A 70,366-nucleotide genomic window follows, 5' to 3' on the forward strand; every position below is an offset into this window, starting at 1 on the left:
GGGTGAACGAGTGGGTTGGTTGTGTGAACGTGTGGGTGGGTGATTGAACGAGTGTGTGGGTGGGTGAGAGAACGAGCGGGTGGGTGAACGAGTAGGTGGGTGGGTGAGTGAACACGTGAATGGGCAGATGGCTTAGTGAAAGAGTAGGTGGGTGGATGAGTGAACACGTGACTGGGCAAGTGGATGAGTGAACGAGTGGTTGGGTGCGTGAGTGAACGAGTGAGTGAATGATTTACCGAGTGGGTGGGTGAGAGAACGAGTGGGTGGGTGGGTGAGTGAGTGCACGAGTGGGTGGGTGGATGAGTGAACGATTAGGTGGGTGAGTGAACAGGTGATTGGGCAGGTGGGTGAGTGAACGAGTGGGTGAGTGAACAAGTGGGTGAGTGGGTGGTTGGGTGAGTGAACGAGTAAGTGGGTGGCATATTGAACGAGTGACTGGGTGGATGGGTGAGTGAACGAGTAGGTGGGTGGATGAGTGAACGAGTGGGTGGGTGGGTGGGTGAGTGAACGAGTGGGTGCGTGGGTTATTGAACGATTGGGTGAGTGAGTGAATGCTTGAGTGGGTGGGTGAGTGAACGAGTTGGTGGGTGGGTGAGTGAAAACGTGAGTGGTCAGGTGGATGAGTGAACGAGTAGGTGGGTGCGTGAGTGAACGAGTGAGTGAGTGATTGAACGAGTGGGTGGGTGAGAGAACGAGTGGGTGGGTGAACGAGTAGGTGGGTGGGTTTGTGAACACTTGAGTGGGCAGGTGGATGAGTGAACAAGTGAGAAAGTGATTGAATGAGTGGGTGGGTGGGTGAGTGAACGAGTTGGTGGGTGGGATATTGAACGAGTGGCTGGGTGGGTCGGTGAGTGTACGAGTGGGTGGGTGGGAGAGTGAACGAGTAGGTGGGTGGGTGAGTGAACACGTGAGTGGGCAGGTGGGTGAGTGAACGAGTGGGTGTGTGAACAAGTGGGATGGTTGAGTGAATGTATGGGTGGATGGGTGAGTGAACGAGTGGGTGGGTGGATGAGTGAACGAGTGGGTGGTTGGGTGAGTGAACGAGTAGGTGGGTGGGTGAGTGAACGAGCAATGGGGTGGATGAGTAAACAAGTGGGTGGGTGGGTGAGTGATCGAGTTGGTGGGTTAGTGAACGGGTGAGTGAGTGAGGGAACGAGTGGGTGGGTGGGTGGGTGAGAGAACGAGTGGGAGGGTGATTGAATAAGTGGGTGGGTGGGTGAACGAGTGGGTGGGTGTGTGAGTGAACACGTGAGTGGGCAGGTGTATGAGTGAACGAGTGAGTGAGTGATTGAATGAGTGGGTGGGTGGGTGAACGAGTGGGTGGGTAGATGAGTGAATACGTGAGTGGACAAGTGGATTAGTGAACGAGTGGGTAGGTGCGTGAGTGAACGAGTGAGTGAGTGATTGAACGAGTGGGTGGGTGGGTGAGAGAACGAGTGGGTGGGTGAACGAGTATGTGGGTGGGTGTGTGAACACGTGAGTGGGCAGGTGGACGAGTGAACGAGTAGGTGGGTGGATGAGAGAACACATGATTGGGCAAGTGGATGAGTGAACGAGTGGGTGGGTGTGTGAGTGAACGAGTGAGTCACTGATTTAACGAGTGGGTGCGTGAGTGAACGAGTGGGTGGGTGCTTGAGTGAACGAGTGAGTGAGTGATTTAACGAGTGGGTGGGTGGGTGAGAGAACGAGTGGGTGGGTGAACGAGTAGGTGGGTGGGTGCGTGAACACGTTGAGTGGGCAGGTGGACGAGTGAACGAGTAGGTGGGTGGATGAGTGAACACATGAGTGGGCAAGTGGATGAGTGAACGAGTGGGTGGGTGTGTGAATGAACGAGTGAGTGACTGATTTAACGAGTGGGTGGGTGAGAGAACGAGTGGGTGGGTGAACGAGTAGGTGGGTGGGTGCGTGAACACGTGAGTGGGCAGGTGGACGAGTGAACGAGTAGGTGGGTGGATGAGTGAACACATGAGTGGGCAAGTGGATGAGTGAACGAATGGGTGGGTGTGTGAGTGAACAAGTGAGTGAGTGACTGATTTAACGAGTGGGTGGGTGGGTGGGTGAGAGAACGAGTGGGTGGGTGCGTGAGTGAACGAGTGAGTGAGTGAGTGATTGAACGAGTGGGTGGGTGGGTGAGTGAACACGTGAGTGGGCAGGTGGATGAGTGAACGAGTGGGTGGCTGAGAGAACGAGTGGTTGGATGGGTGATAGAACGAGTGGGTGGGTGTGTGAGTGAACGAATGAGTGAGTGATTGAACGAGTGGGTGGGTGGGTGAACGAGTGGGTGCGTGGGTGCGTGAACGAGTTGGTGGGTGGATGAGTAGGTGGGTGGGTGCGTGAACACGTGAGTGGGCAGGTGGACGAGTAAACGTGTAGGTGGGTGGATGAGTGAACACATGAGTGGGCAAGTGGATGAGTGAACGAGTGGGTGGGTGTGTGAGTGAACGAGTGAGTGAGTGATTGAACGAGTGGCTGGGTGGGTGAGTGAACGAGTTGGTGGGTGGGTCAGTGAACACGTGAGTGGGCAGGTGGATGAGTGAACGAGTGGGTGGGTGGGTGAGTGAACACGTGAGTGGGCAGGTGGATGGGTGAACTAGTGGGTGGGTGAACGAGTGGGTTGGTTGTGTGAACGTGTGGGTGGGTAATTGAACGAGTGGGTGGGTGGGTGAGATAACGAGTGGGTTGGTGAACGAGTAGGTGGGTGGATGAGTGAAAACGTGAGTGGGCAAGTGGATGAGTGAACGAGTGGGTGGGTGCGTGAGTGAACGAGTGAGTGAATGATTTAACGAGTGGGTGGGTGAGAGAACGAGTGGGTGGGTGGGTGAGTGAGTGTACGAGTGGGTGTAGGGTGAGTGAGTGCACGAGTGGGTGGGTGGATGAGTGAACTATTAGGTGGGTGGGTGAGTGCACGAGTGGGTGAGTGAACAAGTGGGTAGTGTTAGTTTTGGGTAGTGTTAGTTTTGTTAAATACATTATCAGCTGATTGTTGTGTAATTCATCGATCTGGGGTCTATGAGAAAGATCGAGAATAGGGGCTGTGGTCAAGTGATAGAAGGGAGAAGGTGCGGATCAAGGACCGAGAGCCATCGAGAAGGTTATAGAGAAGGGGCGTGGCCAAGGGTCAAGGGATGGCCACACTGAAGATAAAAGGGGTCGAGAGGAGAGATCCAGGGCTGCTGTTGGAGTTGGGGTCTTCGCCTGTCAAGTGTACGTGTCTTTAATAAAGATCATCACAAGAACAGTGTCTCCTGGAGTCATTACAAATGTAATAATTTACGGGCATTTAATGTACTATTGTTGGTCGAGTTTGTCTAAAGGTGCATTAATTATCATGAAATACAATCACTAATTCTCACAAGGACCATTCAGTGATGTAGCACGAGCACGAGGTTGTGGTGGGGGCAGCGTCGATCTGGAGGCCGTCAGGGCAGAGTACCTGCTGCCGGAAGGCTTTCTGCATGATGCCCTGGCAGTGGCCCACACCATGACGTACTTGCGGATCATGTACCCATCTTTCGTCTGGCTACTGCTGACAATACTTTTTACCACGTCTACAGTCGTATGCTGGGGCATGGAGTCAAAGGCCCCTTTAATGTCCACCTTGGTAGGGCGGGAGGGACGGCAGCACACAGATTAAAGGTCAGGGTGGTACGGACGGCCGGACGAGTTGCAGATGGGGGGGGGGGGCAGCAGCTCAGCTGGCGCGAAGGAGCAGTGCAAAGGGAGCGACCACCTATCGTTGAGCAGAGGCCCCATGGACGCTGCAGCTGAAGGCCTCACTCAAGGGAGCGGAGGGTGCGATGCTGCCACCTTGACAAAGTAGAGCGGCCGCGCGGGGGAATGGCGTGGGCGGGCGAAGTCGCACCACTTCCGGTAGATATCGTCGCTCCCCAGCACGGAGGAACCCAGCCAGGCCGGGTCCACTGTGACCTCGTGGTTCAGCACCGCAAACACCGACTTGATGGCCCTTTGCACATTCTCGCCCTGGATGCCGACAGAGCCTCGGTGAAGCCACAGCACGCACACGTGTCTGCTTTGGACGTGTAGGGTTCTTACTTTAAACAGCATTGCATTACCTGTCAGAAGTGGCCAGGTAACACCCCACGAGCATAATTTGCATGTCAAGAGCACCGAGTTGGCACCACTGAGACTCTGGGCTTAAATGTGGGCACCTACCCAGGCATAAACTGGGTTCTCAACTTATGAAGTGTAAAACATTACTATCAGTCTATGGACTGATATAGTCTATGGACTGATAATAATGATTTTGATTTAAAGCTTTCGTGACTGCAGGGATTCATATTCTTGGTTCTTTCGGTAAAGTCACGTAGAAGGGAAACAATAAAATAATAAAAATATAAAACAATACAATTCTCACGACGTTTCGACTGCAACACAAGCAATCATCATCAGGTGTAAAAACCACAACAAGAAAATTTGAAAAAAGTGGCGGTTATTTTTAACGTTAGCACCACGGAGAGAGATTTGATAGTTTGTTCAGATGGACGAGTCCATCTATGTTTGGAAAAGAGGAGGGGGGAGATGAAAAATAATGGATGCGGTCTAAAAGCCACCTTAAGCGAGATCAATCAATTAAGACCCGAAATGGTTTATCAAATCCTTCCAATGATTGCTAAGCCAGAATCCATCTTCTCGGTTGATATTGTCTCTGTGTTTGTATATGTGGATAGCCTCATGAACGAATCTCTCATGGTGGCCAGATGGCTTGCAAAGAACTTCTGTCTTGGAGAAGTCAATGTCATGTGAACCTACAGAATTATAACAGTGATCTGCCACGGCCGAGGTGTTGGTTCTACCGTGTTTCAGGTCTGCTTTGTGTTCACGAATGCGGTCAAGGACATGTTGTTTGGTTTCTCCAATGTAACTACTACCAAAGAGGCAACTTAGTTTGAAGACGCCAGGGTACTGTATGTCCGGAATCACATCTTTTAAAGATGGAACTAGGTCACGGATTTTATGTAATGTAAAGATCTCCAAAATCTTGAATAAACAAGATTTTGAAGATCTTTTTGTGATCCCTGCAATGTAGGGTAAAGTGATGGTTTTGAAAGGCTCCTCAAGAGGGTCCTTCTTCATGGTTGGAGTGATAGCTTTGCGGATTGTGCAGCCGGAATAACCATTAGCCTTAAGAGCTTGGTGTACGTGCTTGAGTTCACTGGCTATATGTTCCTGGTCGGATATGCATTGGGCTCTATGGTGCAGAGTCTTGATGAGGGAATTCTTCTGGGATGGATGGTGGTGGGAATCCGGTTTCAGGTAAGCATCCATATGGGTAGCTTTCCTGTAGACAGAGTGGCTCATTGAACCATCAGGTCTCTTTTTTATTAGGACATCCAAAAAAGGTAGCTTGCCATCTTTTTCGACTTCCATGGTAAATTTGATAGATGGGTGTATGGAATTGATGTGGTCGAATAATTGGTCTAGAGCAGGCCGGCCATGTGGCCAGATGACAACAGTGTCATCCACGTACCTCTTCCATAAGGTTGGGTGCAGAGTGGCAGTCTGGATGGCGTCAGTCTCAAATTTATCCATGAAAATGTTGGCTACAACCGGAGATGGGGGGAGCCCATTTGGGTGCCCTCAGTTTGTTTGTAGAAAGTTCCATTCCAAGTGAAGTATGTATTGGTTAAGCAGTGTCTTACCAGGGGGGGGGGGTACCTCAGTGTTTAGTCCTTGATGAACAAAGTCTTCAATAAACACAAGATCCAGGTCAGATTCAACACATTACATAAAATCCGTGATCTGGTTCCGTCTGTAAAAGATGTGATTCCGGACATACAGTACCGAGGCGTCTACAAACTAAGTTGCCTCTGTTGTAGTAATAACATTGGAGAAACCAAACGACATGTCCTTGACCGCATTCGTGAACACAAAGCAGACCTGAAACACGGTAGGACAAATACCTCGGCCGTGGCAGATCACTGTTATAATTCAGTAGGCTCACATGACATTGACTTCTCCAAGACAGAGGTTCTCTGCAAGCCATCTGGCTACCATGAGAGATTCGTTCATGAGGCTATCCACATATACAAACACACAGACAATTTCAACCGAGAAGATGGATTCTGGCTTAGCAATCATTGGAAGGATTTGATAAACCATTTCGGGTCTTAATTGATTGATCACGCTTAAGGTGGCTTTCAGACCGCAGCCATTATTTTTCGTCTCCCCCCTCCCCTTTTTCGAACATAGATGGACTCGTCCATCTGAACAAACTGTCAAATCTCTCTCCGTGGTGCTAACGTTAAAAATAACCGCCACTTTTTTCAAATTTTCTTGTTGTGGTTTTCACACCTGATGATGATTGCTTGTGTTGCAGTCGAAACGTCGTGATAATTTTATTGTTTTATATTTTTATTATTTTATTGTTCCCCTTCTACGTGACTTTACCGAAAGAACCAAGAATATAATAATAATGATAATAATAATAATAAAAAATACCTACGATTTATAATTGCTTTTGAGTCAGATCTTGGATCAAATTGCATTAAGTAAAATATATATATATTTATTCGTGTTCTGCTGAAGCAGGAATAAACTGGCACGTTTATTCACATGATAACTTTATTAACTAGCTGTTTCTGATGGAAGAGGGTCACAAAAGCCTACGTTAAAGAAAAAAAACACCTACATGTAGCTTCAGACTGATCTCCTTCCAGTTCTGACGACTATAATGTTGCTTTCCCAGACAACGAGCCGACTTTGCAGGCCACACTGCAAGATGTGCGACCTAAAGAGAGCCTGACTGCAGTGGCTTCAGGAGTAGTTCCGTGGCATCATCTTCTGGTTTTGCTAAGCAAGACATTGTCTGTAATGCTCACAACACATGCATAGATGTGTACACGACACAACTGATTATCGTGCAAATTATATACAAATGTTACATTTAGCCTAGTGAAAAGAACAATACAGTACAAATGAGACAGAAAATGAGAACATGTGTGAAAACAAATTCTGTTCTTGAACGAGTCCCACACCTTTAAAGACATTTGACCAGCATGAAGACATAAGCCAAATACCCTCCAGAGCACCTCTTCAGAGCTACCTCAAGTCTAGCCTCTTTTGCAGCAGTGGCATGAGCAAGCAATTGCGGGGCTGCACCTTCGCTTTTAGCTCGTATCATTATTATTAATGTAGGTTAGGTGGTGTACGTATGGCAACAATAACGACTCATGGTTATGGTGTGATGGTGCGGAGGCCCACACCTTCTTCCTGGGCTGCCGACCCAGCCTCCTGGGCCGCATGCAGATGATGGGACGCAGCTCCGAGCCGGACTTGGGGCAGGAAGCGCAAAAATGACACGGGGATGACCGCGTCCCCCCGCAGGACGTTCTGTCTCTCCATGTCAGTCAGCTCCTGCAGCTTCCCCTGGACCACGAATTTCCTGTGCAGTGGCACAGACACGGCAGTCAGCACTCAATCCCACGCAGCTGCCCATGCAGTTGAGCGACATTTCTCAAAGGGTGAGTCACGAGCCCTGGATGGTGCCTGCCATCAGACGTAGGAAACTTATAAATAACAGTGATGACCTCTGCTGAAATAACATAACATCATGTGTTTATAATAGTTTTAACAATATTATAAGTTTCTTTTGTTTAACCACGCGAAGACCCATAAGACCAGGATAGTCTCATTTTCAAAAGTGACCTGGGTCACCAAAATGACAAAAGCAAAAACATAAAAACGAAATACAACAATGAAGGAAATATAAATCGTAGAAAAACAACCACATAACAGAAAGAAATGTAAAGTATATCACAAAAAATATATTTCCTGCAGCAAAAGTTGGTTCAGGCTAATTTTAAATATTGTTCGTAGTAAATTTCAGTTACAGAAACATAACAATGGATTGAGGGTGATCATTGCTCCGGTATGTAAACTGACAGGGACACATGTCAACGGTGTGTTTCAACCAATTCCAGACTGCCCTGAGAAAACCAATGCATGTGTAGTGACTGGGAATATCACTGTGTGGTGCCGGGCCTGTGAGGCCACGGCGGGATGCATACTGTTGTGTGTACACCCCGGACACGGGGTGTAGTACCAACCCTAGTGGGGGCTTGGGTGAGTGCTGGTTAAGCGCGGTGGCACCATGCATAGCATGCGGTGCGGGCTCCCGTTGAGAGAGCGAGAGAGTGTCAGCAAGATAGGGTTACATTGGCGGCATGATACTCTGGCTGACCCGGGGACATGTGACCGGATGATACTGGAGGGGAGCCACCGGTGGAGGGGGCCAATGGGTGGTTACATGGTCCAGGAAGAACTCTCGAGAGCCTTCGGGCAAGGGCGAGAGAGATCGAGAAGGTGGGCAGGACGAGAGGCGGAGCCAGCCCCAGCCCGGCCCGATATAAGGGGGGCGCTGTGAGGGGCTTGGGGTTCTTACTGTTGGAGAGGCAGGAGATCCACGTCAAGCTTGAAGAAGCCTCCAGCCACGCGATCCGAGACCCAGGTTGTGGTCCGGACCGGGATAGCGGAACCGTGTCTAGTTCCGCCGTAGCGTGGTAGTTGGGTGGTTACCACCCAAGAGTGTGTTGTGTCAATAGCCTGAAGTATGTTGTGAAAATAGTTTAATAAAACGTGTTGCTCCCTAAGACATTTGCGACTCAGTTGGACTCACTACACATGCGACGCTCCCCTCTTCCTTCCCGGTTCCCCTCGGGGTTGTTAGCGTCTCACCTGGAATCAGTGTGCAACAAGCGTGCCCATGCCTTCTTGCGAAAATAGAGCAGGTGGTTCTTCGTGCAGTTCGTTATAGTGACGTAGAAGAAGGACCTGATGGCCTCCATGATGAAGTCAGTCATCAGCCAGCTCACGAACTGCGCCAGCAGCTCCTCGCATTTCCTGTGCTCCGAGGGGGAGGGCCGCCCCCCTCCTAGGAACAAGCGCACCTCCGATTAGTGTGGTCGGCTACGTATGGTGCGAAAGAAGTTCAACATACATACACGGGTTGCGTCTCACGCATTGTGAAGCATCGTCATCATGCAGGAGGGCAGTGACGTGGCCTAGTGGCAGCGCTTTCGTAGTAATTCGGATCCGGCAGGCCACCAAGGTCAATACTGCAGGTGTGTGTTAACCATACAATAATACTGTCTACTTCACTGTGGACGTCAAAGATGCCATTCGAAAAGAGGAAGCCATTGTGTTCTGATGTCAAGGTCCACATTTCAAAATGTACTCATGAAACACTTAATTTGGATTATACACAGCAATGTCACCCGCTACACTGAAACCATTACAGACTGCGTCTGTGAAACACGGCGTCTTTGTGACAGAGTTCCGCTGAAGGAATGGCGCAAATGTGCTTGTGACTTATCAGAATTTCAAGGGTCCACGTGTTTTCACATCTCTCCTACCCTAACCATTAGAAAGCGTATATTAAAATGCCGATTCACTGGAAAAAAGTTTTACAAACATTTTTGATCTTTTAGTTTTAGGGTCTTTATCAACATTTGATAAAAGTGGACATGGAGTGTTACCCCTTACTCTGCTACCAGAGCTCGCGATGAGTTTGAATATATAACTGCACGGCCACCAAAAAAAACCTGATCAAACTCTTTGGTTTTATTCCGTAAAGTCACGTAAATAAAATAAAACAATATAAAATAATTAAATCACGACGTTTCGGAGGCAACACAAGCTTCCGTCTTCAGGTGGAAAAGTCAACGTAGAATATCTGTGTCAGGAGCATAGTTCAGAGACAACCGGGATTATATACAGGTTAAGGGAGGGGGGAGGAGTCAATAAGGGGGCGTGGGTGGGTGGGAGGGCTGGGTTAAGCAGCCTTTTGATAGGCTGCTGCGGGTAACAACCACTGCGCACTGCACGGGTTATCTACGTGACTTTACCGAATAAAACCAAAGAGTATGAATCCTTGCAGTCACGAAAGCTTCAAATCTAGAACCTGACCAAAGTCTGAGTGTCGAGCTGAAGGGAGTGGTGATCATCTGTGTTGGCGCCTTCAACCAGCTATGGAAATTCTGCGTTTACGCAGTCACGAGAAATAACCCACCACATAATATTCAAATAGAACTCTGATGCTCCACGATGCTTGACAAGCTGGCATCAGCCAAGAGATTGGCCACCAATCCGACAGTGGATACAGAATAGCCAACAACGAGTATGTGAACACAGTTTTTCTACAAAACAGCAAAGACAAGAAGCCTTATCAGCCAGCAAGCCCATTAGGTGCTTAATCGAAGAGCAAGGATAAGAGTGTAAACAACATCTGTCTCAATGCCCTGTACTCCTCAATCCTGCATGTTCCTACCAATCACAACCCCCTTTTCTTGAGTCTCTCCATTTTCTCCATTATATTATATTAAATCATTCACCCAATGCAGCTATGAGAGGTATAGCATCCTCTGCATGGAGCTATACTTAAACACCAGGAGTGTATTTTCTAGATTGTTTGTTGAGGTCCGGCTCTCTGAACTGCACAGTAACACGGACGTTACTCCGGCATGTTTTCAGACGAAAGTCGATCTCACCGCTCTTCCAAATTAGATTACGTAGTCCATCACAACCCCAGCTACTAACACCATTCTCATAAGCCCCTGTTTTATACAATATAGCATCTAAACATACGCAGTCCTCTACCACCTCCACATTTTCTCTTCCAGCTGATGCCTGCAATAAGATATGGGCACTCAGCTCTGAACGACTGCTACCAAGTGACAATGCAATAAATATTCTTGGTTCTTTCAGTAAAGTCACGTACATAAAAAATAAAAATAATAAAATTCATTTTAATTTACAAATAAAAATAAATTGAAAATAATAAAAGCAAAAAACCCATGACGTTTCAATTGCAGCACAAGCGGTCTTCGTTAAGGGGGAGACAAGAGGGGGCAAGCCTCCAAATGCAACTGCTTATAAGGGTTTCCAAAGTGAGTTGGTGGGGGACGAGAGCTAGGAGGAGGGCTGCGCGGCGCAAACAGCATGGGCGGGGCAACCAGTCAGCCAGTACTAATGTCGGAGTGAACAATGGGGGGAGGAACGGGGGGTAGACATAGGGGGAGAGAGAGGAGGGCAGAGATAGGGGCAGAGAGGGGGGGGAAGAGATGGGGGGGGGAAGAGATGGGGGGGGAAGAGATGGGGGGGGGGCATTGCACCTCGCTACACACATCCACACTGCTGGCGGTAGAGGTTGACAAGAAAACACAAATCAAGTCATGACCCAAAGTGGTTTATGACATCTTTCCAATGATTACCGAGTTCAAAACCGTCGTCTCGGTTGAAATTGTGTCTGTATATATGGATGACTTCGTGAACGAATCTTTGTTGATAGCCAGTCAGCTTGCAAAGTACCATCGTCTTAGAGAAATCAATTTCATGCCAGCCAGCTGCATTAAAGTAATGATCTGCCACGGCAGAAGTATTGGTCCTGCCGTGTTTCAGATCTGCCTTATGTTCACGAACACGGTCTGAGACATGTCGTTTAGTTTCCCTAATGTAACTGCTGCCGCAGATACAGCTTAATTTGTAGACACCGGGATATTGCATGTCAGGAATCTTGTCCTTCACAGATAGGATCATATCACAAATTTTATGCACTGTGTTAAATCGGACCAGGGTCGTGTGTTCAAGATTTTTGAAATATTTTTGGTTATCCCTACTATCTAAGGCAAGGTGATGGTTTTGATTGGATCTTCAGATGGCTCCTTCCTCACGGTTCGGGTGATGGCTTTGCGGATTGTGTAGTCAGAATATCTTTTCGCCTTGAGATCCTAGTGTACGTGTTGGAGTTCACTGGTCAAGTGTTCATCCGCCTAGCTAGGGTCTGGGGTACCCTAGGACCGGTGGACATTACTACGGTCCAGTACACACACACACACGAGAACTAAAAATTGTTTGGTCTGTACACAAACACATACACTATACACACGAGCGTATGCGTTACATATGCCGTACAAGTATACTGTACAGTAGATGTGTACGGTGCGGCTAGCCAATGGTTTGCTGGTGCTCGGGAGGGGGCTGTGCGAGGAGGCGCCGTGCCCTTACCGAGGTGCAGCCAGGCGCAGTCTTTGACGCGCACACCGGAGAGCATCTCGCGCAGGCCGACCGCGTCGTGGTGGCCCATGCCGAGGCTCCGCTTCACCGACCGCATCACCTTGCGCCGGTTGTGAGCCGAGCCCCACGCGTCGTGTGGCAGCACCCGCAGCAGCAGCTCGTGCAGCAGCCCAAACACCTGCATCTGGCTGCAGTGGTACTGGGGGCGCCTGGGGTGGCGCCGCGACGGCATCGCTGTGATGCGTGGGGGGAGACGCAAAGTGCACGGTCGAGCCAGCCCGCGTCCGAGGCGTCGCCATCGGCACTGTCGCCGTGCGCGGTCTCCGCTTGCGGAGGAGGCGTCTCACCGGGCGCCGTCACCGTGCATCCGGGGTAAACGCCAGGCGCTAGCCCCGCGTCTTGCAAAGTAGATGGGGTCGCGGAATCCTCGTGTGAACAAACGACTTCAACCGCAAGCGTGTGTTCCATCGTCGCCGCAGCAATCGGCCGCGTTAAATCACCGAGCTCGGTGGATGCCGTCCCCTAAACAATGGCAGCAGGAGGTGGAGTGTCAGCGGCCACTGCAGGAGCAGAGGTCGTTTCGGATGAGGGGACCAATTGCGTTGCGTTGTTGGGGGCGCCTCTCCGCTTCCAGGTCAAGTGACTCCTGCTGGGTAGACCCACAGGGCAGTGACGCTGCACGATGTCGATCACTCGGCACTTCTTGTAGCACTTGAGCAGCTCGAGGAAGAAGCCCCCGCGGAGCTCACGCCCGCCGCCCTGCCACCTCTCGACGTGCTTCGTCCGCGAGCTTTAGCCTTGCCAGCTACCGTACACTTGTTGAGCTCGAAGATCTCTCTCATGAGATTGCGGGCCGTGCTGCGGCTCACCTTGAGTCGGCTCAAAATGTGGCTCCTAGGAAAACCCTCGCGGCGTCTGCGAGAGTACATCACTTTATGCCAGTAGGACACGACCCCTGGGTTCGTGCGAGCCCGGCGGCTGCTCCCACGTGTGTCGTCCTGCGCTGCATTTATGCCACCCCCTCGTCGCCCGTGTGCTCATGGCAGGGCCGTCGGGCTGGGCTTTGCCGGGCCTCCTGTCATCTCCGGGACCATGGCCCGGGGAGATACCGGATCTATTACGTGTCGACCCGTTCCAGCTTCAGCGCTGGGGCCCGGCTCAGTGTTAGGAAAAACGTCACCCTCGCCATCCCATCGAGGTGTTTTTGCTTCGGATAACGTCTGGAAATGAGAATACGTAAGCAAAACAAAGAACACATGTATTATTACCGTGAGGTAAAAGTGTGCTGCCACACTCAAATGAGCACTGCGCAATCCTCATCCATTTATAGGCCTGCAACCCAGTGGGTTATGAATAACAGTTGACTTGACTGAAGTGAATGTAGAGTGCATGACTGCACAGCAGTATCCCATTTTCCTTCCATGACATGCCAGTGTTAACAAGAACTTACATTTTGAAGGCACTAAATCACGTAACCAAATATGAATGCAGAAGCGCACAATGCATAGCTAGATGGTGGTGGAGCACAGCTGCAATGCAGCACCAGAGGCAGCTGGGGTTTGTGGATCACACAAATGTTGTGGTTCAGATTCACTCCGAGATAGGCCAGAGTGGGGTCATCTTGCACAGTGCTGTCGCAAAAGGACACTTTCAGAGTATACTTTGCGTATGATCCAGTTTAAGTTCGAATTTATGTGTGATGGATTCTATGTAAGATTGATTTATCTACCCATGTAAGTTCCTCTGTAATCTGCCATCGTTGACCCCAGCTGCACACCTGTGATAAAGGACTCATCAAGTCCTTCCACCTTCATCGGGTTCTTCCAGCGTAAATTAAATGTCTTCTGCTTATTAAATTATCATACCTAGAATTCGGCCAAATTAAGTGAAAAATGAAAAACAATGTGATTCTTGTGCAACCATTGATGCAATTATGCAATTTTAACTCATATACTTTATATATATTTAGTGACTGTGAATAAATTTAGTGACTATGAATAAACTAGATTCTCAAGTTTTCCTATATTATCAGTTTGTGTATTGTTTGTTATTGTACCTTTCTGACCTGCCCCTACTGGACATCTGTGAAAAAGATCTCCATAGCCCATTGGATTCTTCCAGTATAAATAAAGATTCTGATTCTGACTGATGTGAGACCATCAACTCGCAATGCTTGAAAACCTAGTTTATTCTTAGGTGACCACCTGCAATGAGCTCCAGGATCTCTGTAGTGAAAATTAGGGCTGAACGATTAATCTATTTCAAATCGAAATCGCAAAGGCTGTGATTTTTTGCGATTTTAAAAGTCCTATTACTTCCTTATTGGCATTGTATTTATTATTATAACTTTATTTTAACTTAATTATTCCATGTTTGATTGTTCTAATTAAAATTTTTTTTATAAATACATGGAAGCAATTAATATCTTTTAAGTTCTCATCCTTGCATTAGAATATATAGAGTAGTTCATATTTTGATGGTATCATCCATCACGTTTTAAATCTATTACACAGTCAATATTGAACTGAAGCTTGACTTAAGAAAACTTTAATCGGAAATCAAATCGCAATCTGTCAGAAAAATCGCAATTATATATTTTCCCCAAATCGTTCAGCCCTAGTGAAAACCCCCGTGCACCTGACCACCACACGCACTATTCAATGAAAATGTAGAGACATAAATAGAGACTCTATGGCGTGTATGCCATCTATGTTCACGAGCAGGTAAATGTGTATGTTACGTACCTCTCTCCGGCACCGGCGGAGACATGGCAGGGAATCAGGCCCTAGTGGGCAGGGTCTCATCACAGAGAGAGGGGACGTTACCGACACGGGGTAGCGAAGGGGGCCCAAAAAGGGGGGTTTGAGGGACACGTGACGCTGGCCCCGGATCCGTCGGGAGAGACCGAGCAGGGGGAGTGGCCGGAGGCAGAGCGAGGCCACGCTCGAAAGGAGAAGGATGGGGCGGAGCGATCGTGGTGGTCTGGGTGCAGGAACTCGCTGTGTGCCGGCGCTTCGGTCTTCGGTCGTCGGATAAGTCATGCAGGGTGTTTTAAAAATATGGACTCAATATAAAATCGCTATATCTCTGCAACCACGAACCGCCTATGAATGAAACTCTTACCACTAGAAAGGGCGGGGCATAGCGTTTCAAATGATGACCGCTAGATGCCTCTCCTAGCGCACCAACAGCCCCCAGCCTCAGTCATTCGCAAGATGGTGACCCCGCAACACAAGGCGTTTTGCGTTTCTGCAGTTCAGCAATAATTAATCCGCAATTGCGGTGCAGCGTGCATTTCAATGGCGTTTTGGCATTGATCCGCCAATGTCAAAGAGCATCCGTCGTTGGTACCGACAATTTGAGAAAACAGGCTGTTTATGTAAGGGGAAAAGCACAAGGCAACCACGCACCTCAGAGGAAAACGTGAGAAGAGAGGCGTTTGGGATGAACTATCGTCTCGATGGTGTCCATACAGCAGGTGGAGGACACATAGAGCGTTTATAAAATGGTTAGTAAAACTTGATAATGCATTAAACTGTAACTTTGTGTAATTGTAACATGTTACCATCGTGAAATATACTGCTTTGAAATTGGGTTCATCTTTTTAAAACACCCTGTATTTAGGTTCCGTGGGTCTGTGGAGTTACAGTTACTGACCCAGTTATGTAGTGACTCCGGTTTGGGGTCTTATTAACCGATAGTGTTGTTAAACAGTAGCCCTGTTGGGCTGTGTAATAAACATAGTGTCTCCAGTTGCAGTGTGCGTCTCCGTGAACCCACTACACAAATATGAATCACATGCAAAAGGGCGCATGGCCACTGAAAGTGTAATACAATTTTCAGTATACATATATTGTAGCAAGAAAGTAGGTTGGAGCCAATGATGGTAATTCTACATTCTCACGGTAGGTCCAGACTTCAGAATATGACAGACTGTTCATTATTTTACCCACCCTGGACAGGTAATGGGCTGAGTCAATCTCTGTTGGAATTTAAACTGAGAAGCATCCGAGTTTGAGTCAAGCACTCGGACCACAATGCCACATCGGGTAAAGCATGACGAACACCTCCTTGCTTCTCATCCATCACATTCAGCCCTTCACTCACCTCTTTATCCATCTGAAATTTGCGTATAAACTGGAGTTGATGTTCACAGTTTCTTTGTGGTCGACGTTTGCGTTTTCTTCTGGCTGCTGTCCCTACGTCCGGCCGCTCTGGGTTCATTTGAGCACCTCTCCCTCTGCCGCGACCACCACCACGACAACCACCACCACCACCACCTCGCTGCTTCACGTCTGAGTGAGCCATCACCAGCCTCTGGCTGCACAGACTGGAAGAGGAAGGAGCAGCTTTATCATCAATATGAGGATGTTTTAATATTGGTAGTTGTTTTCAGACTGTAAACTTGCTGCATGCATTTTCACAGTTGTGCTGTACAGCTCTCCGATATTTTTCGGGTTGTGCCACAAGGTCTGGCATGATGCCTGACGTTTCGCTCTACGGGCTGTGAGTTTTTTCAGAAAACTATGAATTCTGAATTCAGGTCTTGAAAACAGAGGAAAACGTTAGAAATCCTAGGTACAACCCGAAAACACGTCAGAGCTCCATGGGATGTTGTAGCTTAAGGGCACTATACAGCCTTGATTGTATTATAATTACTAGCGGGAAGTACCCAGCATTGCCCGGGCGAAAAATATATTAAACACTCCTCTTAAAAACATAACATACACACACATACAGAAAAGTGTAATGTATGTGTAATGAGCTACTTCCACGACACGTCGTGTAGAGCAGGGGTCCCCAACCCCCGGGCCACGGACCGGTACCGGTCAGTGGCCTGTTAGGAACCGGGCCGCACAGCAGGAGGTGAGCGGCGAGTCCGCGCGTGGCCCGTCCATTATTTTACTTACCACTTCTGTCCGCGCCTCTTTCCCGCACTGCGCACTTGTCTAACCCTAACCAAAATGAGTACAAAACAAATGTCGCTGGAAATTTATAGCAGCAGTCAAATACTCTATAGCAGGGACTGGAGGAATGCACAATTATTGCATACCGTGATCATAACAATATTAACTTGACCGGGCATGGTCGAGTTATAACTATAAAACTACTGTAAAAACTTTAGATTTAAAGCTTTCGTCACTGCAGGGATTCATATTCTTGGTTCTTTCGGTAAAGTCACGTAGGTAGACAAAAATATATCACGACGTTTCGATCGCAACACAAGTAACCGTCTTCAGGTGAATAAGTAATATTAAAAAAAAATGAACACGCTTTTAAGAAACGTACAAGTAATGAAAGAACTCCACGACTCCAGGAAGTGGCCCGAAGCTTGCCACGACGTAAGGGACCGTGGTCCATTACAGCCAACGTCAGTTGAGCGTGGACAATTAGACCCAAGCTGAAACATCACATATAATTTTTTTTAAAAAAAATATATATTTCTTTTTTATGATAGAACATAGTAATTGTCATCAGTATGCCATAAGTATACCAAGTTTGCAGTCGATACCATATTGGGAAGTGGGTTAAAATTTAGTTACAAGATTTGAGGATACGATAACGACAACAGACAGTGAGCTAAATAAAAGTTTGTAGTAAAAAGAGGGATAATCTTTTATTTTTGGGGTTTTTCTGTAAAGTCACGTAGAAATAATAAAATAACAATAGTGTACGTCGTTTCGATTGCAACACAAGCAATCATCATCAGGTACAGAAGAGCTAAATTTACGAGAGGAGACACATAACCGCAGATATATATACAGACACAGATACAACAGGGGATACAGAGAGAGAGAAACGTGGGAGCACACTAAATCAAACAGGTTTTAGCAAGATTTGGAAACCATATAACGCAACACAGACGGTCAAAACTCAATTAACGCCAGGTCAGGTTGATTACATTATACTGGTAGGAACGAAGTTGTAAACTGAGTGTACCAGCCTGCAATAGATTAATGTGTCCGTCCGTCCGTACGTCCCCTTTCAATACTTTAGAAGTGAAATCTCGTGCTGTTGGGTGTAAAAAAAAATCCAATGTTCCTACCAGCCCACCCTGCAAGGACCTGTTTGGGGAATAAATGGCATTTTGTACATAACAGTTTAAAAGTAGCACTTAGTAGTCAGGGTGAAAATGAGTGTTACTTAGGGTAACTATCATCAAACATTGTTTGAGGCCGGTAATTAAATATCTCATAACGGGAATAGTAAGAGTAAAGAATCATGGTAAGAAAGGTTTGAAGGGAGCTGTTAATGTGTTTGTTACCTTGCACAGTATCCACACGAATGGGAATGCCCTATCCCCCCCACCAAACGCATGTGACTTGGTAGGGGCGAGACTGTACAGACGCGTGCTTTGGCGCGCTCGGAGGTGCGACGTAATAAATAACCAAAAACAGCACTTAATCGCTAATTAAAGTACTTTAAAGGTGACGGACGTGAAATCAGAATAGCGCTGGCTCACCACGGGGCTTATGGCGTGCTACCTGGGTACTTTTTTCAAGGGTTTTACTTAACTTGATTCCTGTGTCATGGTCAAATCTTGTAATCAAAATTTAGTCTACTTCCTGTTGTCCAATCAGATCCAAATTTTTCACACGTACTCAGATTCGGTGACGATGCATGCCTGTATCAATTAATCAATTAATTCGCTACTTTAAAGCAATTAACATTTTGTATGGACGCCTTATTATTTATTTATTTGCGTAGGTAAAAAACGCCGCGGTCACTAAACTCTCGAATCGCCCTGCTCAAGAAGCAGGCGCCACGTGTCTCACACACGCCTGCTCCGTGTGAACGAGTTACCGAAGTAATAAATTAATTCTAGTAAGCGTTGATGTGGGAGCAGGCGCCTCTTCATTGACGTACTTCTCGACCGTGAGTTAAACGAAGTTGTTAATAAAACCGTTGTTTAAAAATTTTTTTAAGGATTATAGATTTGAAGCTTTCGTGACTGCAAGGATCTATACTCTTTGGTTCTATTCGGTAAAGGAGTTTATTTAAACGTAAACCCCATGGTTCGCGAGCGAAATCCCTCGCCAGTGTCGGCCACACACAGACAGACAGACAAAAAATGCCCTTTATAGCTAAGATTATTATTACTCAGCGTTTAGCCGACAGAGGCGGTAAACATGCACACCCGCAACTCCACGCTCACCTGTTGGATGCAGAGAAGTGGCGGCCTGACACCACCAGGTCATAGATGGGAACGCCGCAGAACTGGTAGTAGCAGGAAGGCGGCACACACATGAAAAGAGAGCACACCTCCGCCAGGTACTCGAAGACCTGGTCCCCCATGCGCTTCATCAGGGTCCCCTAGAAGCTGTCGTTCATCATGGAGGCAGTGATGTCGTTGGACCAGTGCGTACGCAGCTTGGGCACGGACGGCAGTGTCGGCTCGCACGGCCTCGCCAGCCCAAACGCCACTACATTGCACTTGCCCCGGCTGTGGATTTGTTGCAGCAGGCGGCTCATGAGCTCCTTCTGGCTGGACAGCTGTGGGGGTCGAGACGATGGGGCTTGGCATGAGGCGTGTGAAGGCAGCTGCCGTGCAGATGCTTGTGGTCAGTCACAAAAGAAAACTCTAACGTGTACAAGCACAGCCCTGTTGTCAATCCACTGCTGGGTAAGTTACCCCACGCCATGTGGGTCATGGGAGTTTCACCACGCTGGTCAGTGTGGGTTGGTGACGTGAAGGAGCATCGTCTGAGGGTCTAAGTAAAACACAGATATGCATTTTCTTTTACTGCAATCTGCCTATGTGGGCTCATAGTAGCCTATCACACCTGTTTTATGGATGCTGGTTGTCCATCCAAGCACAATCCACGCTCAACCCTCCTTAGTTTCCGAGAAATCTGATGAGATTGGGCACATTTCTGATGAAGTTATAGGCTCCCTAAGCTTAAATATCCTTCCGGGTTTTTGTGCAACAAGTCATTCACGGAGTTCTCAGAAGAGATTGAGTTGCACAGTTCATCACCTCCACGGCAACATCTCCTCACACCGGACCCAACTATAACAGGGTAACAACCTTGCCTTGGCACACAAGGGGGTGGTGGGTGGCCAGCACACGCCCGGCCGTCTTTGTTTCCCAAGTGGCGATATTCATACTTGTCAACCTATACAGTTTACCCGTATTCTTGTACAGAGAAATTTAGTTTGTAAGTACATACGGGATACAGCCGTTTCAGTTCTAGCTAACTTTTTTTAATCTATTTGTGTTTCTCCTTTGTGATGGGAATTTGTAGGATGAACGTTGAGATTTATAAGTGCACGAGGTGACCACTAAGGTCCTGAATTGTTCTACAATAAGGTAGGCACTGATAAGGGGTTGACAGTTGTGGATATTTACACATCGCACCAGGTACTCATTTGAGGCTGAGTCGACCTAGGCGAGTCCCAGGACGGGTTCATATATTCGTCACTGGCGTTGACCGTGAGCCGATGATTTCGGGGCGCGGCGCCTCTCGGCACAGACACAAAGATCTCCCGTGTAGCCTTCACAGGCTGTTGGGACAATTGTTGTTAGCGAGCAGCAAATATGAAGGCCGGCACGGCACACGAAGAGGGAGGTCGCCAGAACGGCGCCCGACCGCCTTTAGTCTCCCCATTGTCGATGTTTGCGCACCGCGAACTCCTCTGAGTCGACTCAGAGGAGGCCCAGGACCGGTGGCCAACAATCGTCGCTGGGTGGTTGGCGGGAATTAAACTCGGCGCGTTCAGCACAACTCGCCACACAGGCAAGACGCCACACACCGACTTGTCTGAGTGAGACACCACACACCGACTTGTCTGAGCGAGACACCACACACCGACTTGTCTGAGCGAGACACCACACACCGACTTGTCTGAGCGAGACACCACACACCGACCTGTCTGAACGAGACACCACACACCGACTTGTCTGAACGAGACACCACACACCGACCTGTCTGAACGAGACACCACACACCGACTTGTCTGAACGAGACACCACACACCGACTTGTCTGAACGAGACGGGCGGCGTGAGGTCCCTGGCCCCGCGAGGCTCGCCAGCCCCGCGTCGTCCCCGGCGCGCAGCAGAGGCCCCGAGCAGCTGCCTCGGGGCCTCCGTCCCCCTCGCCACCTCCTCGCCCTCCTCCTCCTCCTCGTAGTGACACGAGCGCGACGAGGTGGAGGCCATGCTTCCCTCGCCGGGCGCGCTCGACTCCTCAGGGGCGAGAGACGCCGACCAGACAGGGCCGGATTCAGGCTACGAGGGCCCTGAGTAAATTGCATACAGTATTGCAATGTTTATTAAGTCATACAAAAGTGTTTTTACCGATGTAAAATGAACACATTTATTCGACTCGTGGTAAAATCATCAAACGTGAATGACTCGCTATACTCGTTTCTGTAAACACACGTCGTCGTCGTCGTCGCAATTGAAAGATAAAAGGTCGCCCCGAGGTTCTCGCTACCGTCGCTGAGCTGTGTAGATTCAATGTGGGGACGCAGTGCCTCGACCAGGGGGGCTGAGTCCCGATTGGCCTGGGGGGGGGGGTGGCCCAGCCCCGCGCCAACTGTGGGGCGAGGGGAGGGGGCTCGTGAGAGCTGAACGCTGGACGCCTCTAAACTATTTGTTTATTTTAGCAGGTGGGGCCCACTGAGCCATTGTCGCCTTTTTTTTCAGAAGAGAGCTGGCCACACATTATAGTCCAACGAAGTGGCTTATCATCGTGTGGAAATGTATAGCAGCCAAATACTCTTAAACGCGTGATCCTGATTGATACTAAATGTTAAGGAAGAAACCCAGAGGACCTTGAGAAAAAAACACGCGACCAAGGGGAGAGACGCAAACAAATTCCAAATATTACAGCAGGCGAGGTAGTGAACATCTCGCCAACGCGGCGCCCAAGCGCTGAGTCTGGGTCAACACTCATTTTTTACTTTTGGTGAATTGCGTCTTCGCGTTAACCGGGTCAGAGGGCCATTCGCCAGGCAACACGGCAGGGACATCCTAGCAGGCATTTGTGGTTGAAACTCGTTGCCCGCAGTTATAACGCCGTGAGTTGGGGGCTGAGTTATGCAATTAAAATGGTTATTTATAACATGTGCGATGTTGAAATGTCTCTTCAGCACCACGGTCTTTGCATAGAAGCACTCTTACAAAATGGAGCTGTATACCATTCACAAAAGCACCATGCCATCACCTTACAACAGTTCCATCTCCCAGCAGCTCACTTGTATACCCGTTTCCTTGCCAGAGGCTATGTTTGATCCTTAAATCTACACATTCATTGGGAACCTACCCCGATTTAGTAAAAAAAAATCACATTTTAGAATTTCCCACTGCATGTCACTGCCAACCGCACACTCACCTCTTACCCACTGATAGCTTCTGATTTGACAAGCCCATTGTTAGACCTACACCATACCTCTTTCTCAGGAAGTCCATGTAACAGTGGAATGTGTTTCAAATTCCGTAAGTTGGAAGCGCTTCCAATGCACGTGCGTTACAGTTTTAGGGACGAGGCTGTCTGCCTGTGCGTGACAGTTTTAGGGACGAGGCTGTCTGCCTGTGTGTGACAGCTGTAGGGACGAGGCTGTCCGCCTGTGTGTGACAGCTGTAGGGACGAGGATGTCTGCCTGTGCGTGACAGCTGTAGAGACGAGGCTGTCCGCCTGTGCGTGACAGCTTTGGGGATGAGGCTGTCCGCCTGTGCGTGACAGCTGTAGGGACGAGGCTGTCCACCTGTGCGTTACAGCTGTAGGGACGAGGCTTTCTGCCTGTGCGTGACAGCTGTAGGGACGAGGCTTTCTGCCTCTGCGTGACAGCTGTAGGGACGAGGCTTTCTGCCTGTGCGTGACAGCTGTAGCGATGAGCGTGCAGAGGCGCTGTGCGGGGCCGTACGTCGTTGCTGATCGCGAATCCCAGGCGCGCTACGACCACCTGGAGCACGTCAGCAGCTGTGGCCCCTCTGCCTGGAAATGTTCTCCAAGCCCGTGATCATCGTGCCCTGCCAGCACAACCTGGGCCACAAGTGCGGCAACGACGCGTTGCAGTTGCTCGCCCGAACGCTCGCCTGTGACACTCGCCTGTATGCTCACCTGTGACACTCACCTGCACGTTCACCTGTACACTGGCATGAACGCTCACTCACCTGTACATTCTCTTGCACACTCACCTGTATACTCATTCGCCTGTGCACTCGCCTGTACGCTCACTTGCCTGTACAGTACTCACCTGTGCAGTGACTGGCCTGCACGCTCACCTGTTCACTGTCACCCCCCTCCCACCCTCCTTGGGGGTACGGGGGGGCCCGTGGTGCCGCCAGGAGGTGGTGCTGCACCGCCACGGCGTGTACACCTCCAACACAGCCTCCTCCTCTACAACATCATCCACATCTACACGCAGCAGCAGCAGCGCGAGGGCAGGGGGCACGGGGCAGGGCAGTGACAAAGGGCAGGACACGACTGGGCCAGGGGGACAGAGCGCAGGTGTAGGGGGCAGTGAAGGAGAGGAGGGAAGGGCAGGGTTTAGAGTAGGGAAGGAGGCAGGGAGGGCAAGGCTGTGTAGGGTAGAGTATTGGGGTAGAGGCGTATGGCTGGGTGGGGTAGTGTAGAGGAGGGCAAAGCTGGAGATGGGCAGGGGTAGGGCAGTCTCAGGGCATGGTGGGCAAGGCAGCACAGCAGGAGAGGGCAAGGCTGGTCAGTCACCTTGTTGCTCTGTCTGGTAGTTGCGTTGTTGGTGATGGTGGTGGTTGTTGTTGTGGGGTGTGGTTGTAGTACTATGGCAACCCGTGTTGCTGGTGGTGGTGCTAATGGCCACGTTGTTATTGTAGTGGTTGTGATCAGTGTTGTTGTGTTCATTGTTGTCTCTGTCATCGCTGTCACCGTCATCATCACTGTTGTGATTCTCCACGCAGCGTCGTCGTCGTTGTTGGAATCGCTGTTGTCCCAGTTTTGTTGTTTATTGTTATCTCTGTGTTGTCATCCTCCAAGTGTTGTTGTTGTGCCAGTGTTATTGTTGTTGTCCTAGTTTCGTCGTCGTCGTCGTTGTTGTGGTGGTGGCGGTGCCCCCAGGGGTCCCGGCGGCCGCAAGGACGCGGAGCCGCGCTGCTTGGAGCACGGTGAGGAGGAGGAGCAGGAGGAGGAGACACGTGAACTGATCCTCCTCCTGGTGCCGCACGCCCAGCTGCTCGCTCTGCAACCAGCGGCACAGCCAGACGGCAACGCTCGACGTCATCAACGAGCAGCGCGACGTGGACTACTCCTCATACCTCCTCAACCTCCTCACACCACCACACACCACCACGCACCACGCACCACCACGCGCCACCACCACTACACACCACCACACACCTCACACCACCACGCACCACCACGCACCACCACGCACCACCACGCACCACCACGCACCACCACCACTACACACCACCACACACCTCACACCACCACGCGCCACCACGCGCCACCACACACCACCACGCACCACCACGCACCAACACGCACCACCACGCACCACCACACACCACGCACCACTACGCACCACCACGCACCACCACACGCCACCACACACCACCACGCACCACCACCACGCACCACCACACACCACCACGCACCACCACAAACCACCACACGCCACCACACACCACCACACACCACCACGCACCACCACACACCACCACCACGCACCACCACACACCACTACGCACCACCACAAACCACCACGCACCAAGACACACCACCACACACCACCACGCACCATCACACACCACCACACACCACCACCACTACGCACCACCACGCACCACCACGCACCACCACCACTACACACCACCACACACCTCACACCACCACGCACCACCAAGCACCACCACGTGCCACCACGCACCACCACGCACCACCACACACCACCACGCACCACCACGCACCAACACGCACCACCACGCACCACCACACACCACGCACCACCACACACCACCATCACGCACCACCACGCGCCACCATACACCACCACGCACCACCACCACGCACCACCACGCACCACCACACACCACCACGCACCACGACAAACCACCACACACCGCCGCCACCACGACACACCACACCGCTCTTCACACTTTCACGCCCCTCATCTCCAGACCTTCACGCCCCTCCATATACCCTGATTCCATCTTCTCTCACCCCCTCGCTCATCCACACACCTCACACATCCACACGCCTTGTCACACCTCATCACACCACCTCGCACCACCTCACACCTCCACATGATGTTGGAACCGGTACATCCTCCCCTGTATAGTGAGCTGAGTGATGGTGCTGGTGATGATGGTGATGCTATGTCTGTTACTGATGGTGTTAAATACGTTGGTGATGTTAATGACGGTAATGGCAGTGATGATAGTTAATTATGTTGGTGATGGTGATGTTGATGATGGTAGTGATGTTGATGGTGATAATGGGCCGTCGCCTCCAACAGGGTGGGCCAAGTCTTGGTAGTATTGGTTATATTTGTAGTGGTCGACTTGACGCGAACAACTTTCTTTTCTCCGACACATCTTGTATTACAACTCTTCACAGTACGTCTGTGACTCCGTCATTCCACTTAGCCGCAGCTCGCTCGCCGCGCTCTGCCCGTCTCGCTCACTCCGCTTCCTTCCCCTATCCCTCACTGTCCCTTTGTGTCGTCCCTGTCTCTCTTCATCGCTCGCTGTCTCCGTCTCTCTCCATCGCTCGCTGTCTCCGTCTCTCTCCGTCGCTCACTGTCTCCGTCTCTCTCCGTCGCTCGCTGTCTCCGTCTCTGTCCGTCGCTCGCTGTCTCCGTCTCTCTCCATCGCTCGCTGTCTCCGTCTCTGTCCGTCGCTTGCTGTCTCCGTCTCTGTCCGTCGCTCGCTGTCTCCGTCTCTCTCCATCGCTCGATGTCTCCGTCTCTCTCCGTCGCTCGCTGTCTCAGTCTCTCTCCCTCGCTCGCTGTCTCCGTCTCTCTCCGTCGCTCGCTGTCTTCGTCTCTCTCCGTCGCTCGAGGTCTCCGTCTCTCGATGTCTCCGTCGCTCGATGTCTCCGTCTCTCGATGTCTCCGTCTCTCGATGTCTCCGTCGCTCGCTGTCTCCGTCTCGTCTCCGTCGCTCAATGTCTCTGTCTCTCGATGTCTCCGTCGCTCGATGTCTCCGTCGCTCGATGTCTCCGTCTCTGTCCGTCGCTCAATGTCTCCGTCTCTCTCCGTCGCTCAATGTCTCTGTCTCTCGATGTCTCCATCGCTCGATGTCTCCGTCTCTATCCGTCGCTCAATGTCTCTGTCTCTCTGCGTCGCTCGATGTCTCCGTCTCTCTCCGTCGCTCGCTGTCTCAGTCTCTCTCCATCGCTCGCTGTCTCCGTCTCTCGATGTCTCCGTCGCTCGCTGTCTCCGTCTCTCTCCGTCGCTCGCTGTCTTCGTCTCCGTCGCTCGCTGTCTCCGTCTCTCTCTGTCGCTCGATGTCTCCGTCTCTCTCCATCACTCGATGTCTCCGTCTCTCTCCGTCGCTCGCTGTCTCCGTCTCTCTCCGTCGCTCGCTGTCTCAGTCTCTCTCCGTCGCTCGCTGTCTCCGTCTCTCTCCGTCGCTCGCTGTCTTCGTCTCTCTCCGTCGCTCGATGTCTCCGTCTCTCGATGTCTCCATCTTTCGATGTCTCCGTCGCTCGCTGTCTCCGTCGCTCGCTGTCTCCGTCTCGTCTCCGTCGCTCAATGTCTCTGTCTCTCAATGTCTCCGTCGCTGGATGTCTCCGTCTCTGTCCGTCGCTCAATGTCTCCGTCTCACTCCGTCGCTCAATGTCTCTGTCTCTCGATGTCTCCGTCGCTCGATGTCTCCGTCTCTGTCCGTCGCTCAATGTCTCCGTCTCTCTCCGTCGCTCAATGTCTCTGTCTCTCTCCGTCGCTCGATGTCTCCGTCTCTCTCCGTCGCTCGCTGTCTCAGTCTCTCTCCGTCGCTCGCTGTCTCTCGATGTCTCCGTCTCTCGATGTCTCCGTCGCTCGCTGTCTCCGTCTCGTCTCCGTCGCTCGATGTCTCCGTCTCTATCCGTCGCTCAATGTCTCCGTCCCTCTCCGTCGCTCAATGTCTCTGTCTCTCTCCGTCGCTCGATGTCTCCGTCTCTCTCTGATGCTCGATGTCTCTGTCTCTCTCCGTCGCTCGATGTCTCCGTCACATTGCTGGATTCAAACTCGGGTCTCTAAATTAATATTTCAGTGTGTAAACCACTGCTCCCATATTTAATTAACTACTGGTTAATTGGCCCATTAACTGTTGAATTAAATGTAATTTCTATCGACTCACCTATCCATATCAGTGATGATGATACATATTTAGCGCGCAACGCGACAGACCCGGTGACCTGAGTTTGATTCCTGCTCAAGGTCAACACCAGGATTATCTGAAACGGTCCTGGGCCTCCCCTAGGTCGACTCAGCCTCAAATGAGTACCTAGTGCGGTGTGTAAACAACGCCATTTGGGAGACAAAGGCAGTTGGGCATGGTGCTGGCCATCTACCCCATCGCGTACCATGCCAGCCTTAATAGGTGCTCGCTAACACCACCTGCCCCAACAGTCTGTTAAGGCTATAGGGGGGATGTTTGTCATCGTGTGAATGATGGGGCAATAGTACAGAAAGTAGACAAGTTTCCGTACCTGGGCAGTGTGCTTCTAACCAACTCCAGTTTGGCAGCAGTTGTCTCACTCTGAATCCGCTGAGCAGCACTGCATTTGTTTTTCACCGTGTGAACGAAAATTAAGTTGAATATTTTGAGGTTCTTTAAAAATTATTACTAAACACTGCTTATAAACATAAACGCATAAATGCTGAGAATATAATGTCAGATGCATATCGTCTGTACTTTATACAGTGGCTTGTGCTAAGAAACTGCCAGTCAGACACAAACTTGTCATGCTGGGGTGTTATTGCCAGAAACGCCTGTTTCCCCAGCGCTGATTTTTACCAACCACACCTGGTATTCATTTAAGGTTGAGTCGACTTAGGGGAGGAGTAGGGCCGGTTCAAATATAATTTACTACTGCTATTGGCCACGACCGGGAATTATGTGAAATAGTATCGGAGCCAGATGACATCCCCGTCGCACCCCACGGTAAACAGGAGGAAATGGCTCTGACACTCGGGTCCGTAGGTTTACACGGGCCTTCCCACCATAATGGTCCTTAATGATTGTGAACAGAGTCAGGGACCCCAAAAGCACAAAGAATAACCCAAGACCGTGGCCTCTTATTGGTATTGGAGGTCTTCACCAGGTCAAGAGAGCTTCCTGGTGTGTGCACGTGTTCCACTGTTGCGGTGCCCTGCAGTGGCATTTTGGTGACAGTTTTTTTTTCAATTTGTGGAGGAAATTTCTCCTGCCATGGCCAAGTTGGATCTGATGTATGGAGTCCCACTGCTTGCGGTGGTGGGGGGCCAGTGAGCTTCCTGATGGTTTGATCCACAATGAGGCGCTTCTTTGGGATGTTTGCGTTCTTCCAATTGTTTATCCACTTGAGCATATCGGTTGTGTGGACATAAGCCGGATGGATTTAAGAAACGTTTCCATTGATTACCACGATAACAGATCAAACTAGCGACTTCTGGATTGTGTACCAACCATTGCGTCATGCCAGCGTCCTGTGATGTCATGGTTATAGGTGGGGGGAAATAACAACCAGGGTACAAGGTGTTAGTGTGTCGTGAGTTTGAGGACACAGTTTCAAATATAGTTATTTTTTTATTTTTTTCCTCTCCCCCAAAATGGGGTAAAAACAAATAAATTACAATGTAAAAGGGTTGGTAGGAGAACGTGTGCCGAGATCGCCAGCAATCTGCGGCGGACGCCTGCTCACTGTACGAACGCCTCCCGTGGAATCCGTCCGGTAGTCGTACGAAAAGGAACGATGTAGGTAGGCGACCGTGGTTTTCGGAGATCCGAGCCGGACGGCGGCAGTGATGAGGGAAGGGGGGAGAGAGAGGGGTGGAATAGAAGGGGAGATGGGCGGTATCGTTAGTGATGCCCGTCAAACGCGAATGCGCCCGACCGTTTGCTATCAGTCGTGTCCATAAACGGTGCGGATGGGACGGCACTCACGTTCAGTTCCATGAGGGTGTTCGCACACTGCTGGAACTGCCAGCTGTTCTCCTGCAGCCACCCGAGAGTGGGCGCGCACGCACACAGGAGAGACGTCAACATGACTACCCAGTTTGCCAACCAGATAACTAGGCCTGGCCTGGATCCCATGGCAGCCTGAATGGGCGACGCCACACCAAGTGGGTCATGTAAACCCCTTACATTGTGCCGCTTTGCTCGCTTTCCTATGGGAGCTGCACGCTTTGATGTTGGCTGACTTCGGAAACAGTCATAATGTCACAAAGTCAGTGCACAAGAGGTGCAACTGTTAAGTTGCTGCTGATTAAGTTTAAGTTTTTGCCAATGTTTTGTAAAATAAAATGGTGGATATGTAAACAAATGATTGATTAGAGCTTGGTATATGCTTAAGCCATTTCAAGCATACGTTAAACCTCTAATAATAATAATTTTTAAATAAATATTGTCCCTTTCATCTGGCTGTGGACAAAATGGAGGATGGGAAGTGGTAGGAGTAATGCCAGGGTTGTGGCCAAAGAGCCGCATGGCCCTCGAAAAGTTGGGAGAATAAATATTGCTCATTGTTGCAGCGAAGCGTACCGCAATGCTGTGCACCACCGCAGGCGTGGAGGGCACCGCAGGCGTAGAACTTCGCAGCTGCGAAAGCATCTGCCCATCCTGATGGTGACAATGGTGAAGGTAGTGGTTGTAAAAAGTGGTATAGATCATGGCGATAATGATTGTGATTGATTATAGTGGTGAGCATGATTATGGTAACAGTAGTCGTGGTGATGAAGATAATGGTAAAGATGGTAATGATTGTTGTGGTAGTAGTAGTTATGGTGAAAGGGATCATGGTGATGATGGAATTACATTATGATGTTGGCGGTCAGGATGAAGATGACGGCAATAGTGGTGGTGTTTGTGGCAATGATGATGATAGTGATGATTGTGGTAATGATGGTAGATGTGTGACGAAGATAGTCAAAGATGGTGTTAGAGATAGATGATTGAAGCAATAAGTGATGATGTTGATAACCGCCAGCAGGACAAAAAAAACAGATGACATTCAACAGCTGCTCATGTTCCTCTGTGTCATCTGTAAACTGCACGTAACCTTTTCTTAAGTGAACTCTTATACAAACAGTTAAGAATCTTAAGTGGGCTCGGGCAGGACACGTCATTATAAGGGTTAATGGCTGATGATCAAGAATGCAGCAATGAGATGGAACCCATCTAACAGTTGTTCATGGGCAGGTGCTAGGTGGGTTATTACAATTTCGCAATCATGAGAAATTTCAATGGCTTAGGGGAGGTATTCATCCAGCAGTAGTTTGACCAAGGCAGGTAATGATGACCTTCTTCAGAAGTGTTTTACTTGGTGCATTTGGCAAAATCCTCTGATCACAAGCACTTTTGCACGTGTGGGGAAACTGGAATGCACGGAGACAAAAATATCACAGAGAGTGGGGATAGCTTGAGGGCCGGCATCTGTGGAGGATCACTCACCAGGATCACGAGCTGTGGAAAGTGGTTTCGCACGAAGCTGTTGACACACACACATGCAGTTAGAGATGGGACACAAAAGGCCAAGGGAGTGTGTGTGAGTGACCGGGTGGATGAACGCATGAGCGAGCGGGGTGTTGAGTGCATGGGTGAAGCTGGAGGGTGGGGGAGTAGGCGTGCGGGCGAGCCATCAGTTGAACAGGCAACCACAAAGATAAACCATGTAGATGAGTGGGTGGATAAGCATGAGGACGAGTGAGTGCCTGGGTGAGTGGGCAGCTACGTGGACGGACAGGCGAATGGGTAAGTGGGCAATGTCGCGTTCATGACAAAGGAGCGGTACCTGATGTAGGCATTTGGGTCGTGGAAGGAGTCGCACAGCGGATTCCCCTTCAGCCATAGCTCTTTCAAATTGAAGGCCTTCAGTGGGTAAAGTTCCCTCACATCTTTGAGCTGCATGGCAGGGGAGATATTTCCATACAATTAGGGGGATAAGGGCCATGCTTCTGGGCAACTTACCACAAGTTATGCATTACAATCCATGCCCAGGCATGGATTGTAACGCTTTGCAGAATGCATTTGCCTTAGCGTGCAAAAGCTGACGCGCAGCTGTCACGGCAAAATGTGTATGCATATTTGTAAACAGTCCCTTGTGCTATAGTTTGCATCTCTTTTGGTTAACCCTTTCATCAATGGTGTGCGGTATTCAGTTGGGTGTGTCCTTAATAGTAACACCACATTATACAAACATTTCCTTTATATTGGATCACATTTTATGAACGTTACATTGCCCTCCATTACGAATGGGCAGAGTCAATGCAGAAATTCCTTCAATATTCGTTGAAAAGGGTTAACAAAGGAGGCCAAATACTGCAATCACATATTCTAAGTGAATGTATCAGCTCTCAACTTAATTGATTAATTAGCCCATTTCAGCATAATGGTCAAATTCAAGAGTCCATGCTACGTTTCGTCTTTTGTTTGTATTAATTGTATTTTGTTTGTGTGGTCTGTCCTGTCCAGTATGTACTGTGTCCCATTTGTACTGACCGTCTCATCGTATGTCTCACTGTACTCTCTTGTCTGCACTGTCTTGTTGCCTATCTTGTTCATGCAGCCCAATGTTTTGTCCATATAATTAGTTGTCTGCCTTGTCTGTCTCTTATGTGTCATTAGCCTAATTTAACGTGCATATAATTTGCATGAATAATAAAGAACTGGTTCCTACACACCATTTGGTGCATGTGTTTTGAGTGCAATGACTGAAGTTAATTGACGTATTGATGCGGAGTTGCAGGCCTACTGTACAAAGTACATCAACAGGTACCACCCATAGGTGATACATGTTGATGTACTAAACTGCAATGGTACGTTTCACATTTGTGTATTTATTGCATTTTAATAATTAATTAAAGGCATATCTGATACCCAATACATGCTTAAAATAATATCAAGCGAATCGGAAATGAACAAGTACCAAAACAAAAGGAGACGATATAAGATATAATAGTAGATATATCGATACTTGGATTGAATCGCGTAACGAACGGTCGACTCGCTGTGGCGAGGAATCTGAACCAACGCGACGCTCGCACCAGAGGTGCACCAGGCATGCGAGCGTCGCGTCGCGATTTATTGAACGGCGCTCACACCCACATTGTTTTTGGAGAGGTTCAGCTTCTTGAGAGATGGAGTGTGCTGGGCAAGTTTTGCCAGGTCATCCAACCGGTGCAGGTCATTGCACGTTAGATTCAGGGATGTGATCTGTGGGAGTGGAAAGCAAGGGAGGCACAGAAAAGACAAAGGTCCCTCTTATAGCCTTAACAGTCTTTTGCAGAAAGTGCTGTGAGCGAGCACCTATGAAAGCCGGCACGGTACACAAGAGTGGTCAGCACCACGCCGACCGCCTCTGTCTCCCTAGTGGTGATGTTTACACACTGCACTAGGTACTCATTTGAGGCTAAGTCGACCTAGAGGAGGCCCAGGACCGGTTCAGATAATCGTCACTGGTGTTGGCCGTGAGCGGAAATCGAACTCTGGTCGCTCGATTCATAGCGCAGCGTGCGAACAACTGCACTACCGCTCCCCTCTAAGGGAGGCAAAAGACAAAGATCCCCAGTATAGCCTTAACAGACTGTAGGAGCAAGTGCTGTTAGCGAGCACCTATGAAGGCCAGGATGGCACACGAGGGGGTGGGTGGCCAGCACCACGCCGACCGCCTTTGTCTCCCCAGTGGCGATGTTTACTCACCGCACTAGGTACTCATTTGAGGCTGAGTCGACCTAGTGGAAGCCCAGGACCGGTTCAGAATAATTGTCACTGATTTTTGGCCGTGAGCGGGAATAGAAACTTGGGCCGCTAGGTTCGTAGCGCAGCGCAGTGCCACCACCAACGGTTTTAGCAGCAATGTAAATGTCGTGCCGTGCCTCGTTTTGGTTTTATCTCAAGTCGATGGTCAGCGATGACCGCTTGGTAAAATGGGGGCTACGCAACCATGAAGCACGCACCAACGTCCACGTGTGGCGACGCGCCTCTAATCCAGCACTAATTAATCTAGTCGCTAATTCCAATGCCACATTATACTGCAGTTTGGTACGTATTTTGTACTGGTAGAAACCTCCTGGTTCCACCCAGCCCACAGGGGATTATTGTGTCCGTCCATCGTACATCCAAAAATGGGAGGGGTGGGGCTGGGTGGAGAGGGGAGGGTGGGGAGGGGCTGGGTGGGGAGGGAGGGGCGGGGTGGGGAAGGTGGCCACGGCACACACGAGGGGGTGGGTGGCCACCAACCACGTCCGGCCATCTTCACGACATTTTTCCCTCCACGTGGAAAATCAACAACATGCGTTTGGAGTATGCGGCTGCTCACAATCTCTAAATTATAAGCCGCCAATTCGTTGAGCCATCATTCGAGGCAAGCAACGTTCCTACCAGCTCCCTCTGCAGGAATGTGTTTTAAGAGTAATAATGCCCTACAGACGAAAGGACCAAGAGAGCTAACGCAGCAACACTATACCTTAGGTGCAAAACATTAAAACACGTGGGGAGAGGAGAAGGCCGTACCATTGGAATATTCTCTCGGATGATCTTGTTCAGACCATCCATGTGGTCCTTCCGGTTCAAAACCAGGTCGACACCACGTGCCTCCAGCTCTGGGGAGTGGGGGAGGGTGATCGTGCATGTTGTAGACGGGGACCGTAGACGCACAACGGTTCATTACGCGTTGCGTTCAACTCAACTCCTACCCTCGCGATGCGTACAGTGAGTGATGCGCATAAGGATGAATTAATTAAATATTAGTTCAAATGACATGACAATGATATCTTTAGGCTAACAGGATGAATAAACTAGAACAAATGAGACTAAAGAAACAGTATGAACGATTCTCGGCTCAAATAATAAAGCTGAGTTATGACAAGTTGTCAATGTGCAGGAGTGCAAAGTAAACGTAAAAAAAAACACAAATGTTTGTTTCAATTACCTTCATTAATTCTGACCGCCTTCAAGTCCAGAGCTTTGTTGGTAGGGTCATATTTTTGGCTCAAACATTTCTGTAAAAAGAACACGCACATGTCGCATCCCCCATTAGCATAAACTGGCTGCTATGACAGGGTCTGTTGGGGTGCACCAATTTTAAGCACAATGTGAGGACACAGCATCACCATGTCATCTACACGCATTGCGTGTCACTCAGTGACACGGCTTTTGCAGTGGAAAAACAACCTGTTGCCGCCTGAGCCGCGCTGAGCTGACTTGGCACAGCAGTGGGCATAGTAACACACAGACCTGGCTGTCTTTGTCACTGCTAACATTGTCTACGTAATGGCCCTGTACGTTTATTTTAGGTCAAATTGACCAAGCTCAGATACCCACTCTAACAGCAGGGTGATTACTGGAGCCGGGACCACAGTGCAGTGGGTTTGCTCAACCAACCACAGAAAATACTCCCTGTTTAGGCTTACAGAGTATTGGTGGCAGCGAGTGCTCGTCGTGAACACTAATTAAGGCCGGAAAGGTACACCAGACGGTGATGTGGTGAGCACCACACTAAGCTGTGTTTGTCTCCCCATTGGTGATGTTAACAAACTGAACCAGGTATAAATATATGGTTGCGTCCATATAGGAAAAGTGTCATAGCATCACAAGTTTAAGAGGGCATGGCTCTAAAGAAAGCTGTCTATGGTGTGGACCAATCAGTTTAAAAGACAATGCATATACTACCAGAGCATGTTTTTTGTTTGCATGTTCACCACAAGTATATATGGTTAATGCAGACATGATTCCTTGCAAAAGGTTTCAATTTGGTGTTTTAACATCTTAACACTATTTTTATTGCCAGAAAGGCTAACATCTATTCTTATATATCAATGTTGAATGCCGATTTAAACTAGATACTTTACAACGTCAAAGTTTAGTTTGTTTAACCAGTTGAGAATTCAAGAGACCAGGATGTGTTCACTTCTTGTCAAGAAGCATAAACCATCACGTGAGCTCCAGTCATCCTCGTAGTGGCTTTTGGCCGCTCATCGAAAAAAGATAGTCACTGCATCGAGCGCATTCAAATGCACTTCTGCGGCCTTCTGGAACGCTCTTCCAATATTAGGAAGCTACTGGAGCTATGCACTCTTAAATATAAATTGACAACTCATTTCTCTAGAACTACTTGTTGTGTTTAGTTGTCCTCCCGCACCTCCGGTCAGCATGGTTGGCTATGTATGGTGTGAAATAAGTTTAAATGCATACATTTCCGAGAGTGACCTGGGTCACCAAAATGACAAGTCTCTATATTCTATAATTATTTTGGTGCAACTGTTAACCTTTTATAATTGGCATTTCTTTCTCAAAACCTGATACCTAGGATGCTCCATCTCCACGTTTGCACACCCCCCAGTACATTTACCGAGATCTCGAACCAGCACAATTGGCTTGGCACCGCAGAATCGGCTTTGAAGATGCGCCGCTTGGCCACCAGCAGCCGCTGCCGCAGCGCCTTGCAGATGGACATCGTATAGGGCCCGCTGGTGGTGGCAACGCAGGTGCACCACAAACAAAACACAACAGCACAGAACATCAGCGATGAGGGCAAGAATTAGGCACATGAGAAAAACCTGCGCTTTGCCCAGACAGAGGCAGTGTCCAGGCTCCACTCGAGGTTTGCATTATATTCTAGGTCGCTAGTCGACTATAATAGGAACGTGACTAATAGCCACAGGCAGAGCAAGATGTATACTGGATGTGGTGCGCCGGGTTGTGGTTATTAGTCAAAATGTTACTGACCCAGACAGACCCAGCTGAAATTATGCCCCGACTCTAAAAAGAACGCAATAGCTAAACACTGATGGATGTATATAGCGTCTAACTCGAACACATCTCTAGATGCTGTATGAAAACCAGGGCGTGCGCACCATGGAGAATCAGATGAGGGCTCCGAGGATTGAGGTGAGAGCCTCATTCACCGCTATGGGAAAAGAGTATTGTGGTGGCCTTCTGGATCATATAGAGTAAATAACCCTCTTGTAGCCTACCTAGGTTGTAAGAGCAAGTGATGTCAGTGAGCGCCTATTAAGGCCTAAATGGCATGTAAAGGGGTGGGTGGTTTGGTCAGCCGCACCCGGCTGCCTTCACTGCCCCATTGCTGATAAAGTTTTCACAATGCAGCAGGTACGAATCGACTTTGGGCAGGCCCGGGGACCGGTTCATATATCAATCTCCACTGATGTAGCCATGGCTGGAAATCAAACTAAGGTCCCCAGGTACATAGCGCAGTGGCCTAATCACCGCGTCCCCTCTGCACACACATGCACGGTGTGCGCTCAGTTAAACTTACCGGCGCTGGCAGGAACCCGACCTATCCCCCTTGTCCACATTTCCACGTCCACTCATACGATGGGAGCGGGGGATTCGGCCATCTCTAGCATCTCGTCCTCCGCTACTACACGAGCCTCCGCCATAACCTCGTGTCCATCCTGCACCATTCCTTGTTTTCCAGGTGCCCATATGGTGTGCATATTCGCCTCTCTTTCCACCACCACGTGCGGGGAACCCAGACAACTTCTCAAACATGTGGGGTCTGGGGCCTCTATGAGGGCTCCTGGCTGTAGCCTGGGTCTCCATGCACACTTCATGCTCTGTTGACATGGTTTCAAGTTTCATTTATTAGGTATAGCCCTGTGAGCCATGCGGCTCTTAAGTCGGGTGCAACCGCAACAAACAAAATTTGAACGCAGAACATCTTAAAGCGACAACGCGTAACAGAAACATTCTGGAATAAACCAGCAAATATTCCACACAAAAAAAAACCGTATTAAAACGCTGTGTGCAAAAATCAATGTGGTGCAAGCCAACAACAACAACCATAAGACAATTTGGATTAACCATATGTTTTCGAATCACCAAAATAAAGCTAAGAAAACAATGTAACAACAGTAATCATAGGAACTGTGATTTTAAATTTAACAATAAACGACATATATAATACGGACGACAAAAAACTGCAGCCATAGCTGGCAGCACGACACTCCCAGTGTATGATGTGTGAGTGAGTCAGCAGCAGCGTTAGTGAGTGTATGATGTGCGAGTCAGTGTATGATGTGCGAGTCGGTGTATGATGTGTGAGCGAGTCAGCGGCAGTGTGAGTGTATGATGTGTGAGTGAGCCAGCACACGATGAGTGAACCTGTGTATGATGAGTGAATGGGTCAGTGGATGTGCGAGTGTATGATGTGTGAGTGAGTAAGCGCATGATGAGTGAGTCAGTGTATGATGTGTGAGTGAGTAAGTGTATTATGTGTGAGTGAGTCAGTGTATGATGTGTGAGTGAGTCAGTGTATGATGTGCGAGTGAGTCAGTGCATGATGTGTGAGTGAGTCAGTGCATGATGTGTGAGTGAGTCAGTGTATGATGTGTGAGTGAGTAAGTGTATGATGTGTGAGTGAGTCAGTGTGTGATGTGTGAGTGAGTCAGTGTATGATGTGTGAGTGAGTTAGTGCATGGTGTGATTGAGTCAGTGTATGATGTGTGAGTGAGTCAGTGTATGATGTGTGAGTGAGTCAGTGCATGGTGTAAGTCAGTGTATGATGTGTGAGTGAGTCAGTGTATGATGTGTGAGTGAGTCAGTGTATGATGTGTGAGTGAGTTAGTGCATCGTGTGATTGAGTCAGTGTATGATGTGTGAGTGAGTCAGTGTATGATGTGTGAGTGAGTCAGTGTATGATGTGTGAGTGAGTCAGTGCATGGTGTGAGTGAGTCAGTGTATGATGTGTGAGTGAGCCAGTGTATGATGTGTGAGTGAGTCAGTGTATGATGTGTGAGTGAGTCAGTGTATGATGTGTGAGTGAGTCAGTGCATGGTGTGAGTGAGTCAGTGTATGATGTGTGAGTGAGTCAGTGTATAATGTGTGAGTGAGTCAGTGCATGATGTGTGAGTGAGTCAGTGTATGATGTGTGAGTGAGTCAGTGTATGATGTGTGAGTGAGTCAGTGTATGATGTGTGAGTGAGTCAGTGTATGATGTGTGAGTGAGTCAGTGTATGATGTGTGAGTGAGTCAGTGCATGGTGTAAGTCAGTGTATTATGTGTGAGTGAGTCAGTGTATGATGTGTGAGTGAGTCAGTGTATGATGTGTGAGTGAGTCAGTGCATGGTGTGAGTGAGTCGGTGTATGATGTGTGAGTGAGTCAGTGTATGATGTGTGAGTGAGTCAGTGTATGATGTGTGAGTGAGTCAGTGTATGATGTATGAGTGAGTCAGTGTATGATGTGTGAGTGAGTCAGTGCATGGTGTGAGTGAGTCAGTGTATGATGTGTGAGTGAGCCTGTGTATGATGTGTGAGTGAGTCAGTGTATGATGTGTGAGTGAGTCAGTGTATGATGTGTGAGTGAGTCAGTGTATGATGTGATTGAGTCAGTGTATGATGTGTGAGTGAGTCAGTGTATAATGTGTGAGTGAGTCAGTGCATGGTGTGAGTGAGTCAGTGTATGATGTGTGAGTGAGTCAGTGTATGATGTGTGAGTGAGCCAGTGTATGATGTGTGAGTGAGCCAGTGTATGATGTGTGAGTGAGTCAGTGTATGATGTGTGAGTGAGTCAGTGTATGATGTGTGAGTGAGTCAGTGCATGGTGTGAGTGAGTCAGTGTATGATGTGTGAGTGAGTCAGTGTATGATGTGTGAGTGAGTCAGTGTATGATGTGTGAGTGAGTCAGTGTATGATGTGTGAGTGAGTCAGTGTATGATGTGTGAGTGAGTCAGTGTATGATGTGTGAGTGAGTCAGTGTATGATGTGTGAGTGAGTCAGTGCATGGTGTAAGTCAGTGTATGATGTGTGAGTGAGTCAGTGTATGATGTGTGAGTGAGTCAGTGTATGATGTGTGAGTGAGTCAGTGCATGGTGTGAGTGAGTCAGTGTATGATGTGTGAGTGAGTCAGTGTATGATGTGTGAGTGAGTCAGTGTATGATGTGTGAGTGAGTCAGTGTATGATGTGTGAGTGAGTCAGTGTATGATGTGTGAGTGAGTCAGTGTATGATGTGTGAGTGAGTCAGTGCATGGTGTGAGTGAGTCAGTGTATGATGTGTGAGTGAGCCTGTGTATGATGTGTGAATGAGTCAGTGTATGATGTGTGAGTGAGTCAGTGTATGATGTGTGAGTGAGTCAGTGTATGATGTGATTGAGTCAGTGTATGATGTGTGAGTGAGTCAGTGTATGATGTGTGAGTGAGTCAGTGTATGATGTGTGAGTGAGCCAGTGCATTATGTGTGAGTGAGTCAGTGCATGATGTGTGAGTGAGTCAGTACATGATGTGTGAGTGAGTCAGTGTATGATGTGTGAGTGAGTCAGTGTATGATGTGTGAGTGAGCCAGTGCATTATGTGTGAGTGAGTCAGTGCATGATGTGTGAGTGAGTCAGTACATGATGTGTGAGTGAGTCAGTGTATGATGTGTGAGTGAGTCAGTGTATGATGTGTGAGTGAGTCAGTGTATGATGTGTGAGTGAGTCAGTGTATGATGTGTGAGTGAGTCAGTGTATGATGTGTGAGTGAGTCAGTGTATGATGTGTGAGTGAGTCAGTGTCGGCTCCCGGTGGTGGGGGGACTAAAATCTGAGTCAGTGGAGGAGAATATTAATTTGTGAACTTACATTATAATAAATGTGCGACAGTGCTGTATGTTGTACATTAATGCTGATGTGTGTTTTGTATGTTATAGGTTTGTGTTGTGTGTTATTGCTGCTGTGTTGTGCGATAGTGGCGCGCACCTTGGAAAGTCATGTTCGCCATGGCCACGCAGAGCGAGAGGATGTCGGCTTCGTTCGCCATAGCTGTTGTCGCCGTCGTCGATTCCACGGCACTGCTGAGCTGTGATTCGCGTTGCTTGGCCGTCTTCGTGTTCCGCGCCACTGAATGTCGCAGCCAACTTCTCCGCCTCCCTCCGCCGTCTGATGCGTGCTTCCGCCCTGCCGTTTCTGAGACCCCGCCCCTTCCGGGTTACCGAGATCTCGCGAGAGCCGCGCCCGTCACGAGATCTCGCGAGAGCCGCGACCTTCACGAGAACCACAACAAAAACAACAATGGTGAACGCGTTACAATCCACGACAACATCGTTACGTAGCATGTCATATAAACGCCGTGCGATGGCGTTCTGTAAGTGTATCAAATGTGATCCGGTTCGTTTGCGCGGCTGTTGATTTTGATGGCCATTGACCAGAGCGGCTGTTGATGTCGGCGCCTTGAGGCGCACAGCCATTTGACTTATAAATTAAAAATAATCGGAACACACGATTGGACTTTGACTCGCGTGACGTGTTTTAATAAAGTAAAGTTAGTTGAAGTATTTAAGTAATTGGGATATTTTATGGGGGAGGGTGAGGGGTGTGTGGTTGTGTGTTGATGTGTTTGTGTGTGTCAGTGTGTCTGTGTGTTGATGTGTCTGTGTGTTGTGTTTGTGTGTCAGTGTGTTGATGTGTCAGTGTGTTGATGTGTTTGTGTGTTGATGTGTCTGTGTGTTGATGTGTCTGTGTGTTGATGTGTCTGTGTGTTGATGTGTTTGTGTGTCAGTGTGTTGATGTGTTTGTGTCTGTGTGTTGATGTGTTTGTGTGTCAGTGTGTTGATGTGTCTGTGTGTTGATGTGTCTGTGTGTTGATGTGTTTGTGTGTCTGTGTGTTGGTGTGTTGATGTGTCTGTGTGTTGGTGTGTGTGTTGATGTGTTTGTGTGTGTGTTGATGTGCCTGTGTGTTGATGTGTCTGTGTGTTGGTGTGTTTGTGTTGATGTGTCTGTGTGTTGATGTGTCAGTGTGTTGATGTGTCAGTGTGTTGGTGTGTTTGTGTGTGTGTTGATGTGTCTGTGTGTTGATGTGTCTGTGTGTTGATGTGTCTGTGTGTTGGTGTGTTTGTGTTGATGTGTCTGTGTGTTGATGTGTCTGTGTGTTGATGTGTCTGTGTGTTGATGTGCCTATGTGTTTGTGTGTTTGTGTTGATGTGTCTGTGTGTTGATGTGTCTGTGCGTTGATGTGTCTGTGTGTTGATGTGTCTGCGCTATAAACCCGGCGTGCCGAGTTCGATTCCCACTCGGGACCAACACTGGTCCGCTTTTACGCCCTCCTCTAAGTCGACTCAGCCTCAAATGAGTGCCGAGTGCTGTGCGTAAACATCGCCACGAGGGAGACAAAGGCGGCCGGGCGTGCTTCTGGCCACCCACCCCCTCGTGTATAACGCTCCAGACACGTGTACAGTACAAACATCTCTCTCGAGTACAGACTACCATCGCTACTCATCATTTATAGACACAACAAAGACAAATATCCCCCGTGTAGCCTTAACAGACTGTAGGGGCAAGTGCTGTTAGCGAGCACCTATGAAGGCCGAAACGGTACACGAGGGGGTGGGTGGCCAGCACCACGCCCGACCGTCTTTGTCTCCCCAGTGGCGATGTTTACACACCGCACCAGGTACTCATTTGAGGCTGAGTGGACCTAGGGGAGGCCCAGGACCGGTTCAGATAAAATCGTCACCGGTGTTGGCCGTGAGCGGGAATCGAACCCGGGTCGCCAGGTTCACAGCAACGCAATGCGCTAACCGCTACACGAACACGCACACGAGAGCATTACGTGTACTAAGTTTGGTCCTATAATAACAATGACATAATAATGTCAATTATTTACTGAACAAATCTTCACCGAGTCTCAAGATTGGTGTTCATGAGGCTCCTGTGTTGTGTGCCGCGTGGCCAATGCCTGCAGCTTTAATCTTCACGACTGTTTGAAGAATTATTCCGTGAGCGATCATTGATTTACTGGACGATCGTCACCCACACATACTTTGCACGCACGAGTTATTTATCTGCATGATACGTTAATGCAGAATTGTATTTTGAAGCTTTTGTTGTTGAGTACGGTGCTGTACAGTGGGGATGGAGCGGTGGCACAGTGGTTGGCACACGGCGCTACAAATCCAAGCCGAGTTCGGTTCCCGACCACGGCGAACATCAGAGGCGACTGATATCTGAACCGGTCCTGGTCAACCCCTGCTACCTCCCGCTCTCCCAGCGTCACCGGCTCGCACTGGTGAAGTATGGTCAGACAACACCCGCCTATATGAACCATATATGAACCATATATTTTACAAAAATATGTTAAGGCTAAAGCGGGGGTCTTTTGTCTTTGTGTGTGTCTATAAGACGAGCGTGTGATACACACACAGGGTAACCTAATTTTCTTTTATTTTAGTCATAAACGCACGAGGAGAACAATTTCTTGAAGAGATGATGGCATTTGGACAAGACGGATGATGGAACAGCAGCCAAAGAACGTGCCTGAGAATGCAACCTTTTTATTTTACCAGGTTAGGCCCACTGAGCTGTATAGCTCGTTTTCGTAAGCGACCTGGCTGCAAATGTTAGCTCAACGAAGTGGCTTATCATGTGGACATTTATAGCAGCCAAATATTCTAAATGCATGTTTCTAAATGTGGAGGGGAAAACCAGAGGAAGCAAGTTATGTTATGAGTTACTACTCTGAACATTTACAACAATGACTAGTAATCGGTGTTATGTTCTTTCTCTGAATTTTTTTCATAAATAATATGGCGTCATTACACTTGGAAATCAATAATTAAGTGTTTCACTTCATTCGGAGGAAAAAATGCTTAAAATTGCAACCTCAGGCAGCTCTAACAAAGTATTTTACTTTCAATTCTTATTTGGTTTTTATAACCTACCAGTTTCTTGTATATCATCATACAGTAAACGTGATATTCACTTTTTTTTCAAAATATGTGAATAGTTCATACTATTCTTTGGTTCTTTCGGTAAAGTCACGTAGATAGAAAAATAATAAAGTGAATAAAAAATAATTAAAACACTAATGTAGATTGTAGCCTGGTTCTTCATCGGAGTGAGTGTACTGGCAATCCATAATGTAGACTGGAGCCTGGTTATTAAGCTGGGTGAGTGTACTGGCAGTCTATAATGTAGACTGGAGCCTGGTTCTTTAAGTAATACAATTAAAAACAGGCACACTGCATGACGCTTCCGCATGCGCGGGTGACATCATAGATGTGAAGTCACAGCTCACTTGCCGTGCAAAATATATCCATTATTGTGCCCCCCCTCCCCCCCCCAAAAAACAAAAGTCTATTTTTCTAATTTTTGCATTGTGTACAGTCTGGAAAGTACCCACATGGCACATTTCAAGTTGCATGTCGGGAAGTATGCTAAACATTTTGAACAGACACATATTTACAAATTTCCCTTTTATATATAGATAAACCCCAATGATCCGATCGAAATCCCTAATTTTACATGAAGTGCCACCCAACCCCCCCCCCCCCCCCCCCCAAATGCTCCGCCATGACCAGAGTGCAATGATAAAGGGCTGTAATTTTTTGTTAGTATGTGTGTATTTTTTCATGACATTTAACACCATTTTGTACATGCAGTAGAAAGTACACTACAGGTTTTCCATGTTCAGATACTGTATACAGATTTCACAAACATATGAAAATTCTGAAGCAGTGGCTTTAACATTTTCCTCCCAAATTTGCTCGTGAAGTTCAATTCAGCTCTCTATGAGAAGCCATCCAACACAGTCCAGCGACTGCAAGAACTGCTGCCTCCGCATTCCAGTGATCCAAGGTACTCCCCTTTTTACGTGCCACCTTCAGCTGCAAAAGCTGAGTGCATATCTGCCCAAAAGGAACCGTGGGCATTGCAGCACCCCTGATGGAAACAATTGCGTGCCTTTGAGACAATCGTGACTGAACCAGAGGTGGAGATGATCGTGTGTGGCGCTGGAGACGTCCAGCTTCAGCTGCTGTACCAGCTGCTCCATCTTCCTGATCTCCACCCGCAGCAGCTTATAGTCCAGCTCTGTGTAGCAGTCATGGCCCTGCTCCATTCGCTCCACGTGCACCGTCAGGTTCTGCAGCAGCGCCATGTAGCGCACCAGCGTGGCGTGGTTCTCTGCCACCTGCAAGTGTAATTTCAATTACTGTCTACTTCAAACGCATAAACAACCCTTTATACAACATGTAATGGACTGTATTGCTATCGGTGCTGTACTGTAGTTTTACATGAAGTAGTATGATCTATACCAGATATGTTGGAAGGCTGTATCCTCAAACCATCCTTGAGGTCAGGAGCGCAGCCTGATTTAGCAGGAGCACTAACATGGAATTCTTAGTATTGGTTGAAATGCAATACTGTAGCACTGCCACCTGTAGGGGTAGTTTAAATATTATCTCCTTCCAATTCATTTCAATCGATCTTTTACACGTGTTGACTTAATAAACAACCATTTTTATGAAATGTACGGGACTGTGTTGTTGGCAGTCCTGTAGTCATATATATATATCAACTTATCATGATTATAACAGCACGGTTGGCCAAGGTACGGTGCGAAAGAAGTTCAACATGCATACATACTTACATTAGAAGGTTACTTCCTCAAGGAATCTTTGAGGACAGTCAGGTTAATGCATTCGCCTGGTATACAGGAGGTTGTGGGTTCGATTTTGACCCCAACGCCTGCTGTATATTTGGAGACTGCATGTTCTTCCCGTGATCACGTGGATTTTTCTCCGGGTCCTCCGACTTTTCCCTCTACATTTAGAAATATGCGTTTAGAGTATTTGGTTGCGATACATTTCCACGTGATAATCCGCTTTGTTGGGCTAACATTTGTGGCCAGGTCGCTTCTAAAAAAGAGCTCTATAGCTCAGTGGGTCTCACCTGGTAAAATAAAAAAAAACTTCATATTTTACAGAGAGTTAGGGGGAAGGGGTGTGTGGCACTCGTAGTCTGTTACCAGCAATGGGCCTCTATCGTAGCGCACTCCCGGTGTCTGCCCAGTGGTTGGTGGTGAATCTGTCAGGTTGCATTGCATTCTTAGTGAAAGGGGTGCAGCAGCCAACGTTAGAGTTTAAATCACCCATAGTGCTCCTGAGACTACATACGACTGTCCTGGAAGTACGTCACAATCGGTGATCGATGGCACAGATTTGACCCCCACGGGGTTGGTGTCGTCGCGTCTCGCAGGAACCGTACCCACGTGACGATGGAGACGGGGCTCAAGTGCTGCTTCCTGAGCCTCAAGGTGCAGGACACCAACCTGGACCTGCAGAAGGAACAGATGATCAGAGTGAGCGCCAGCTGATGAGACGACGTGCTGGTACGCGCACCGCACCTTGCCCTTCGTTCTCCGGGTCCTCCGGTTTATTTCCCTCCCACATTTACAATCAACGTGCGTCTAAAGTATTTGGCAGCTATAAATGCCCACTTTTTAAGCCACTTTTGTTGAGTTGTCGTTTGTGGCCAGGTGAAATAAAAATAGCTTAGTTAAAAAAAAGTTATTTCGTTTTTAGAAGGATCAAATGTTTGCGTAACTGAACCCGGGTGATTGTCACTGGAAGTCTCCCAACTTGTCGGTTTGTAGCCGCCCAACGAGATGTGATTCACGCTTTGAACCCGCTAAAATGTGCGTAGAGCTCACATGCTCGCAAAACCTCCGAGAAAGAAACGTCTCGTTAGAAGAGTAACGTCACACAATGTTTAGAAAGAAAGGGTTACGCAATCTAACACGTAGAAGGCTTTCGCGACCAATATTAATCATAGTAAAGGATTTTTGGGATAGACCGCGTGAATATAAATGTGTCATTAACCCACCACCACCCGACATGGCCAATTAGTAAGGTTTGTCACGTGAACAAAACGTGCCAAATAGTGACTACTTCAGCAGACTTGGTTTTGTTGTTTGTGTGTAAATCCGCAATGTTCACAATTCGAGTACTGTGACGTTTTCCCTGGCGATTACAACAACAACCAGGTCATCGGGCGATTTTCCAGATCTAACCCAAAAACCTTTACGATGCGTCTGTCACGCATCCCTCGCGTGCAGCCGAGACGCTCGACTTGCAACCGTGCTCCCCGAGGTCTCGCCGCTAGCCCCGTGGCCTCTCAAGCGCTCGCACCCCCTCTGACCTCGGCGTGCAGGTGTCGCGCAAGGCCTTCCTGGCGGGCGACGGGTTCATGTCGCTGGCCGTCAAGGATCCCTTCCCCGTGCTGAGACGGGGCTCACGTTCCGCACCATGCAGCCAAGCGGCCTGCTCTTCTGCTACTCCCTGCAAGTACCGGCCCGGCCTGAAGCCGGCCACACCACCCACCCCAGTATCAACGGTCGGTGACTCCTGTCACGTGTTACGCGCGGTGGTTGTGGTGATAGTGGTGCGGTGGGGAGAGACTCACGGGGCAGCCCTCCAACGTGCAGCTCCTGCTGTGTGTGTGTGTGAGCAGCCTGGGCACCGGGCCCTTGACGCGGCTCACATCCCCCATCCATGTCTAAGTGAAGCATGTTGCCCTTCTTGATCACTGCAAACAATAACAAAAACAAAAGGTCCCCCATACAGCCTTTAACACTCTTACCCAGGCTAATCGAGAGGTGACTGCGGGGAGTGGTGCATCGTGGGGAGTGGTGGTGCAACGGTTAGCGCAATGCGCTACGAATTCAGCGACCTGAGTTCGATTGCCACTCACGGCCAACAGCAGTGACGATTATTTGATTTGGTCCTGGGCCTCTCCTGGGTTGACTTGGCCTAAAATGAGTATTTGTTGCAGTGTGTAAACATCGCCACTAGGAAGACAAAGGTGGTCGGGCATGGTGTTGGTGACTCACCCTCTTGTGTGCCGTGCTGACCTTCACAGGTGCTCGCGAACAGCACTTATCCCAACAGTCTGTGTGTGTGGGCAGGGTGAGATTCTGTCCATCGCCCTCAAGAGGGGGCGGTGGTCCTGAAGACAAAGAGGACACCCTGCGGACCATGAGCGCCGGATACAACGAAGGCTCCAACCATTTACCTCTTCGCTCTGTGCAACTCCTCCAGGTGCCGCCTTGGCCTCCCCTGTCTTGGCCATAGGAACGTGGAATTTCCGTATTGCCACCGCAGGCTCTGGTTTTTTAGAAGAGACAAGCTCGATGCGTGTGCACCCCTCTGAGCGCGTGTGTGCGTGTGTTCGTGTGACTTTGTCGTTCTTTCTTGCGCGTGTGCGTCTTTGCCTGCGTGTGTGCGCATCTGTGTCTCTCTGTGTGTGTCTGTACCTACGCGTATGCACATGTGCTTCTGTGTCTCTGCGTGTGTCTGTGTCTATCCGTATGCGCATGTGTGTCTGTGTCTCTGCGTGTGTCTGTGCCTGCACGTATACTAATATGCGTCTGTGTCTCTGCGTCTGTCTGCCTGCACGTATGCGCATGTGCGTCTGTCTCTGCGTGTCTGTGTCTGCGCGTACACGCATGTGCGTCTGTGTCTCTGCGTGTGTCTGTGTCTACGCGTATGCGCATGTGCGTCTGTGTCTCTGCGTGTGTCTGTCTTCGCGTATGCGCATGTGCGTCTGTGTCTCTACGTGTGTCTGTGTCTTCGCGTATGTGCATCTGTGTCTCTGCAGCGCCGCGGGGACACGTGGCTATCACACTCGCGCGTCGTACAAAGTCATCGTCACCATCATCCTCAACATCATCGTCGATAGCATTGTCATCGTCGTCAATATCATTGTCATCTTCAACACTTAGTCATCAGAGATGGGTCCTTGCTATAAAAGTCTGGAATATCCACAACTGTTTTGGATCCGTCCACAGAAATGATCCACCTCCTCCATTGTTCAAACTGGGGCCAGACTTATGCTGGTAATTTAGTACGGTAATACAATAAACAGAGACAGGTGACTGTGTGACCGGTGGTGACCATGGCCGGTTGTGGTGGTGACTGGTGGTGACCGGTGGTGACCGTGTGGCCAGGGTTCATCAGCGCGGCACCTGAGGCCCGTGCGGGGCCGTGGGGGGGACACGCAGGGGGCGTGCGGGGGCAGGGCGGCAACAGTGCCGATGCCGGAGCCACGCACGACCGCCTTTCGTGGGGGAAACGCATGCGCAGCGCGATCCATCGCAGCTGACGAAGTGTGGAAATGTACGTACGTGTGTTGAACTTCTTTGGCACCGTACGTAGTCAACCGTGCTTGTCCCAGGCGCAGGGAAAAAGGCCAACAAACTAAACACAAAAAGCAGTTCTAAAGGAATGAGTTTTAGATCTACGTGGGTGAATGTTTATGTGGGAGTTTGTGTACGTGGGAGAGTGTGTGTGTGTGTGGGCGTATTTGTGAGTGTTTAAGCGGGTCACTTCTGAAAAAGAGCTATATAGCTCAGGACACCTTACCTGGTCAAATAAAAAATAGTGTAGTTTTAGTGTGTGAGCAACGTTGGCGGTGCCCTCTGCGCCTCTCACAGGCACCTCACTGGAGCTGAAGACCGACGCCAACAACGGGTTGCTCGCGTACGCGTCCAGCGGCGAGGACGACGACGGGCGGCACCTGGACATGCACCTGGAGGCGCAGCCCTTGTCCCAGCAGCCGCTGATGGTGAATGCAGTCCGTTATTTGCAGATGTTACACATTGGAGCTCATTACTTACAACAGTCGAAACATCTCCCTTCTAGCTGTATAGACAGAGAAAGCAGCGTAGTGGGGGAGCCCTGTGGGCCTCGATGCTCATAGTGATCTGGACATCACTTTAGACGTGACATCGTGATGCGCCCCGGTTGCGTTTGCACCCCAGAGGTGGCAACCCCCCGGCGTGACGTTGCCCGCCGGTCCGCCGCTTCGTGTCGCGCAGGTGGAGGTGGTGGTGGGCCCCGAGGCTCACGGGGAGCTGAACGTGGACGGCTCGGCGGCGAAGGCCGCCCCGACACGCCGCAGGGGCCCGGAGCTCGGCCTGCGCTCCCCGCTCTACCTGGGTGGCGTCGCGAGCGGCACGGGCCGGCGACACCTGCAGGTAGAAAGCCGCCCACGTTCGTCGTGCTGTGTCGGGGCGTTTTGCCCGATTCGAGGGTTTTATTCTGAGTCTTGTTGCGATTTGTGCCGTCAGTGTCACTCCGTGAAACGGTGGACTGTCGCGATGGCGCCTCCGGCTGTGCCAGCACCGGACATTCACCTTCCCCCCCGGGGCTGTGTCAAATGGCGCGGCTCGCCTGAGAGTTCCAAAGCGGAAATCTTATCCGATAACGTTCCCAATACGAGATGGGTTACATTGGTGACTCATGAAACCATAGGATTATTTACAAACCATGCCTGCTCTTCTTGTTGGCCCACCCATACTGGACATCTATGAAAAAGAGCCTCATAACTCATCACATTCCTCCTGCAGTCTAAATAAAGATTCTGCGTCTGATCTACAAGGGTCTGTACCAATCTGCCCCATCCTATCTTGCTGAGCAGTGCACAGCGCCGGCCTCAACAGGTCCCCAAATCGACGCCGTCTATGATCCGCATCCCACGGTTACCCTGCTGCTCCGCTGCTGGTACTCCTGCTGCTGCTCCTGCTGCTGCTACTCCTGCTGCTGCTGCTGCTGCTACTCCTGCTGCTGCTCCTTTTCCCGTTCCCGCCCGCAAGCCTTGTGCGGCGATGCGGCCAGCGCAGTTTCGCCGGGAGTCTCCAAACCTGAGGAACTGGAGGCGGTCACCTGTGGGAGACGTTCCTCATCCATGCTTGAGTCTCAGCCAGTTTTGTTCGACACTTAAAGTGGCGCTGCTACTCCGTGTGAGCGGCGCGCATTTCCGATGGCACGGACTCATAAGAGCACACGATCGCGAGCGCTCACGCTCGTTGACAGACTTATTGGTGTCTCTCGCAAAGCAGTGCGCCGCCCCCTGCTAGAGAATAGCCCGCGGAAGCGGATAATGCTGAACTAGTTCTGAGATACTTTTGTCCAAAGAATAAGGGGCACCACTTTTCCACCCGCCCTTCCACGTGAGAATTATATTCACTTCCATAAGGCCACGATGCGGCTGATGAGATCTGTACAAATCCATACATTTATTTTTTACGTTAATCAAATACGTTAAGGAGAACGAATTGTCTGCTTATTTATCTTTGTTATGTTCTCCACAATGGCGCGCAAAGTTATTTTGTGTTGTTAACAGTGGAGAGAGAGAGATCACATGTTCAAGGCCGAGTCAATGCCGGTGTTTGGTGTTGTTTGTATGTAGCTCTGTTTTGCGCTCGTAATGCATTTGTTTCCTGTCTTGCATTAGCGCGCTACGTGGCGCTGACTGTAGCCACGCGGGCCGAGAAGGAGGAGCGCCGTTCTATCGGGAGGCGTCGCGCGCCCCGGGTGTGCCGTCACCGCCCCCCCCACCCCAGGGCCGCTGAAGGGCCGGGCTGCGTGGCTGCGTGCGCGGGGCCCGGCTCAACGGAGCGTCCCTGGGGGAGCCAGCACACCGCTTCGCCGTGACGCCCTGCACCTCCGCGCCCACGACGCCCGGCGTGTTCTTCTCGCGCGAAGGAGGCCACGTGCTGCTGGGTGAGAGAGCCGTGCTGGCATTGTCGTCCCCCCCCGCTCCCTCGCCCCCAGCCAAACATCAAATAATCTGTTTAAACGCACGTTTTTAAATGTGGAGGGAACAACCGTCCTTGCCCCGCACAGTCCGATTATCGCGGTTGGCTACGTACGGAGCAAAAGAAGTTCAACCACGCGATGCAGCACAGCGAACCCCACGCGGGTGTCGTCATGCTGTCGCCTCGCCGCGTCACGACATGCAGCGGTGTCGTTATTTTGCTGTTATTGTTGCGGATATATTGTTTTTTTATGTTTCACTTGTCAAAGTAAATTTTGAATCGCTGCTTTGAACCTGGCGTTCCCGAGTTAAATTCATGGCCGTGGCCACCGCGCTACGAACCCGGCATTGTAAGTTGAATTCCTGGCTATGTCAAACGTTAGAGGAGAGCGATATCGGATATCGGAACCGGTCTGGGGCCTCCCCTAGGTTGGCTCGGCCTTAAAGGAGCATCCGGTGCGGTGTGTAAAACATCAGCGTTGGGAATGTGTGGCTCTGGCTACACCGCCTCCTTGTGTGCTGTGACAACGTTTATAGACGCTAAATAACAGTGTTCGCCCCAACAGTTGTTGGTATCACTGCACTTTTTTGCCACCCATCGAACGGAGACGGTCAACACATCGCGTGCGTTCAATTGCACTTCTGCGGCCGTCTGGAACGCTCTTCCTTCCGATATTAGGAAGCCAATGGAGCTATGCACTTATAAATTATCTAGATTGACGAACTTATTTCTTTAGAACTTTTTGTGTTTTGGTTTGTTGTCCTTCCCCTGCACCTCCGTTTAGCATGGTTGGCTACGTACGGGTGACAAGTTCAACATACACACACACACTCCCTCTGGCGCTGCAGACGAGGCCATGGAGGTGGCTTCGAAGCTGGATCTGGCGCTGGAGGTTCCGGCCGCACCACCCCTCGGGGCAGCTGCTGCACCTGGGTCGCCCGGGCGCCGCGCGATACCTCGCCCTCTACCTTCACGGTGGCCAGGTGATCGCCCGTGGTGCACGGACTCCAGCAGAGACGCGGCACGGAAACGGCCGCTGTCACATTCCGGCGATTGACACTTGCCGCACCGTCCCGGCCTGTGTGTTGTAGCCCTGTGCCAATCTGCTGTTGGAAGAAGGCCTTCCCATGCCGGGGGTGCCACGGTGGCGAGATGTTAACTTCCTCGCCTGGTGTACAGGAGGTTGTGGGTTTCATACCTACCCTGATGCCTGTATATTTGGAGTTTGCATGTTCTCTCTCCCCGTGGTCGCGTGGATTTTTCTCCGGGTCTTCCGGTTTTTCCCTCCACAATTTGAATCGATATGAGTTTAAAGTATTTTAGCTGCTATACATTTCCACGTGATAAGCCACTTCGTTGAGCTATCATTTGGGGCCAGATCGCTTCTGGAGTGGTGGGTGTAGCGATTAGCACGCTGCGCTATGAACCCAGTGACCCGAGTTCGATTCCTGTTCATGGCCAAAACCAGTGCCGATCACCGGTCCTGGGCTTGCTCTCCTTGGTCGACTCAGCCTCAAATGAATACATGGTGCGGTGTATAAACATCGACCACTGAGGGAGACAAAGGCGGTCGGGAGTGGTGCTGGCCACGCACCCCCTCGTGTACCGTGCCGGCCTTCATAGGGGCTCGCTAAAGAGCACTCGCCCCTACATGGGGGGGATCTTTGTCTTTTGTGCTTGCGTGTCGCTTGCAGGTGACTGTGCTGGCTAACGATGGCGTGGAGGAGTTCTCCGCCACGGTCTCCCCCACGCGCTCGCTGTGCGACGGCCAGTGGCATCGCATCGCAGGTGAGGCGCAGTCGCCATCCACTGCGACAGCTTCCCCTCTGGTGCCCGGCTCCAGCGTGCACCTTCAAGGCAGTCGATTTCATTGGAATGGAAGCTGGCCCAGGCTGCTTAGAGCAGTAGTGCCATGCCATCCTTTCCAAAATCCCATACCTTGTGTTCTTTGTGGAGCAGTTACGCAGTGGTCAGCGCACTGCACTATGAACCTGGCGACCTGAGTTTAATTCCATGCCACGGCCAAATATCCGTGGCGAGTGACATCTGAACCGGTTCCAGGCCACCTCCAACAACCCCTTCCATTTAGAAAACCACACTTGACCAGCGTGGTGAAGTATGGTCAAATAACCCTCATAACTTACACGGTGTGGGAGTGGATTGACAGAGGGGCTGTACATTCTTAATTGCGGTGTGCATTAGTAGCAGCAGTTGAACTCTGGAGAAATTTGTCTCTTCCACAGGAATGTGGAATGTCGGCATTTGAGATCAGCGCCCCCCTCACCCCCCCACCTTGACTTTGTAAGACCGTGTTGACGACACCACGATGAACACGCATTGCAGCTTCGAAATTATCACTCAAAGGAGATTAGACTTGTAAAAATAGCAGCCGTATTGAATGATAATTAACTTTCCGACCCGCCCCTACTGGATATCTTTGAAAAATAGCTTTATAGCTCATCAGATTCCTCCGGTCTTAATAAAGATTCTGATTCCGATAATTTAAAGATATTTATTTTTTAATTCAAGAGTCCATTGCTTTGGGAGATTGGTTTGGGGGTTCCGCCGGTTAATAATGTCTGCGTCAGAGTGATATGGTGAGTTGTACGTATGTATGTTTAACTCCTTTCACACCGTACGTAGCTAACCGTGCTAATCAGAGTTGATGGTCTCAATCTGGTCACCAATGACTGCACAATAACTGCTCATGATGTAACCTTACTATTTTCTCCCGTCCATTTGCCCATGTATGTAAACTAAAGTATGTAATATATCAGACGACTGACGTGGTGAAACACGCATTGCATAGTAAGGACGCACCATCTAGTGTGGGCTAAGGGATTATGGATTGAAGAGACTCCAGGAGTAGTTCTGTAACCTGCCTTGATCCGGCTGTAGGTAGACTCAGCCTAAAATGAGTACCTGTGGCACTGGGAAAACAAAGGTGGTTGGATGTAATGCGACAGACAGCCTAGTGTGCCACGGTGGCCTTACTGCAAGTTCGCTAACAGCGCTCGTCCCTTCTACATGGTGCAAGAGTAAAAGAGGAGTCTTTGGGGGGCGGTGGTGTAGCGGTGGTGTAGCGGTGGTGTAGCGGTGGTGTAGCGGTGGTGTAGCGGTAGTGTAGCGGTGGTATAGCGCTTAGCGCTACGCTGCGCTACGAACCCAGCGACCCGAGTTCGATTCCCGCTCACGGCCACCACCGGTGACGATTATCTGAACTGGTATCGGGCCTCCCCTAGGTCGGCTCAGCCTGAAATGAGGGCCTGGTGCAATGTGTAAACATTGCCACGAGGCAGACAAAGGTGACCGGGCGTGGTGCTGGCCACCGACCCCCTCGTGTGCCATGCCGGCCTTCATAGGTGCTCGCCAACAGCACTTGCCCCTACAGTCTGTTAAGGCTATACGGGGGGATCCTTTGTATTTTTGTTTGTTTTGTTTGTAGTGATCAAATAAAGATTCTGCTTCTGATCTACAAGGGTCTGTACCAATCTGCTCCGTCCTATCTTGCTGAGCAGTGCACAGCGCCGGCCTCAACAGGACCCCAAATCGACGCCGTCAATGATCCGCATCCCACGGTTACCCTGCTGCTCTGCTGCTACTGCTCCTGCTGCTGCTGCTCTTGCTGCTGCTGCTGCTACTCCTGCTGCTGCTACTCCTGCTGCTCCTGCTGCTGCTCTTGCTGCTGCTGCTACTCCTGCTGCTACTCCTGCTGCTGCTGCTGCTCTTGCTGCTGCTGCTATTCCTGCTGCTGCTCCTGCTGCTGCTCCTGCTGCTGCTGCTACTCCTGCTGCTACTCCTGCTGCTGCTCTTGCTGCTCCTGCTGCTACTCCTGCTGCTCCTGCTGCTGCTGCAGCTACTCCTGCTGCTCCAGCTACTCCAGCTACTCCAGCTGCTGCTGCTACTCCTGCTGCTGCTGCTCCTGCTGCTGCTGCTCCAGCTACTCCAGCTGCTGCTGCTGCTCTTGCTTCTGCTGCTGCTACTCCTGCTGCTCCTGCTCCTGCTGCTGCTCCAGCTACTCCTGCTGCTCCAGCTACTCCTGCTGCTGCTCCTGCCCGCCAGAGATGTGCGGCGATGCGGCCAGCGCAGTTTCACCGGGGGTCTCCAAACCCGAGGAGCTGGAGGCGGTCACCTGTGGGAGACATTCCTCACCCATGCTTTAGTCTCAGCCATTTTTGCTTGACACTTAAAGCGACGTTGCTATTCCAAAGAGCTATCTCTGCGTGAGCGGCGCGCATTCCCGATGGACCGGACTCGTGAGAGCGCGCGATCGCGAGCGTTCACGCTTGTTGACAGACTTATTCGTGTCTCTAACAAAGCAGTGCGTTGCCTCGTGCTAGAGAATAGTTCACAGAAGTGGATAACGCTGGCCTAGTTGTGAGATCATTTAGTCCAAAGAATGAGGGGCAGCACTTTTCCACCCTGAAGACGACCGCTTGTGTTGTGATCGAAACGTTGTAGTTTTTTGTTATTTTTTATTTTCTTTGAACCTATCTACGTGACTTTACCGCAAGGCCCAAGAATATTAATTCCTGCAGTCACGAAAGCTTTAACTCAAGATTTAACCATTAACTTATCTCCTATTTGTTTTAAATGTGGATCTCCCCAGTACTTTAAGCACTCATTTAGACCTCAATGAAAAATGTTTTCCATGGGGTAATTCCCCCGTGACAGCTGCCACTACACAGAGAACAAAGGGTGTTTGCATGGCATGGGAGTGGCACTCTGATAAATACGAGACCAGAGCACCTGGACACTACTACAGTTGTAGCTCATCCAGCAGTCACGATGAAGGCACTGCTCAGCATCGTCCTCGGTCTTCTCTTCCAGGAGCTCGCTTGCTCCACTTATGTAAGCTATGCGCGCTGTTGCAGGCCAGGCTCAATGTCTGACTAAATATATACTGGGTCACTGGTCGACTGGAGTAGGCATCTGACAAGTAACCGCAACTATAAACAGGTCCTTGCAGGGTGGGCTGGTAGGAACATTGGAATTTTTTTTACACCCAACAGCACGAGATTTCACTTCGTTAAAGTATTGAAAGGGGATGGACGGACGGACGCATTAATCTATTGCAGGCTGGTACACTGAGTTTACAACTTCGTTCCTACCAGTATAAATATAATAGATATATACTGGAATTGGTGCTGCTGTGTGTTAAAATAAACCTGGTTGATGTTAAGCGCGGGTTTCCTTAAAACTTTCGGGATGAACGATGGCTAATAGCTAATGATGACATTTTTTGCATTCTACGTGTATAATATCCATCAGACATGATCGATCCACTGCTAGATGAAGGATTCCCCAAGCCATCGCTATCTCTCGTGTTCTTGTCGTCTACTAAGCAAATGAATTTGTATAAACTTTGGGAACAATCCCTTTTTAAATATTGCGGTGGATATGCAATTGTGATGTTTAAAGTATGCAAGTTTGAGTGTGATGTCCTTTCACGTTGTGGTCTTCTCTTCAAAGCTGGTCCCTGGCGCCTACACTAACGGCTCCCGGGATGTGGAGGGCCAGTGCGTGTGTAACGTCTATCTGCCGGACCCCGTCTTCCCGGCCGACATGGTGGAGCAGCTGCAGCTCAGCACCCAGACGATTGCCACGGCCTTCACGGTGGAGTCACAGAAGGTGACCTCTTCTTATTTCACCAGGAGCTTAAACATTGCCCATTAAGCCAACATGAAACGCAAGGCACTGCACAGAGCGAAAAGCAAGCAAGTAAATAACTCACACAATTCTAAAACCTAATAAGCACGCAGGCTCATTAAACCACAGGTGCACATGAAATAGAATGTGGTTTGTAGAGGTAAATGAGGAAAACTAAATTCCTGTGAGTCATAGCCATTGAGGATTTGGCTGTCATGACTAAATTGTCTCTCAGGCTCATCATTGCGTGGGAGTGTTGTATTTCAGCCGTTCTAAAGCAATTCATATATTTGTGGGGGCCCTGAGCAGTATTTGATAAAACCCAGGCATTAACCTAACTGTCCTCAAAGATTCCTTGAGGAAGCAACCTTTCTATGTACGTATGTTGAACTTCTTTCGCACCGTACCTTAGCCAACCATGCTGATATAGTCATGCTAAGTTTATATATAGAAATTAATACAGCATTGCCAAAAACACAGTCCCGTACATTTCATATGATTGGTTGTTTATTAAGTCAACACTTGTAAAAGATCGATTGAAATGCGTTGGAAGGAGATAATATTCAAACTACGCCTACAGGTGGCAGAGAACCACGCCACGCTGGTGCGCTACACGGCGCTGCTGCGGAACCTGACGGTGCGCGTGGAGCAAATGGAGCAGGGGCATGACCGCTACACAGAGCTGGACTTTAAGCTGCTACGGGTGGAGATCAGGAAGATGGAGCAGCTGGTACAGCAGCTGAAGCTGGACGTCTCCAGCGCCACTCTCGATCGTCTACACCTCTCGGTTAGTCACGATTGTTGCAAAGCCAAGCAATTGTTTCCATCAGGGGTGCAGCAATGGCCACAGTTCCTTTTGGGCAGGTTTGCAGACTCAGGTTTTGCAGTTGAAGGTGGCACGTAAAAGGGGAGTACCTTGGATCACTGGAATGCGGAGGCAGCAGTTCTTGCAGTCGCTGGACTGTGTTGGATGGCTTCTTATAGAGAGCTGAATTGAACTTCATGAGACAATTTGTGAGGGAAATGTTAAAACAACTGCTTCAACATGTTACAGCAACTGCTTCAACATTTTCATAAATTCTGTGAAATCTGTACACGGTATCTGAACATGGAAAACCTGTACTGGACTTTCTACTGCATGCACGAAATGGTTTTGTTAATGCTCGTGAAAATGTGAAATTGCTTGCATAGGGATGAGGAATTGTTACTATGTAAAACCACAATGATTTATTACATCACTGCTGTACCTGGAGATAATGTTTTAACGTCATTTGTCTTAATTCCTATCGGGGTGTAGAAAGGGTTTCAGGTCTCAATACTCTTTGATATTTATTTACGTGTACCACACAAGCGCACTTTCCACAATAAACATACTGCCCACCATTAAAGGTTATACACGTGCTTAATTGCAGAGTCTATTGTTGGAATTTCTCAGGGTCGGGGGTTCCTATTTTAATGAACACAAGAGGGGTAGTCAAGTGGCTCACACGTGACATGTTAGTTAATGGAGTTTTCATGTAATTTGACACGGTGTGGGTCCCAGGATCACTGGGCCTGGGGGTCCTGGATGTATGGGGGGAGGAGGTTAAAGGGTTGCAGTTTCCAAGTATTAACCATTCACATATTTGAAAAAAAAGTGAATATCATGTTTACTGTATGATGTAATAAAATAAACTGGTAGGTTATGAAAACAAAACAAGAATTGAAATAAAAAAATACTTTGTTAGAGCTGCCTGAGGTTATAATTTTAAGCATTGTTTCCTCCAAATGAACATTTTAATTATTGATTATACAAATGTAATATGTGCCATATTTTTATGAAAAGTAATTTTCTTTCAGAGAAAGAACCGTAATACTATTAATTGTTGTAAATGTTCAGTGCAGCAACTCAAAACAGAACTTGCTATGTAGTGGTGAATTTAGCAGTTTCATGTGAAGGCAGATGCAGGCAGCTCAATTAAAATATATCTGGACTGGAATTATAGTTCACTACTTCTACTGTCAAATAAGGCACCGCGTGAATATGGCTTGCGTGGATACAATGTTGATGTTATCGCTTTGTGAGGGTTGTTCTCCTGGCACTCCCGTTAGTCCTCAAATGCCAGACAGAGTGCGGAAAACCATCTGTATGGGCGGGGATAGTGAGTGAGTGGGCGTGGTTATGTAAAAGTGGGTGGGCTGATGGAGGGAGGGCCCTACCAGCTCAGCACATTTCCCAGTTGAGTCTCCCAGACATTTGGTAGCCCTGCCCCTACAGTTGACTTGTCACGTGCAATGACAGGAACAACGTGCTGCTCATCCGACGCCAGGTGGACACTGCGCAAGCAGCTGCAGGACTGCCAAGAGGAGGCCTCTAATGCTGGCCAGCCCCCCGGCAGCAATCCTGGCCAGCAGCCCCCCATAGGTGAGCTCCATATATCAGTGGTTCTCTTCAACCTATACGTCCACTGCAGTAGATAGGGGTAGGGTTAAGTGCAATACAAGTGCAACTCAAATACAGCAGAAATACAATAATCTGCGATGCCATAATCCGTAAATCCCTATAATTTGCGGATTATTGGCTGTTCGCAATCGTTCCTGCAATCCGTGGCACACCGTGGCAGATTGATTCCACTCTGTGGACAGCCAACCACGAACATTAGACGTGGCCATGGTTCTTCAGAGCTGCAGGGGTCGAGCTGTTGGGAAATTCTGAGTTAAGCTCTTTTTTACTTTGTATTTGTTTGTTGCATCTGCACATCTTAGTTGTGCTTAATAGAAAATAATGTTTGCAATTTTTTGACTTGTATAGCAATATTTTAAACTGCTAAATCGCTCAATATCGACCCCAAATGGCAGATTGCACTTCTTGGGAATTAGAAAAATTTGAAACCTCATAATCCTCACATTTACTGCGAGTTACCTTAGCTACTAGTCACGTGTCATGCTTCCTCTGTAATCTGCAGCTTTTTTCCAGATTAGCAGAATCGCGCTGCCGATTCCTGTTGTAATGCGCTGCACACCGCATCAACATTAAACATTTTCGTGTATTAGTTGGTCTATTATTTTGATATGCTCCGCCATATCAATGACAATTAGTGGATCATTGCTCTAATGCCCAAAGTTAGCGAGTAGCCTCTACTTTATAGTGGCTTTAAAACAAAAGCAGTTGGTCTGTGACCGCATCTGCGACATGTTTGCTTTCCTGCTGCACATATTTTATTATCTGCTTGTCTTCCTAAAATCACGAGGGAAGTTCATGGTTGGAGCATTCCTCAATATGCGGAATTGTTTTTTCTCATAACTCTCAGATTTTTGTTGAGATATGCGGTTTTGCTGTTTTTTAGGCCCTGTTTTATTTGGAGATCACTCACTTGGGCTTCCTCTTCAAGCCCTGCCCCTTTGTCTTTACAAAGCGACCACTTCCATTGTGGCCTGCCCCTTCCTCTATTGGCTCCGCTCCCTTCTATTTAGACCCTCCCCTTTTCACTTGAGACCCCAACCCTTCCTACACTCCATTTTCCTTTCGACCCTGCCCCTTGTTGCTTCGAGTCCCATCCTCTACCTACTTTGGCAATGCTCCTTCTCTTTTGAGGACCCACCCTTCTTTAGACCCCTCTCTACGTCTCTTTGTTTCGGTTCCCCTCTTCATCCAGACACAGGGTTGGACTTGTTTGGGTGGTGGTGAGGGTTGTGGAGGGTGTGGGGGAAGTGTGCACAAAGCAGTGGTAGTGGTGGTGGTGACCAGGGACTTGTGGAGCTTGTGGAAGGGGGGTGCACAACAGTGGTAGAGGTGACCGGGGACAGCAGTGGGTATGGGTGGGTGGAAGCAGTAGAGGTGGGGTGGCTTTGTGATGATGACCAAAATCCCTCATAGAGCAGCAGTATATCAATTGTGTGTCTAAAATGTCTTCTTGTTAGTTTAGTGGAGTGTATGTAAGTGGATTACCCTGTATATATTTTAAAGAGTGAAAGTAGTAAGCTCTTATTCTTAGTTTTTTCGGTAAAGTCACGTTGAAGAGAAACAACAAAATAACAAAATATATATAAAACAATAAAAAATTCTCACGACGTTTCGACCATAACTCAAACGGTCATCATCAGGTGTGTCGGTTTGCATAAATGTATTTTTAAAACGGAACATTTATTTATTTATTTATATAAAAAAAAACGTTGGCGTCACGCGCAGCGATTGGCAGTTTGCCCAGGACTAGTCCATCTATTTTTTTTGAAAAGAGGAGGGGGGAGACGAAATTTTTTATAATGTATGCTGTCTGAAAGCCACTGGAAGCGTGAACAATCAATCAAGAACTGAAATGATTTATCAAATCTTTCCAATGATTGCTAAGATAGAATCCATCTTCTCGGTTGAAATTGTCTCTGTGCTTGTATATGTGGATAGCCTCATGAACGAATCTCTCATGAATGATATTGTAGTTCTCTCAGCTGACAAAGGCAATGCTACTGTCATCATGGATAAAATAGAATACAACAACAAAATTAAAGAATTACTCGACGATGGTAGTTATACAAAAAATAAAAGAGATCCCACCAACAGCCTCGTCACACAAACCAACAAAATAATTTCTGATTCAACCGCATTAATTGATCAATCTAAACAGTTTTCGTTGAAACCTTCTGCTGCCAGGCCACCAAGATTATACGGCTTACCAAAAATACATAAAGTTGATACACCTCTTCGTCCCATAGTCTCTACTATCAGCTCCCCCACCTACAAACTAGCTCGTTTTTTGTCTGAAATCCTGCGTCCTTTCACTGGAAAGACCACCTCTGCGGTACAAAATTCTACTCACCTGGTATCAGCAATCAAGGGTATTTCCCTGTCCCCAGACGACCTGCTTGTCAGTTTTGATGTAGTTTCCTTATTCACCAAGGTTCCTGTACCTGACACCATTGCAATCATTGAAGACTTGGTTCATCAAGGACTAAACACTGAGGTACCCCCCCTGGTGAGACACTGTTTAACCAATACATACTTCACTTGGAATGGAACTTTCTACAAACAAACTGAGGGCACCCCAATGGGCTCCCCCCTTTCTCCAGTTATAGCTAACATTTTCATGGAGAAATTTGAGATTGACGCCATCCAGACTGCCACTCTGCGCCCAACCTTATGGAAGAGGTACGTGGATGACACTTTTGTCATCTGGCCACATGGCCGGCCTGCTCTAGACCAATTCTTCGACCACATCAATTCCATACACCCAGCCATCAGATTTACCATGGAAGTCGAAATAGATGGCAAGATACCTTTTTTGGATGTCCTAATTAAAAAGAGACCTGATGGTTCAATGAGCCACTCTGTCTACAGGAAAGCTACCCATACGGATGCTTATCTGAAACCGGATTCCCACCACCATCCATCACAGAAGAATTCTCTCATCAAGACTCTGTATCATAGAGCCCAATGCATATCCGACCAGGAACACATAAGCAGTGAACTCAAGCACGTACACCAAGCTCTTAGGGCTAATGGTTACTCCGACTATACAATCCGCAAAGCTATCACTCAAACCATGAAGAAGAACCCTCTTGAGGAGCTTTTCAAAACCATCACTTTACCCTACATTGCTGGGATCACAAAAAAGATCTCCAAAATCTTGAATAAACACAAGATCCAGGTCCGTTTCAACACATTACATAAAAATCCGTGATCTGGTTCCGTCTGTAAAAGATGTGATTCCGGACATACAATACCCTGGTGTCTACAAACTAAGTTGCCTCTGTGGTAGTAGTTACATTGGAGAAACCAAACGCCATGTCTCGGACCGCATTCGTGAACATAAAGCAGACCTTAAACACGGTAGGACCAACACCTCGGCCGTAGCAGATCATTGTTCTAATTCAGTAGGCTCACATGCCATTGACTTTTCCAAGACGGAGGTTCTTTGTAAGCCATCTGGCTTCCATGAGAGATTCGTTCATGAGGCTATCCACATATACAAGCACAGAGACAATTTCAACCGAGAAGATGGATTCTATCTTAGCAATCATTGGAAAGATTTGATAAATCATTTCAGTTCTTGATTGATTGTTCACGCTTCCAGTGGCTTTCAGACAGCATACATTATAAAAAATTTCGTCTCCCCCCTCCTCTTTTAAAAAAAAAATAGATGGACTAGTCCTGGGCAAACTGCCAATCGCTGCGCGTGACGCCAACGTTTTTTTAATTTTTTATAAATAAATAAATGTGCCGTTTTAAAAATACATTTATGCAAACCGACACACCTGATGATGACCGTTTGAGTTATGGTCGAAACGTCGTGAGAATTTTTTATTGTTTTATATATATTTTGTTATTTTGTTGTTTCTCTTCAACGTGACTTTACCGAAAAAACTAAGAATATGAATTACTGCAGTCACGAAAGCTTTAAATCAAAATTTTAGTAAGCTCTTGTTTATGGTGTTACACTCATCCATTGGTCGTGATGGACATTACCAATTCCTGTGCTGGTAGCTGAGATTGAAGTTGTATATTTGTATTAATACATGCGTGTTTTATCATTTTAAAATCATGATTAGAAATTTCAATGAACTTTTTCTCCGAATGAAAACATAAAGAACATTTTCTAAAGTGCTGTATCATCTCTTTGCAGGCTCATGCGTGCACAGTGGCTTGCAGAACGTCAGCGCACCATTTGTTCACATTCTGAACATGCAAGGTGCAGCGTTCCAATATAGTGCATTCGGGAAAGACCCACTCCCACTGAAGGCACCTGAGGATGTGTATTGGTGATTTAGCAGCAATCAGGTTTACTTTACTGTGATGCAGATGTTTTCTAACTACCGGGCACTGCAGACGTATGTGCAGATGGAACAAAAGACCCTTGTGGATCTGATTGTGGTTACGGAATGGATGCGATGATGTACAAAAACCACATGTTTTACAGATGCTCTACTGGTGTCTCTGTTTGCAAATATAACCTGACAGCCTCTACAATTACCAGAGTAAATCTCCCCCAAGCGTCAGGAAGCAATTTGTATCCTTACCTGGGCTCTACCTATTCTGATATGGATTTCTCTGGATGAACAAGGTCTGTGGGAAGTTGTCCCTTGCTTTATTTAATTATACTTACCTTGCTGTTGTTATTAGCAGCTGGACTACCACGCAGTCCAAACCCTCAGTTAGCAATGGCTTCGTGTTGTGTGGAGTCCTGTACCTCACGTGCACCTCCAGCCTTAAAACTGAAGAGATCTACTTTGCTTTTGACACCAAAACTAACTACGAGAGGTTAATGAGCATCGTGATTGCAAAGCCCTTGGAAAAGATGAGCAGCCTTAACTACAACCCAGCTGATCACAAGCTGTACATGTATAATCAGGGATATTTGGTTACTTATGATATGACCTTTAAACCCATATAATTGATAATAATAATACGTAGTTCCTTAGGGTTTTCATTGTATGCGAGCGTCAACAAAGTAATTCAATCTGTGGAGTATGATTGATAGCTGCCAAGGGCATATACTGCACCGTGTAATTTTTTTTAAATGAGCGTGCATCGGTTATTTTCCCCCCATTTAAAATAGATGATGCTGCACCATTTGTAGATCGAGACAAACTCCAGGTGTGAAATACATAGAAATTATATAAAACAAACGTTATGCTCCAATTATGACAAGCAAATGCATGGATGCTGTGAATGTGGCATTGGTGTTTATTCAGTTCGGTATTTGTTCTAAACGCCATTTAAACGGCAATAAAAAAATAACTTGCGCTACGCGGGAGTTGGTCACCAGCACAGCTGTATGTGGAACTTCTTTCGCACCGTACGTAGACAACCGTGCTAATCGGAGATCGTGGGCATTTTGGGTTAGCAACCTCACTGTGCACTGCGTTTTAATCACAATGCAGCCGCCTCAACAAGAACAAATGGTGGCCCAGCTATGCAACTACTGCAACATCCTGCGTGTTAAGACAAGTTTGGGGAGTGCGCCTTCTTGTCTGCTGGGCCTAACTAAAGCTTGGAACTCACTTCCTACCAAATGGTGTGCCGAGACAAATTAAAACATGTCGGAAACTTCAAAAATCGAATCTTTTCAATCTTCAACTAGGAATTTTAAAAAATGTGATATGCTGCTGGCCAGTGTTGTAAGCTGCACAATACAAGAGGGCCTCTCACCTTCGTCAAGTTACATTCCTAGAAAAGGTGCAGGAAGTCAAAACAACGTAAATCGAGTCCGATTTTTCCCAGAGAAACAATGGAATAATAGGGTTTCCGATTCCAGCCTTGCGGAGGGGTGGAGTTGAGGCGACTTGGACCCAACCCCATAGCCAATCACAAGCTGGCATTCGCTTATAGTCCTGCTTATACTTGATTAATGAATACAATTGTTAATTTGTTCGTTAAAATTAGTAAGTCACATGTTAATTGTTGAGTGAATTAAATGTACATTTATTTTTAAGTTCTATTCGTAGCGCCTTCATTCAAGGCGCTTGACAAGGGTTTTAAGTGGTACAATGAGTGCAGCTCCAGGTGATATGGTGAACAGGGATGGGGGGGTATGGGAGGGAAGTTGGTGGATACGGGAACTACCGGTGGGTACCCAGGGGATGGAGGGAAGGATTGGCCAGGGAGAAGAGGTGGAGGTCTTGAGGGAGGAGCGGAAACTCGAAAGGGGGAGGGTGCTCGCTGCTTCATGTGGAGGGGAAGTTTGTTGCAATGCAAGAGGGCGAGTAGGGATAAGGAGCAGTCATGGGGATTGTGCACAAGGAGAGGGGGAACGGTGAGGAGGAGTGCGAGAGATTGAGAGCGGAGCGAAGGGGCGTAATTGGAGACGAGGGAAGCGAGGCAACGGTGCGGAGCTTGAACAGACACCGGTAGCAGAGGGAGAGAGCCCAGTGGATTTGTATAAGAAGGGCGGAGGTGCAGGGAGCAGTGTGGTAGCTTGTAAGTGAAGCGTGCAGACGTATTTTGGATCTGTTGGCAGTGGAGTGAATGCGTAGGCTGGGAGACCGAGTAGGAGAGAGTTGCTGCTGTAGTCTAATCAAGGGAAGATGAGTGTGAGTGTATCGGTAGGTTGGCAGTGGACTGAGTGATGAGAGGGCGTATTGTGAGAATGTTTACAAGGTGGAATCGACAACTGCGGGTGACGGAGATGTGAGAGGCGAGGGGGGGGAGTCAGAGAGGACGCCGAGGGTGCGGGCCAAGGGGCCGAGGGGTGAGCGAGGGGGAGGGAGATGATGGTGTGGGTTGGTGGAGGGGGGGGAGATGATGGTGGGGGTGGTGGTGGTGGAGGGGGGAGATGGTGGTGATAGTGGAGGGGGGAAGATGATAGTGATGGTGGAGGGGGGGGGATGGTGGTTGGTGGAGGGGGAAGAGCAGCTGGGCTTTAGAGGGGTTGGTGGCAAGGAAGTGAAGCGACATCCAAGAGTGGAGGGAGGCGAGGCCGGCTGAAATACGAGAAGAGAGGGCCGGAGTGAAAGTGGAGAAAGAGAAAAATGTTTGGATGTCATGGGTGAAGTTGTTTAATGTTTAAGGGTTGGCAAGTGTACAAGATCACATTGACTGGAGAGGTGGATCGAGGCATTCGTCTCGTGCAGGTGCACGAGACTCCAATGACAGTGCCAGTCAGCGATAAGTCCAATCAGCTCCACATCCTGTACCGTATAAGCCCGGCTCGTTTAAAGCCCATGCCACGCATATTCAGCCCCTCCATCCAGCCAAAGAGAAGCTCATTTCTGCAACATCTACAACATCATCCACATTCACATGCAGCAGCAGCGTTAGGGCAGGGGGCACGGGGCAGCGCAGTAGCAAAGGGCAGGACACGACTGGGCCAGGGGGATGGGCAGGGAGCAGATGAAGGAGAGGAGGGAAGGGCAGGGTTTAGAGTAGGGTAGGAGGCGGGGAGGGCAAGGCTGGGTAGGGGAGTGCAGGGAAGAGCACAGATGAACAGCCATGGCGGAAGAGGGCAAGGTTGGGTTAATGGGTGGGTGAGTGGATGGGTGGGTCAGTGAGTGCGCGGGTGAGTGGGTAATTGAGTGAGTAGGTATATGAGTGAGTGGATGAGTGGATAGATGGATGGATGGGTGAGTGGGGGAGTGGATAGGTAATTACGTGTGTGAGTTAGTGGGTGAATACTCTACCACCCACCACTGACCCACCCACCAACTCACTTTACCACCCAACCACTAACCAACCCACTAACTCACTCTACCACCCACCCACCAACTCACTCAACCAACAACCTACCCCCTAACTCACTCTACCACCCAGCAAACAACTTACCCACCTACCACCTCACTCTACCACCCACCAACTCACTCATACCACGCGGTGTGCTAACCACTGTGCCACCGCTCCTCACACAGTGGACGGCCAATTCGGAGTGCCCCCTCCCTCTAGGTCGACTCACCTTAAAAAAGAAAACGAGTTTCCGGTGCGGTGGGTGTGTAGAGCATCAGCACTAGGGGAGACAACGGCGGCCGGGCATGAGGGCGGCAGAGGTGCTGGTGTACACCCAAACCACCACTCATTGCAGGCACTTGCACCAGCAGCCTACACTGGGGAGCATTGCCTTTGTATCAGTACGTCGTGAAGTGGTCAAATCTGCAACATCAACAGCAAACATCACCAACATCAACATTATCAACATGATCATCACCAACATCAACAACATCATTACCATCAATATCGCTCACTCAACCATTCATCCACCCACTTACTCTACCACCCATCCACCCACCAACTCACTCTACCAAACACCCACACACTCACACCGACCTACCAACTCACTCTACCACCCACCTACCAACTCACTTTACCACCCACCCACCTACCCACCAACTCACTCTACCACCCACCCACCAACTCACTCTACCATCCACCCACTTACAGACCCACCCACTCACTCTACCACCCACCGACACAGCACCAAACTCACTCTACCACCCACCCACTCACCAACTCACTACCACCCATCCACTCACCCACGTACCAACTCACTCTACCACCCACCCACACACTAACCAACTGACTCTACCACCCACCCACTCACCAACTCACTCTACCACCCACCACTCACCCACGTACCAACTCACTCTACCACCCACCCACACAGCACCAAACTAACTCTACCACCCACCCACTCACCCACCCAACAAGTAACTCTACCACCAACCCACCTACCAACTTAATCTACCAACCAGAAACCCACTTACCCACCTACCAAATCACTCTACCACCCACCCATTCAGCCACCAACTCACTCTACCACCAACCAACTCACCTACCCAAGAACTCACTCTACCACCCACCAACTCACTCTACCACCCGGTGCACTAAACGCTGCGCCACCGCTCCTCGCACACACGCACACAGTGGACGGCCAATCCGGAGTCCCCCCTCTAGGTCGACTCAGCCTTAACAAAAGAAAGCGAGTATCTGGTGTGGTGGGTGTGTAAAGCATCAGCACTTGGAGAGACAAAGGCGGCCGGGCATGAGGGCAGCAGATATGCTGGTATACATCCAAACGACCACTCATTGCAGGCACTTCCCCCAGCAGCCTACACGGGGGAGCTTTGCCTTTGTCTCAGTGCGTTGTGGGGTAGTCCAATCTGCAACAACATGAACAACAAATACCATCATCAACATCATCAAGATTATTAACATCAACATTATCAACATGATCATCGTCATCACTAACTCAACCATTCACCCACCCACTCATTCAGCCACTCATTCTACCACCCACCCACGAACTGACCCACTTACACCCACCAACCAACTCTACCACCGACCCAACAACTCACCCACCTACCAACTCACACTACCACCCAACCACTCACAAACCCACCAACTCTACCACCCACCCACTAACTCATTCCACTACCCATCCACCCACTTACCCACCCACCAACTCACTCTACCACCCACCCACTAACTCACTCTACCACCCACCCACTAACTCATTCTACTACCCATCCACCCACTTACCCACCCACCAACTCACTCTACCACCCGCCCAACAACTCACTCTAAGACCCACCCATTCACCCACCTACCCACCTACCAACACCTACTACCCACTCATTCAGTCTATCCCAAACCCTCCAGGTGGTGTGGAGGACGTGGCAGAGGTAGAGGAGGTGGCGTGGAGGAAGGAGGAGCTGGCGTGGAGGAGGAGGTGGAGGAGGTGGAAGGAGGAGGTGGCATGGAGGAGGTGGCAGAGGTGGAGTGAAAGTGGAGGAGGAGAGGAGGTGGTCTGGAGGTGGAGTAGAGGAAGAAGGAAATAGCGTGGAGGAGGTGGTGTGGAGGAGGAAAGAGGTGGTAGTGGCGGTGCAGTTACTTGATCATCCTCCTCTGGGCCCCCACTGATGTTAAAGGGGAGTGGGAGAGGCAACCGACACCATCCGCAGCGCCTCCGTTCCTCCTTCGTATCCCGCCCCCTGTCCGCACGTAAACAATACAAGTATTTTCTACGCATCCCATCAGTCGTACGAGCCTTTTCTTGCTGTGAGCGTGAAATGTGAACCAGGCGATTCTCTGCGTCGGTTTCTACATTCAGGGTTTCATCAGCAGCAGTAGCAGAGCCAAGCCCTTGCTTGTACTCATGCTGGTGAACTGCCCCAGATGTTCATAGACAGGAACAGGTTTCCACATTCAGGGTCTCATCAGCAGCAGTAGCAGAGCCAAGCCCTTGCTTGTACTCATGCTGGTGAACTGCCCCAGATGTTCAAAGACAGGAACAGGTTTCCACATTCAGGGTCTCATCAGCAGCAGTAGCAGAGCCAAGCCCTTGCTTGTACTCATGCTGGTGAACTGTGTGATGCCACGACAGCGAAGCCGCTCCACCGAGACCGGGGCAGTCGCTGTGCTGCTGCAGCCGAGAAGCCACCCGGCTCCCGTCGCAGCGCCCCCCCCACCACGCCCCACATGAACACACACTCGCACTCACGTAGGGCCTCGTGTGGAGGGGTCACCTGCCTCTGAGTTTTTACCCGAGAGACCCCCTCGTGGGGGTGCTCCACGGTTTCTCAGGGCCAGGGAATTGGCAGCCCCCCCCCCCCCCCCCAGGCCGAATGGAACTGCGGCGCCGTGGATTGACTTAAAATTGCACGGCCACGGCGAACTACTGAGAATCGCAGTGAGGAAACAGCCAAAAAGCACACGCGGACCAGCAGGCAGGTGGGGGGTCGGGGCGGTTCAGGACAACGAGGACCTCTCGGCTGTGCACTCGGTTAAACAATGGGGGGGCGTCAGAGAGGAGGCTGCTGATGGATGAGAAGCCAGCGGATCGGCGGCGCGTTGGTTTTTGAAGTAGGAGCATCAAAGGGGATGGAATTGGGAAGCCTGGTCTCTTTTGCCCGGGACTTGGAGGAGGGAGGACTGAGGAGCGATCGTCCTGTTACTCGACCGTCCGTGTGACGGGTCGCAGAGCAGCCAGACTCCAGCCCCCAGCAAAAGCTTCGTGCAGCCTTGTCTCACTCCGACTTTCCGCACATCCGAGCCGAACCGTGAGTACCTGAGAGAGGTAGGGAGGGATTAGCGTAAAGCCTAGGGGGATTAATTCGAATTAGACGAGGTGGGTCGGATTTAGACCGTCGGGAGGCAGGTTAGTTTCACCCTACTGATTTCGGCTCTGGGTCGCGTAATATTGGTTCGCAGACGCGCCGGGAATAAACTCTAGCATAAGATACCAACGCTGTGTGGTCTCCGTGGTGTTGAGGAGTGCTGGGAGGGGTGCGGCGCAGGTGTGAACGAGGAGCGAAGCGCGTGCAGCCGCGGCGTCCCGTCAACATTGTGCCCTGTGTTCGCGCGCGAGTGCGTGGTTAACCACGTGTTTACGCTCGCACATGCGTGTTCACTCGGGGATTAACGCACACGCCTGGGCATCCGTAGCGTGCTATTGTCCTGGGAATTAATGTGCAAGCCCTCCGATCGTTAATTCACTAGTGCGTGGTGTGGTGTCTTGTGCGTGGTGTGGTGAGCCTGTGCGTGGTGTGGTGTCTTGTGCGTGCACACGAACGCATATTTTGCCCGCGCGTGCGCGTTCGCCGTGCACGTGAACTGTGAGCCCGTGCGTTGTGGTGCCCCACGTGTTCTGTACGCGGGGGCACTCTCGCCGTTGCGCAGCTCGTGGTTGGCGTGTACGAGAAGGGCACCGCGGCGTATTCGCGAGCTAGCTAGAGCAGCTATTTGAATCGTGATTCTGCGAGGAGCCGCAGCGAGGGGGGGAGCAGAGGAGAGTGGGGGGGGGGCACAGGGGAACGAGGAGTCGGCGGGCAGCAGCCTCAACAACTGCCCCAGATGTTCATAGACAGGGAC

At 49.3% G+C, this 70,366-nt stretch overlaps 3 protein-coding genes across 9 annotated transcripts; 1 reads left to right on the forward strand and 2 right to left on the reverse strand.

Moving 5' to 3' along the window:
• Positions 1-3,190: 3,190 nt before the first annotated feature.
• On the reverse strand, positions 3,191-21,663 carry LOC142925693 (telomerase reverse transcriptase-like). Of its 3 annotated transcripts, XM_076069047.1 has the most exons (7): positions 21,009-21,663; positions 19,187-19,524; positions 16,138-16,360; positions 12,022-13,250; positions 8,695-8,890; positions 7,224-7,402; positions 3,191-3,981 (listed from the first exon to the last, which is right to left on the reverse strand). In XM_076069047.1, exons 4-7 carry the CDS (start codon positions 12,260-12,262, stop codon positions 3,731-3,733), a joined length of 867 nt encoding a protein of 288 aa, XP_075925162.1. In that variant the 5' UTR covers positions 12,263-13,250; positions 16,138-16,360; positions 19,187-19,524; positions 21,009-21,663; the 3' UTR covers positions 3,191-3,730. The 3 variants fall into 3 exon arrangements, with proteins under 3 accessions (XP_075925162.1, XP_075925163.1, XP_075925164.1); XM_076069048.1 differs by lacking the exon at positions 21,009-21,663 and having other exon boundaries at positions 19,187-20,634; XM_076069049.1 differs by lacking the exons at positions 19,187-19,524; positions 21,009-21,663 and having other exon boundaries at positions 16,138-17,425.
• A 7,052-nt stretch (positions 21,664-28,715) lies between these two features.
• Positions 28,716-39,918, reverse strand: LOC142925692 (uncharacterized). Of its 2 annotated transcripts, XM_076069046.1 has the most exons (11): positions 39,834-39,918; positions 36,416-36,716; positions 35,489-35,606; positions 34,070-34,139; positions 33,652-33,740; positions 32,245-32,352; positions 30,932-31,041; positions 30,592-30,628; positions 29,683-29,760; positions 29,086-29,136; positions 28,716-28,842 (listed from the first exon to the last, which is right to left on the reverse strand). In XM_076069046.1, the coding sequence occupies exons 1-11, from the start codon at positions 39,892-39,894 to the stop codon at positions 28,840-28,842; spliced, it is 1,026 nt and encodes a 341-aa protein (XP_075925161.1). In that variant the 5' UTR covers positions 39,895-39,918; the 3' UTR covers positions 28,716-28,839. The 2 variants fall into 2 exon arrangements, with proteins under 2 accessions (XP_075925161.1, XP_075925160.1); XM_076069045.1 differs by having other exon boundaries at positions 28,716-29,136.
• Positions 39,919-47,931: 8,013 nt separating this feature from the next.
• On the forward strand, positions 47,932-63,838 carry LOC142925694 (olfactomedin-4-like). 4 transcript variants are annotated; one of them, XM_076069050.1, is made up of 7 exons: positions 48,805-50,413; positions 51,297-51,431; positions 52,143-52,236; positions 55,921-56,079; positions 56,678-56,884; positions 58,379-58,501; positions 62,694-63,838. In XM_076069050.1, exons 3-6 carry the CDS (start codon positions 52,162-52,164, stop codon positions 58,499-58,501), a joined length of 564 nt encoding a protein of 187 aa, XP_075925165.1. In that variant the 5' UTR covers positions 48,805-50,413; positions 51,297-51,431; positions 52,143-52,161; the 3' UTR covers positions 62,694-63,838. The 4 variants fall into 4 exon arrangements, 3 of the variants coding, with proteins under 3 accessions (XP_075925165.1, XP_075925167.1, XP_075925166.1); XM_076069052.1 differs by having other exon boundaries at positions 49,469-50,413; positions 58,407-58,501; XR_012942652.1 differs by lacking the exons at positions 52,143-52,236; positions 55,921-56,079; positions 56,678-56,884; positions 58,379-58,501; positions 62,694-63,838 and adding exons at positions 47,932-48,025; positions 48,343-48,473 and having other exon boundaries at positions 48,727-48,885; positions 50,145-50,413; positions 51,297-51,429.
• The last annotated feature ends 6,528 nt before the right edge of the window (positions 63,839-70,366 follow it).

This window comes from Petromyzon marinus, chromosome 23, assembly GCF_048934315.1.
Source record: "Petromyzon marinus isolate PM22_M1 ecotype Great Lakes invasive population chromosome 23, UKy_Petmar_22M1.pri1.0, whole genome shotgun sequence".
Taxonomy (NCBI): domain Eukaryota; kingdom Metazoa; phylum Chordata; class Hyperoartia; order Petromyzontiformes; family Petromyzontidae; genus Petromyzon; species Petromyzon marinus.

What these genes read in the sequence shown, in the direction of transcription:
- LOC142925693 (XM_076069047.1), bottom strand. Translation starts at nt 12,262, where the DNA reads ATGCCGTCGCGGCGCCACCCCAGGCGCCCCCAGTACCACTGCAGCCAG. An exon ending in CTGCGCCTGGCTGCACCTCG is followed by an intron (nt 8,891 to 12,021) that starts GTAAGGGCACGG and finishes GCTTGTTCCTAG; the next exon opens with GAGGGGGGCGGCCCTCCCCC. An exon ending in GTCGGCAGCCCAGGAAGAAG is followed by an intron (nt 3,982 to 7,223) that starts GTGTGGGCCTCC and finishes GTCGGCATCCAG; the next exon opens with GGCGAGAATGTGCAAAGGGC.
- LOC142925692 (XM_076069045.1), bottom strand. Translation starts at nt 39,894, where the DNA reads ATGGCGAACGAAGCCGACATCCTCTCGCTCTGCGTGGCCATGGCGAAC. An exon ending in TCGGGTTCCTGCCAGCGCCG is followed by an intron (nt 35,607 to 36,415) that starts GTAAGTTTAACT and finishes TGCCACCACCAG; the next exon opens with CGGGCCCTATACGATGTCCA. An exon ending in TGTGCTGGTTCGAGATCTCG is followed by an intron (nt 34,140 to 35,488) that starts GTAAATGTACTG and finishes TTCTTTTTACAG; the next exon opens with AAATGTTTGAGCCAAAAATA.
- LOC142925694 (XM_076069050.1), top strand. Translation starts at nt 52,162, where the DNA reads ATGGCGTGGAGGAGTTCTCCGCCACGGTCTCCCCCACGCGCTCGCTGT. An exon ending in TCACGGTGGAGTCACAGAAG is followed by an intron (nt 56,080 to 56,677) that starts GTGACCTCTTCT and finishes CTACGCCTACAG; the next exon opens with GTGGCAGAGAACCACGCCAC. An exon ending in TCGATCGTCTACACCTCTCG is followed by an intron (nt 56,885 to 58,378) that starts GTTAGTCACGAT and finishes GTGCAATGACAG; the next exon opens with GAACAACGTGCTGCTCATCC.